This window comes from Rosa rugosa, chromosome 2, assembly GCF_958449725.1.
Source record: "Rosa rugosa chromosome 2, drRosRugo1.1, whole genome shotgun sequence".
In the NCBI taxonomy this organism is placed as follows: Eukaryota; Viridiplantae; Streptophyta; class Magnoliopsida; order Rosales; family Rosaceae; genus Rosa; species Rosa rugosa.
Window position 1 is genome coordinate 51,035,787 of NC_084821.1, and position 57,588 is coordinate 51,093,374.

Sequence of the window (57,588 nt, forward strand, 5' to 3'; positions counted from 1 at the left end):
ATTGGCAAAAATATTGATTTGACCTCCTCCACTGCTAATACCATACTAGGCATATTAAATGCCTCTTGTATATGTGCCCAGACCAATACCAATGGCCTCTTAAGTATATTAGCAAGTTCCAGCCACTATTAGGCAAGAACACAATTTTTTGCATCCTCCGCGACGCACAAATTTGAAACTCTTTTTGTATTTTTGTATTTTTGTATTTTTGTATTTTTTTTAAATTTTAATAAGACATTGTGAATCAAGGTTTAGACATGCGGCCCAAGTATAGTCGTCTAGACACAAATTTTCTTTCAAATCCTTTGGGCAACCTTACTGAAATGGCCAGGTGGGGGAGGGCGAACAAGAGAGGCAGAATCCATTTTGGCATGAGCTACTCCCACATAGTGGTTTAGGCCCATTTGCACGCACTTCTGGATTCAAGAACCTGTCATGAACGTTGTCCCCTTTCTAGACACCATTTCACATAGGCTATACTTACTAAGATGAGAAATGTCATAAGTGTGAAGACAGTTCAACAAGTGTTAATAAAAGCCGCCCTTAACCTTAAGGGACCTGAACTAGGCACCAATAAGGAGTTTAGGCCAATATTAACAAAATAGACTTCACCTATTCCGTTATGATTCACAAATGACGAAAATAAAAATGAAAACTGAAAATTGACAGGAAATTTAAAAACAAAGAAAGAAGTTAGCAGCACTATATTTGGCTAACCTGCAGAAGGCCACGGGGGAGGCCATCTATGCTTCACTCCAAGCTCCGATGTATCAAAATTTGTAGGGTAAAAATCCCTCCTATGAGAGCTTGTAGAAAAAGAACAAAGATACTTCTCGTTGAAGAATTTGGAGGAATTTGGCTCGTGAGAGGGGTATTCTTGCCCCCCAAGTATCTTTGTTGGTTGACGAGACATGATCTCCAATTGTAATTTGGAAGATGACGGTGTCCCAAGATCGGCTTTGTCGCCAACTGTCGCCAACTTCTCTTGATCAAAGGGATGATCATGGGTCATATCTTGCCCCCCATGCATCTGATCAGTAGCCACATATTTGGCTTGATCAGTGGAGACATAAGATATTTGTTCAGAGACAATTTTCTTGTCTGAAGAACAATCTTGTTGATGACGTTCTCCATAAGTAGCCTCTATGTAAGGCTGTGATTCACCAGTGAGGCCATTAGGTTGATTGCCACCTATAGGCATATCAGCCTCATAAATGACCTCTTCTCGAGCGTTCTGCTCAATTTCTAGGTCCCAATCGCGAAACCTCTGCTTTGTTTTTGCGATCAAAATGGCCATGTCCCTGGCTTGCTTTTCTTTATTCCTCTCGATGTTGGCCATGATGATCGCGAGCTGTTCATCAATGCTTGCCCCCTCTGGGATGGGAATAGGCATAAACTCATCATTAATGGCGGTATCGCCAATGGTGGCAACATTGTCCATCAATTCACTTTAGGAATTTCTTTTGGTAAAGATTTTCCCCTGGCATCTCAATGATGACGAAAAAAGACTCTAGTATAGTCCCACTGGGCGTGCCAAAATGTTTGTTTTGAAGCCCGGTGGTTGAATGTGCTTCAGGAGAAAAACTTCTAACCTTGTCCCACCGGGTGTGCCAAAATGTTTGGCTCCAATTTTGCTGCAGTTGGTCAACAGTCTCTTTTCTTGCGCGGGCGTGCCAGCACCGTTCGGGTGCGGTCGTCGGGGATGTCCCTTGACCTGACTTCTTTTCAAGCGATTGTAGACGAGGAGAGCACCAACCTCGTCATGGGGATTCTTTCTGCCTCGTGGTGAGGACTTTGCTGAAGTTTCTTCTTGTTAACACAATCGATACTCAATATTGTAGATCGAGCAGAGCGACATCACCGGGAAATGTTGAGATCTTGCTAAAGCGTGACTTTAGCTTGGCTGGGTTGCTAGGGCGTTACCCTTGCTTGGCTGGTTCTGTAACCGTTGTGGTCGCGGCACTACCGTCGGCTCCCGAGGAGACTAGGACCGAAGCACGTTGACAGAGGGTTTGGTGGCACTGAAAGTCGGCTTCTGAGAAGACTAGGACTAGGAGTGTGATCACCGGTAAGAGAAAGAGAAGGAGAGGGAGAAGAGTTGCTCTTAGAGAGGTTTGCTCTAGAGAGAACTTAGATCATCTTAGAGATGTTGTTGTTGTGTTGTGAATGTGTGTTTTAGAATGAGAGGAGAAGGTGTTTATATAGGGAAGAAAAAGAAGAGTGAAATGATGAGTGGAAGAAAAATAATGAAAGTAGATCTAAGTTCACTTGTAAAATATGGAAAAGATAGAGAAAAGATGAAATGAAAGCAAAGCATGAAGGTGCAGCAACATGGAAGTGGTGATGATCTATTAAAGAGATTGTAGAAGAAAAATATATCCAAGGAAAAAGAGAAAAGCATCTAGCTTTCTTCATGTGGGTAGGAAACATGAACATGTGAATATTGAGCTGGTTTTAGGTCAGTTTCTGCCCCTTTATTCCTTCAATTATTTCTCCAACAATACTTCATTATATTCCTTCGACTTCTTCATATGAAATGTTCCACTATGAGTGTACATCATCCTGAAAAATTTTCAGATTTTTATTCCATGTGGTTGGGCCGAAAATGCTGCTGGACCTCTTACAGGTCCAGTTTTCCAGTTTTGCTTCTGTAGAAAATTGGGCTGATTGTTTGAAGGCCTTCCACTCAAAAAAAGCTCTTGCACTCTTCATAAGAAATGATCCTTGGGATGTCTAGAATGGATCTGCAGAGTTTCAGCTCATTTCAAGTTCATTTGGTCAGTCTGCCGCCCCTCCTTCCTTGTTTAGCTCGGTTTCTCCTAGCCGAAGTAGGAAAATGTGCTAAAGTTGACTTTTCATGTTTCCATGCTTCCATGCTTTCATAGTAGGCTTTATTTAGCCTCTAAATATATATTTCGAGCTTGTTGACAATATATAGCTTGAGCCACTGACATTGGCTCAATTTCTCCAATATATATTTTGGGTCCAAACATTGCCCCCCAGACCTCGAAGTCAAAGGTCTTCGTCTTGACTGAAGGGGTCTTGAATCAACACTACTCTTATAATGTTGTTGCTCCAAAGCCACTTGTATTGGCTTGACTAAAATTACTTGAACAGTAGCCTCTCTCCCTCTTAATTATACATAGTGAGCATACATATATTAATCGCCAGTCTTCCTTCGCGAACCATCCTTTGCGAGGCCATGTAATTAAAACCACTTCGCTGCCAACAATTCGCAACCCAGCTTTCGCCACAATTATTGGCAAAAATATTGATTTGACCTCCTCCACTGCTAATACCATACTAGGCATATTAAATGCCTCTTGTATATGTGCCCAGACCAATACCAATGGCCTCTTAAGTATATTAGCAAGTTCCAGCCACTATTAGGCAAGAACACAATTTTTTGCATCCTCCGCGACGCACAAATTTGAAACTCTTTTTGTATTTTTGTATTTTTTTTTTTTTTTTTAAATTTTAATAAGACATTGTGAATCAAGGTTTAGACATGCGGCCCAAGTATAGTCGTCTAGACACAAATTTTCTTTCAAATCCTTTGGGCAACCTTACTGAAATGGCCAGGTGGGGGAGGGCGAACAAGAGAGGCAGAATCCATTTTGGCATGAGCTACTCCCACATAGTGGTTTAGGCCCATTTGCACGCACTTCTGGATTCAAGAACCTGTCATGAACGTTGTCCCCTTTCTAGACACCATTTCACATAGGCTATACTTACTAAGATGAGAAATGTCATAAGTGTGAAGACAGTTCAACAAGTGTTAATAAAAGCCGCCCTTAACCTTAAGGGACCTGAACTAGGCACCAATAAGGAGTTTAGGCCAATATTAACAAAATAGACTTCACCTATTCCGTTATGATTCACAAATGACGAAAATAAAAATGAAAACTGAAAATTGACAGGAAATTTAAAAACAAAGAAAGAAGTTAGCAGCACTATATTTGGCTAACCTGCAGAAGGCCACGGGGGAGGCCATCTATGCTTCACTCCAAGCTCCGATGTATCAAAATTTGTAGGGTAAAAATCCCTCCTATGAGAGCTTGTAGAAAAAGAACAAAGATACTTCTCGTTGAAGAATTTGGAGGAATTTGGCTCGTGAGAGGGGTATTCTTGCCCCCCAAGTATCTTTGTTGGTTGACGAGACATGATCTCCAATTGTAATTTGGAAGATGACGGTGTCCCAAGATCGGCTTTGTCGCCAACTGTCGCCAACTTCTCTTGATCAAAGGGATGATCATGGGTCATATCTTGCCCCCCATGCATCTGATCAGTAGCCACATATTTGGCTTGATCAGTGGAGACATAAGATATTTGTTCAGAGACAATTTTCTTGTCTGAAGAACAATCTTGTTGATGACGTTCTCCATAAGTAGCCTCTATGTAAGGCTGTGATTCACCAGTGAGGCCATTAGGTTGATTGCCACCTATAGGCATATCAGCCTCATAAATGACCTCTTCTCGAGCGTTCTGCTCAATTTCTAGGTCCCAATCGCGAAACCTCTGCTTTGTTTTTGCGATCAAAATGGCCATGTCCCTGGCTTGCTTTTCTTTATTCCTCTCGATGTTGGCCATGATGATCGCGAGCTGTTCATCAATGCTTGCCCCCTCTGGGATGAGAATAGGCATAAACTCATCATTAATGGCGGTATCGCCAATGGTGGCAACATTGTCCATCAATTCACTTTAGGAATTTCTTTTGGTAAAGATTTTCCCCTGGCATCTCAATGATGACGAAAAAAGACTCTAGTATAGTCCCACTGGGCGTGCCAAAATGTTTGTTTTGAAGCCCGGTGGTTGAATGTGCTTCAGGAGAAAAACTTCTAACCTTGTCCCACCGGGTGTGCCAAAATGTTTGGCTCCAATTTTGCTGCAGTTGGTCAACAGTCTCTTTTCTTGCGCGGGCGTGCCAGCACCGTTCGGGTGCGGTCGTCGGGGATGTCCCTTGACCTGACTTCTTTTCAAGCGATTGTAGACGAGGAGAGCACCAACCTCGTCATGGGGATTCTTTCTGCCTCGTGGTGAGGACTTTGCTGAAGTTTCTTCTTGTTAACACAATCGATACTCAATATTGTAGATCGAGCAGAGCGACATCACCGGGAAATGTTGAGATCTTGCTAAAGCGTGACTTTAGCTTGGCTGGGTTGCTAGGGCGTTACCCTTGCTTGGCTGGTTCTGTAACCGTTGTGGTCGCGGCACTACCGTCGGCTCCCGAGGAGACTAGGACCGAAGCACGTTGACAGAGGGTTTGGTGGCACTGAAAGTCGGCTTCTGAGAAGACTAGGACTAGGAGTGTGATCACCGGTAAGAGAAAGAGAAGGAGAGGGAGAGGAGTTGCTCTTAGAGAGGTTTGCTCTAGAGAGAACTTAGATCATCTTAGAGATGTTGTTGTTGTGTTGTGAATGTGTGTTTTAGAATGAGAGGAGAAGGTGTTTATATAGGGAACAAAAAGAAGAGTGAAATGATGAGTGGAAGAAAAATAATGAAAGTAGATCTAAGTTCACTTGTAAAATATGGAAAAGATAGAGAAAAGATGAAATGAAAGCAAAGCATGAAGGTGCAGCAACATGGAAGTGGTGATGATCTATTAAAGAGATTGTAGAAGAAAAATATATCCAAGGAAAAAGAGAAAAGCATCTAGCTTTCTTCATGTGGGTAGGAAACATGAACATGTGAATATTGAGCTGGTTTTAGGTCAGTTTCTGCCCCTTTATTCCTTCAATTATTTCTCCAACAATACTTCATTATATTCCTTCGACTTCTTCATATGAAATGTTCCACTATGAGTGTACATCATCCTGAAAAATTTTCAGATTTTTATTCCATGTGGTTGGGCCGAAAATGCTGCTGGACCTCTTACAGGTCCAGTTTTCCAGTTTTGCTTCTGTAGAAAATTGGGCTGATTGTTTGAAGGCCTTCCACTCAAAAAAAGCTCTTGCACTCTTCATAAGAAATGATCCTTGGGATGTCTAGAATGGATCTGCAGAGTTTCAGCTCATTTCAAGTTCATTTGGTCAGTCTGCCGCCCCTCCTTCCTTGTTTAGCTCGGTTTCTCCTAGCCGAAGTAGGAAAATGTGCTAAAGTTGACTTTTCATGTTTCCATGCTTCCATGCTTTCATAGTAGGCTTTATTTAGCCTCTAAATATATATTTCGAGCTTGTTGACAATATATAGCTTGAGCCACTGACATTGGCTCAATTTCTCCAAGACGTGCCTTGTCAGGCCAAAATGCTTATTTTGGGTCCAAACAAGTCCGGTATTTGAGTGTTTTGTGAAATGAAGTGTGGTACTATTCCCAACTGACTGTGGTGGGTTTAATGAGGCTACTATATACTCCTTGATGTAGTTATTCGATTATCAAAGAATCTTTCTTTCTATCAAAAAAAAAGGATTCTAGCTTGGTGTACCTTTTTCTTTTGCAGAAAAAATATATGTTTCTCATTTTTATGAGGTGAATATATGTCGAACAAAACGATATCTTTTCACAAGGTGAATTTTTCTGTCAAGCATAATAATATAGAGATCATTGGGGCTCAGAAAGAGACCAATCGGAGCTTAGGTCTCAACTTATAAGAGCATGTCCGCCCGTTAGATATCTGGGGCTCTGGGTATGCGGGGTAGAACAATATTCACTACTTTTTTTATGTCTACTTCCACCTGTTGGGTCAGAGTCTTTGGGGCAGGACACCGCTCATTCAATTTTCCATTAATTTAGCTATTGTAAATGTGAAATATATAATGTAAATAAACAATGATAATGAAGACTTCAGAACCGTACAACATTAATTTATTAATATATATATATATATTTTCCGGGTGTGAGGTAACAAACCATCTCGGTTACGTTAGCGAGTTAGTAACACACTCACCTAGTCAGTATTCAGACCGAGGTTCATGAGTGTATACCAACAAAATCAGACTAATCCCTCGCAGCAAACGCACAAACCTGAAGGCCTTTGGACTTGCTGGTAAGAAGCTAGAAGAAATTGGGACTCGATCGTTAAACTTGGGGATTCCAAGTTAGGCCGCTCGTCAACCTTACCAGTGGTTTAGTTTATTAAAATATTTAATATAAATGCAAAAATTAACTGCATAAATAACAATTATGAGAATCCCTGAAAAAAAAATACAAAACACTCAAATTTGTTAAAATATTTTGGTAGGACTTTGATAAAAAATAAAAATTGGTAGGAGATATTTCTTTTCTTTAAAAATAATTAATTTAGTAATCTATACTATTATTAAGAGAAGAGAGTTTGCTCTCCATAACTGATTTTTTTACCAATTTACCCTTTATATATTAAAGGGAATTTGAATTAGAAATAATCAATAGGGTAGTAAAGTCAATCTACAAAACAAAATTAAAATAAAAGTAGTGGAAACGTGGTGGGTTTTAATAAAGAACTCCCACTAATTTTAACTACCTCCCCACACACTCTTGAAAAAAAAAAAACATACACACATTGTGTGTAGGTATGGTATAATATAAACTAGAGAATTATTATTATTATTATATATTGTAACGTCTAAAATCAATTGGTTGATACTTTGTTAACCCCTCACCACAAGGGTTCAAATCTTCTTGTATGCAAAACTTCCTAGTCACTTGGGTCATTCCCCTGAGTCAATTTCTTGCCCCAGCCCAACCCTGGGTCAGACAGAGACCGAGTTGGGTTTTGTGGGTGGAAGTCTTTGGGTCATTTCTGGGTCAAGACTGATGTGGTGCCATGAGAGAAGTCCCCTTGGTGGACATAGAGTCAAAGGCCCAACAAACCCATATTCTTCTGTTTTTCATTTGTACATCGTGTGGTTCGTTATATTTCTTTCTGATAACTATGGCCAACAATATTCTAGGTGAGACTGTGCAGGGTAAGAGCTTGTAGAAAGGCAAGCTACTATAATTTGATTATTGATGTAGGAAGGGAATTAGGAAAACTTCGACAAAGAAAACTAAGAAGAAAGAAGTGAAAAAATGTCCAGACAGTCACTTTCTAGCTATTCCATTGCTAAAAAGCATATTTAATCTTCAAATCGCAGTTTTTTTAATATTTATTCACTCTTTCGATCTTTCTGTTTGCATCAATCTTTAATTTTTCTTCATTGATGTTGTTCTTACACATTTCTTTAGCTATCAACTATTGTAGACCGACAAACCGAAAATAGTACATATTAGATAATAGATATATAGAACAACGTATTAAATCGGATAGCAAAATAGTACTTTTTTTTTTTTTCGAAAACAAAATTTACATAAATACTAGTACACGTCCTTTCAAAAAAAAAAAAAAAATACTACTACACGTGATCATGTAATGATTAAATCGGATTTATGCCACTTATGGAAATGATGTTAATAGATATATCAAAAATTGATATAAATTAGCCGTTAGCCCAATGATTAAATTAAGTAGACTTGAGAGATATGTTGTCGCCAGATGTAAGCCATCAGAACATGTTGAGAGTGCTCTTGTAGGAAGACTTAACTTTACTTATTTTGCTACTCCTTAAGCCATTGTTTAGACTCACACAAATATCTTCTGAACAACAATGCACGAGTTCAAGTCCAGGGGACGGGGTGTACCAAAAATATTGTTAATTTTTTTTATTGTTTTTTTAGTGTTACCAAAAATTGCAATGGGTTTTCATTTTAATGAAAGCGGCAATCGTAAAATTTCTCAGGAATTTTACAGTTTACTACAACATTAACAAAAGAAAGAAAAAGTTTCGCTCTCCAAACAAAATGAGACTTGAGGATCTGAGCTGGAATTAACTAACTATGCCACATCTCTATTTTCTTGACCTACAACGGTACCTTCGACACTATTTGAGATGGACGTTTACTGTTTCCACCATTTCTATAAATACCAAAACTCCACTTGCACAAGTTATTTTTTTTTTTTAGAATATGAAAGTACATTAGGGCAACTCCAACCCTTTAGTCAAAAGTGAAAATGGCTACCCTAGCTATTTTTCAGTTACTCCAACCCAAAGAATTTTAGAGTCAAAATGACTCTCGAGTCAAAACTTGAGTTATTTTGACTAAGAATCGAAGGACATGATACTCTTTGTCAGTCAGTCGGTCATTGTATTGTATTGTATGTCTTCCTTAAAATTATTCATATTGTAGATTCTTTTGAAATCATGACTCAAAAGGTATCAAATGAGAATTTCTCAAATCAATGACCGGAAAATTATAACATTAACTTTTTGTGAAACTAATTTTGTAGCTAATGCGGTTGCGGGTAATAATTCAGTAAGTCAGTCCTGATCTCGAGGTCCTCAGGTGTGCAGCTTTTCCTGCATTTAATTTTGATTTATGTAATTTTAGCTTTTAATTTCCTTTTGATGATAAAAGAAAAAAGAAGTTCAATTTTGTTTTGATGCATGAGTAAATGTTGAGTTCACAAGGATTGGACTAAGTTTGTAACTATACAATCGAAAAATTAAAGCGTATAGAAAGTTAGGAAAATAAAAACCCGAAAATTCAATACAAAATAAACCAAATTACACAAAACTTCAAATGCAAGCAATCTATCAAAACCAATAAATCACACATATTTCCTATTGAACTGTACTGATGATCCACAAACTATTGGAAGGATGAGCCAATTATGATGAATCATTGCTATATCGATATCAAGACTCGATCTGGTATTCATCAGAACTAGTAAGATAAACAGAACTCTCTGCAGGTGCTGGAATATTAGGAAATGGGTGTACGTCTTTGAAGTTAAGCACATCAATCACTTGTTCTATTCCAGGCCGTGTACTTTTATCTGGATGAGAACACCACAACCCAACAATCAACAAACGCTCCATCTGCCTCCTATCATAAGTCTCACCCAGTTTCGGATCAGCTGCTTCAATGACTTTCCCTCCTTCGTAAAGTTCCCAAACCCACTGCCTCATATTGACTTTATCACTTTCCAACCTGTGGTCAATGGGTTTTCTTCCACATGCTATTTCCAACGCAACAACTCCGAAGCTGAAGATATCAGTATCCTTACTCGCCTTCTTTTTAGTGACATAATCTGGAGCCATATACCCCTTGGTTCCAGCAACAATAGTTGTTTTCGATGATTTGACGCGGGCGGAAGTAACCCTAGGTTTACAAGCAATAAACCTAAAACAAATATTCTGGAGTCCACCAGAGATAAAAGAGAAAACTCTCAATTTTGATTGATAATATGATAAAAGATAGTTCTGCAGCCGTTTAAGGTTGCTTATATATGGGAAAAGAAACCCTAGGGTGACTAACAATGAAACCCTAAAGCCCACGGATTAAAACAAAACAAATCCAAAATAAACTAGAAAACCTAAAATAAAAAAAATGTAAAACTAACCTAAAAATATTAAATCACGAATCGGATAATTAAGACGATACATTTTGGCCTAAATCTGATAGGGCTCACTAAAGTGAGTCTTGAAGATCTCGTCGTTCCCATTCTGGAAAGTTATCATGCGTTTCAAACGGACATTCTGGCCAAAAGTTAGTCAAATCTGATTCAAAATCAAAACCTGACTTTTCGCACGAGAAACCCGAAAAGTCCAAAACCAAATCTTCTTGAATATTCCAGCGGCTAGTAACCTAATTACGCGTGAGTTACCTATTTTCCAATCACTCTTCTTGATTCTACACCGCTTCTCTACTTTTATGGTTTTTCGGCTAAACTGGGTCCATTCTCGTCCTACATCAGTCGTGGTCAACAAATCGAGCTAACCCAAAATCTCCAAGTTTTGGACGTACTGAACTCTGAATCCAACATAATGTTACTAGATTTGATATCCCTGTGCACCACATATTGGTCCCATTCGTGTTGTATATACATCAACACAGATGCCAAGCGTTGAGCAATTCTGTATCTGATCTCCCAACTTAACAAGCTTCCTCCTCTGAACAGATGAGAATCTAAACTGCCATTGGGCATGAACTCGTAAACAAGAAGCATTTCTTTTTCGTGGCACCAACCATGGAGTTGCACAAGATTCCGATGCCTAAGCAAACTGAGGATTCTTATTTCTGCTCCATACTCCCTTGGCCCTTGGTCAGAATTCTTCAATATCTTCTTAACAGCAACATAACAGTTCGAGCTATTTAAGAAGCCTTTGTAAACGTCACCGAAACCTCCACCTCCGAGCTTGTTTTCATCAGAAAAGTTACCCGTTGCCACTTCCAACTCCCTATAGGAGAACTGCCGGGGGCCAGTCTCCCTTCCGAATTGCTCGTCTGTTGGGTCTCGAATCATAGGATGTTCATCAATATTACTTTCTCCTGGTGCTCTATTCTTGATCCAAAAGATGAACCAAATGAAACCTCCGAGCAAGCAAAATACACCTATAGTACTAAAAATTGCAGTTGCTATTAGTACCAGGATATTTTGCTTTTTCGACTTGGCTATAGAACTAGGACCTGGGGAAGGAATTTGAGATTGATTTTGGATTGCTTGGCCAGAGGTAGTTAGAGATTCAGGTGCCTTTTTTGGACTCACCGGTACTTGTGGACTAGAAGGAGGTAGAGGCTCAGGATCAACAAGTAAAGTTGAAGTAAAATTCCATGAGATTATGTTATGGAAAGTATTACTATCTGTTGCAGCTGAGAACCCAACAATGACCCTACCCGGCAAGTATTTTTCCAGATCAACTATGTGATACAGATTAGTGCTCGTTTTCATAGCTGCAGGTGTACCCTCAAGTACATAACTAGTAATTAAGGAAACACTAAGATTTTTTGAGATGGAATCATAACTAATCTTAGCACTGTTTTGTTGAGCCATCATAGTACTAGTACCCCCATTAAATTTACTCCAATGCTGGGTAGCAATAGAATCTAAGGAGTTGACGTCTATACCTATATGTTCGCCGAGGGGGTCTTGGACGGTCGGCTCTTGATTCTGGTAGGTATCAAACTCCACCGCCACAAAGGCATACTCATTGGTTGATTGGATAGGGTTTTCCATTGTGCTGTTGACAGGGAGTCCCATACTGCCACCTTTCCCTAGATCCCTGTTGAGTAAGGACCCATTAGGCGCCAGGAAGAACACGAGTCCGTAGCCACCGTTGTCTGGAGGATTGATGACAAAGGTGAAATGTGTGGTGAAATCAGCTAGTTTTCCGGTGGCTTTTTGCCGCAGGAGGAAGGGTTCACGGTAAGAGACTCGACCGATGCTCTCTGTTTGTGATTGGTCTGCATTGGTGAGGTGTAGGATTTGGTCGTTGCCGATAGAAGCATCTCCCTCGGTACTTAACTTGGTGGTGGTATCACTTTGCAGAGAGGGGGAGAAATTGAAAGTTAATGGAGTTGCAGTAGCGGTTAACAGAAGGAAGATGTGTAATCTCGTCAGGAGATGAATAAGGAAGTGATGAAACTCCATTTTGTTTTTGGAGAGAGATCGAGATTTGAGAGTAATTGGTAGGTATCGATAGCTTCCATTAATTGCAGAAATATAATTGCCCTATAAATTGAGCAGATTGATCCCTGGTCTACGGAGGACTGTAAGGTCAATTGTTCGGTGGAGGACTTGAACATTGACTCTTGATTTCTGGGAAGTTTTTGGATTTGTAAGTTCCGTAAATTTTAGTGTGGTTTTATGCAACTGTAGCTTCTAATTGCATGCACGCATGCATAATATTCTCCTCTAATGTTTTGTATTTCGTAATACTTTTTTCTGTTTTGGCCAAATTAGTTATACATTCTCATCAGCCACAGGAGTTAGATCTATTTTTTTTTTTTTGAAAGACAACGTGAATTAATTAGAAGACTTCTAATGATAGAAGAAAAGATTAATCTTGTTGCAACACATGTAATTAACGAATTGTTACTTAATAAGAAGTATTTCAGGTGTAAAATTCAAAACCATTGATCATTAGATGCATCGGACAATTTATCCGTGTAGCATATCACGAGTTACCCTCAAATTCCTCATTTAAATCATCTCCTACCGTTTCAATGTCTCTATAAAAGCAATAAGAAGATAAAAAAAATTCAAATGTACGAGAAGCAACCAAGAAAGAGGACCCAGAAAAGAACTAATCTTTGAGTCTAGAATTGGTATCTAGAAAGAGGACCCAGAGAATCGTGAGTTAATATATATGGCTGTAAAGCAGTTGAATATGCATGGCTTTACCAAAAGAAAAGGCCAATGTGAATGTACTGAACGCGGGACACATCTTCCGATCAATAATGTCAGACGAGACGGGCCACCAACCCTTTTCTCCGATCAATAATGTGAATGGGCATTGAACGCGGGGCACGACTAACCAGGCCACAGCTACACTGGTTGGCTACTTTTTGGGAGTGGATCCTCTCTTTTCCCCCAAAAGAGACCTGCAACAAGAAACACGCCGTCCAACTCGACTGACTAGATAATTTGATATTCCATCCACACATATTTTACTTATTTATTAAAGGGAGGTTCTAGTTGGACCTCTAAATTTGATATTTAGACCTCTCCTACTTATTAAACCTCCAATTCACTTTTTTGAATACTTAAATAATTAAGTAGACCTCCTTAATTTTACCAAAACATCCTTGAACAATTAAATATGTATCTTTAACAATTTGTTGTTGTTTTTTTTTCTTCTTTTTTTTCTTTCTTATATCTATCAATTCAATCATGAAGAATTGTGTGAATATGTTGCCTATATTTTTGGTGTACTTTCAGTGACGGAATCAGAAAGTGATTCTTGGAGGATCCGAACAAGTAGACAATTACAAAGATTTTTCTATTACTCCAGATCATAGTTTTTTTTTTGTTTTTTTTTGCAATATGGATGGTTCTAGAAAAGACTTTGGTTCTAAAAAAAAATATATATATATACATTGATTAAATCTAATTAAAAGCTTGGATCTTAATTAGTAATAACTACACCAAGATATTCAATAAATTTAGTTTAAGGAAATTTCAAATTCCTATTGTTTTTAATTTACTTTTGTATTAAATGATAGGGCCATGTATAGAAATTAATTATCTTTACTTAATTATTTTAGGTAAATTATAAAGTTATATAGGTAATATAAGGAATAAAAAAAAAATTTGAATGCTATATTAATAGGGGAGGTGAGAAGAGTTTTTTTTTTTTTTTTTTTTTTCTCTCTGTTTTTATTTGTCTTTTCATATGAGTTGACAAAATCTATTGATAATTAAAAAAAGATGGAGGTCCAAATATCAAATTTGGATGTCCAACTAGAATCAAGGGAAAAAGATTGTTTACTATAATTTACTAGTATTTTTCTTTGCATTTCTTTCTTGCATGTATTTTAGTTTTTGATTATGTGTCTCATGTGTTCTAACAATTGTTGATAAAATAATTGAAAATCGAAATTTAATTTTTCTTGACCTTGACCTTGACTTTGCCCCAAACCTGTAGTAAGAACCACCAAGTGTAGATGAACAGTGACTAATGATCCTAACGCAGTCATCAAATGTCTGAATTTGTTGTGACGCAATAATAAAAACATGCATAAAAATAAAGTAACCCCTACGTACATTGGTAGATGATCGGAAATTGCACAATGCATGTTCCAACATATGTATTCCTTTAATCCTTTAATTAACTCCCAACTTAATAAAAAGGGAAAAATTCACCGACGGTGTCTGGACACTTAGGGGACTTTCAGAATGATACCTGAACTTACAAAGTTATCAATGTGATACCTGGACTCATTTTTTCGTATCAACATCGTACCTATGACCAATTTCCGTAACCGCTCCGTGACGGAAATTGGCCGTAGGTATCACATTGATACGAAAAAATGAGTCCAGGTATCACATTGATAACTTTGTAAGTTCAGGTATCATTCTGAAAGTCCCTAAGTGTCCAGACACCGTTGGTGAATTTTTTCCAATTTTGCACGTGCGATGCACGTGAGTCACTTAATGAAGACAAAAGGACCGATTTACCCTCAAATTCTTTCTTTTTTTTCTTTTCTTTTTTTCTTTATTCTTCTTTCTTTCTTTCTTCTTCTTTTCTAGTTTCTTCTTCCCCTGATTTGCTCGTCCGATTCCCACCGCCGATCGCCGATCAAACACCGCCGTTGGGTCTCAATCCACCTTCATGCACCACAAATGTTTATGGTTCCCCCAACTTCAAATCCTATAGCAAATTGAAATTGTGCATTGAGGCTTCACCGCTCACTCCGAGTTCATCCCCGCCGCCGCCGCCAATGACTTGACCACCACCACTCTCGTTCTCTCCTCCGACCCCCTTTTATACACCATTGATCAGAAACTCAGACCCCGCCAGCCCTCCACTCTCAAATCACAGCTCCAATCCCACCCCTCCATCCTCTCCTTCATTCCTGACATGCAACACCACCTCCACACCATCCTCACCTGCAACTTCATCGGTTTAGCCGACAACTTCGGCCTCTAGCCCAACTTCGATCAGAGGCAATTTTAGGCAGATAAAGATTAACAACTTCGGCCTCCACACCATCCTCACCTGCAGAAAATTCGAGTTGTTCTTATTCACCAGCTTCGCCACTCCGCTGCTACCCACCATTATGCCTCGCTGATTAGTAGACAAAGAACTCGGAGCCTTCACCATCGAGAAATTGAGGCTCACGTTCTGCGTGTCCTGCGCGGCGGATATCGGCATCGTCGGAGAAAATGTTGTATGAACATAAATTTAGTTTGGGTTCCACGGTGGCAGCTAGTCGAGCTCGTTGATTGCGGCCTTGACTTTCTTGATTAGCCAATCGACGACCTTGCTAGGCTGGTCGTATCCAAGCCGGTCCTGCATGTCGTAGAATTGAATGGCGGTGTGGGCGACGAGCCTGATGCTGCGGTCCCTGGGGCCTTTGGTGGTGCAAACCTTGTTGTGGCGGTCCTTCCGGCCGGTGGTCCTTAGAATGTGGCCTTGAGCCTCCACGATTTCGCTAGCGGTGGAGGAAGAAGCAGTCCTCATCCCCAAACCCAATCGAGAAGCAGCGGAGGACGACGTTGTTGTGCGGTGGTGGAGGTTGTTGTGGTCAAGTCATTGGCGACGGCGGCGGGGATGAACTCGGAGTGAGCGGTGAAGCCTCAATGCACAATTTCAATTTGCTATAGGATTTGAAGTTGGGGGAACCAGAACATCTGTGGTGCATGAAGGTGGATTGAGACGCAGCGGCGGTTTTTGATCGGCGATCGGCGGTGGGAATTGGACGAGCAAGATGATTTGAATCTTGATGATTCAAATCAGGGGAAGAAGAAACCAGAAAAGAAGAAGAAGAAAGAAAGAAAGAAAGAAAGAAGAATAAAGAAAAAAAGAAAAGAAAAGAAAGAAAGAATTTGAGGGTAAATCGGTCCTTTTGTCTTCATTAAGTGACTCACGTGCATCGCACGTGCAAAATTGGGAAAAATTCACCAACGGTATCTGGGCACTTAGGGACTTTCAGAATGATACCTAAACTTACAAAGTTATCAATGTGATACCTGGACTCATTTTTTCATATCAATGTGATACATACGGCCAATTTCCGTCACGGAGCCGTTACGGAAATTGGTCATAGGTACGACGTTGATACGAAAAAATGAGTCCAGGTATCACATTGATAACTTTGTAAGTTCAGGTATCATTCTGAAAGTCTCCTAAGTGTCCAGACACCGTTGGTGAATTTTTCCCTAATAAAAAACAACTTTTAAAAATCATACAAATGCCCAAAACGATTAGCTCCTAAAGAGTTTGTATTAGTATTATAATGGTCACTAGCTAGCTAATTTTAAAGCGTAAACAGTCGTTTCTTTCTCCAGAAAAGGAAACAAAAAATTAAAAAAATCTAGATGAATTTCATGTAGAATTGGTTGCCACCGGCGTCTTGGATTGAAAGATGGGCAATGGAATCTCGAAATTAAGCACTTGGATTACCCGTTGTATCGAAGGCCTCATTTTGTAATCGGGATGAGCACACCACAGCCCAACAATCATCAAACACTCCATTTGTTTCTCATCATAATTTCCACACAGTTTTGGGTCGGCTGCTTCAGTAACCTTCTTCTCTTCATAGAGCTGCCAAACCCAATCGACCATATTGACAGACTTGAGATCGATGAGTTTTCTTCCGCAGGCAATCTCCAAGCAAATTATTCCAAAGCTGTAGACTTCCGTTCTCTTGCTAGCCATCCCCGTAATAACATATTCCGGAGCCATGTAGCTCATAGTTCCTCTCAGGGAAGTTGTTTGCAGCTCTTTTTCATGGTCCACGAATCGTGCTAACCCAAAATCTCCGAGTTTGGCGTTGAAATTCGAATCCAGCATGACGTTACTGGATTTAATATTCCAGTGCAGCACACATCGCACTGATTCTTCGTGTAGATAGAACAACGCAGACGCCAATGCTAGAGCAATTCTATATCTTACTTCCCATGTCAACGAGCTGTTTCCATTGTATAGATGAGAATCCAAGCTGCCGTTGGGTATGAACTTGTAGACTAGTAGGAGTTGTCCTTCGTAGTGGCACCAACCAATGAGTTGCACAAGATTTCGATGCCGGAGACGACTGATGATCTTCACTTCAGCTTCATACTCCTTTAGTCCTTGGCTAGACTCTATGGATATTCTCTTAACGGCAACATATGACTTCAAGTCTTCTATGAAGCCTCTATAAACTCCATCAAATCCTCCTCCACCAACTGTTGGTGCAGAAAAATTCCGTTGAGGAGTTTGACTCACCAATGAATGCGGACTGGAGCGGGAGCTGACCAGGAACAATCGAGAAGCTTCCTTCAAGCGTTGACTCGAAGTTTGACCGTCGGCTCGAGGAGGAGGGGGGTACCTGCAGAAGACTCTCTGATGCCTAAGTCAGTATGTTTCTTAGTAGTGGAGTAGAGTGAATTGGAATTCGATGCATTACCTTGACGTCGAGCAGCCTATTTATAGGTGTACCTCGGCGTGGGCGGCAAGTAAACTTGCACAGCAAGCCGTAGTGACTTGAGCGGCACGCCACCATTAAGGCCGTATTTACTCCTGCAATAACCGTCACTTATTGGCGGCCATGATTGTCATACTGAATGTCGCATTTATCGTCGCATTTACAGCTACATTAACCGTTGCATTTACTGTTGTCATTACTTCTCTTTAATTGCCTTGATTGCAGGGTCAAATTTATTGACCACCCCCACAATGCCCCCAAATTTTCTCCTTGGGAATTCATCCCAAGAGAAAATTTCCAAAGCTCAAATTTCTCTATGGGCTCCACATCTTTATACTTCTCTTTGGGCACCCCTCTTTGAATTTCATCTAGGCCTTCCTCGTGTTGAAAATGTAGATGCCCGTATAAGAAGATCCTCGTTCCTTCTTTAGAGTCGGCATCTCATCTCGTCGACGACGCCGATGCCGACGTGCCCAAATCAGGACTCAAATCTGCCTTTGTCTTGCAGCCATTCTAGTATCGGGTCTTCGCGTCGCGGACTCGTCTGCTTGTGGCGTCTACGGTGCCTCGCCCACAACGCCGAAGCCTAGTTTCTAGTCTCACCTGCGCTCGGTGCCCAGCTACCTTGTTCCTAAGCCGTGCCCCCAGCGCAGCTCAAACTAGACTCCGAGCCTGAGGTACCCTACTGCGAAACTCTTCCTCTTTTCCTTTCTTAGTCACCTAACATTCTGCGACGTCGGCCTCGACGTCATGACGTCTCCTTCACAATGACCATGACGTCGACATCGGCGTAGGCGTCGATGACGTCTTCTTTAATGTCTACGGCGTCAACCTCGACGGTGGTGATTTTTCCTCAATAATCTCGACACCAACCTCGACGTCAGTGACATCCTTCTCAATAACTACTATGCCAGCCTCGACGTCTATGATGTCGCTCTCAATAACCTCGGCGCTAACCTCCACGTCGGTATCAACCTTGACGTCGGCGCCAACCTCGACGTCGGTGACGTTTTTCTCAATAATCTCAGTGTCAACCTCGACGTCGGCGCCAACCTCGACGTCGATGACTTCTTTCGCAATAACCTCGGTGCTAACCTCGGCCTCGGTATCAACCTCGACGTCAGCGCCAACCTCGATGTCGATGACTTCTTTCGCAATAACCTCGGTGTCAACCTCGACGTCGGTGGCGTCTTTTTCAATATCCTTGGCGTCGACCTCGACGTCGGCGCTAACCTCGACATCGACCCCAACCTCGACGTCGGTGGCGTGTTTCACAATAACCTTAGTGTCGACCTCGATGTTGGCGTCTCGTCGTCGACCCTTGGCGTCAACCTTGACATCGGCGTAGGGGTCTATTTTAATGAAGGCAAGGGCGTCTCGACGTCGGCGTAGGTGTCCACTTCGACAAGGGTGCTTCGACGTCGGTGTCCATTTCGACGAGGGTGCCTCGACGTCGGCGTCCATTTCGACGAGGGCGCCTCGACGTCAACTTCGACAAGGGTTCCTCGACGTCGGCGTCCTATTTCGACGAGGGCGCCTCGACGTCGGCTTCGACAAGGGTGCCTCGACGTCGTCGTCCATTTCGACGAGGGCGCCTCGATGTCGGCGTCCATTTCGACGAGGGCGCCTTGACGTCAACTTCGACAAGGGTGCCTCGACGTCGGCGTCCTATTTCGACGAGGGCGCCTCGACGTCGGCTTCGACAAGGGTGCCTCGACGTCGTCGTCCATTTCGACGAGGGCGCCTCGATGTCGGCGTTTCGTCGTCGGCGTCGGCGTCCCTCTCGACAAGGGCGCCTCGACGTCGACGTCCATTTCGAGATCAACGTCTATTTCGACGAGGGTGCCACGACGTCAGCGTCCATTTTGACGAGGGTGCCACGTCGTCGGCAATAGGATTTCTACGAGGGTGCCACGTCGTCGGCGTAGGCATCCATTTTGACAAAGGTGCCACGTCATCGGCAATCAGATTTCGACGAGGGTGCCACGTCATCGGCGTAAGTGCCTCGATGTCGGCGTAAGCGCCTCGATGTTGGCGCCTCGAGGTTGGAGTTTTATTTCGACAAGGCAGACAAGGGTGCCTCGACGAGGGTGCCACGTCATCAGAAATCGGCAAGGGTACCTCGACGAGGGTGGCTCGACGAGGGTGCCACGTCGTCGGCAATCAGCAAAGGTACCTCGACGAGGGTGCCACGTCGTCGGCAATCAGCAAGGGCTCGACAAGGGTGCCACGTCGTCGGCAATCGGCAAGGGTACCTCGACGAGGGTGGCTCGACGAGGGTGCCACGTCGTCGGCAATCAGCAAAGGTACCTCGACGAGGGTGCCACGTCGTCGGCAATCAGCAAGGGCTCGACGAGGGTGCCACGTCGTCGGCAATCAGCAAAGGTACCTCGACGAGGGTGCCACGTCGTCGGCAATCAGCAAGGGTACCTCGACGAGGGTGCCACATCGTCGGCAATCGGCAAGGGTACCTCGACGAGGGTGGCTCGACGAGGGTGCCACGTCGTCGGCAATCAGCAAAGGTACCTCAACGAGGGTGCCACGTCGTCGGCAATCAGCAAAGGTACCTCGACGACGGTGCCACGTCGTCGGCAATCGGCAAGGGTGGCTCGACGAGGGTGCCACGTCGTCGGCAATCAGCAAAGGTACCTCGACGAGGGTGGCTCGACGAGGGTGCCACGTCGTCGGCAATCAGCAAAGGTACCTCAACGAGGGTGCCACGTCGTCGGTGTAAGCTCCTCAGCATCACTCTAGGTGATGATGCCCAGGTGACGACGACGACGGCCGCAAATGCCGTCATGGCTTGGACACGCATTCCATTCTCCCATTCTCCTATATGCCCCCTTGTTTTTCTTGGCCGTGCTTGTAAACGCTCAGAAAGAAAAACAAAACAAGAGTAAAATATTCGAGGCAAGGAGCTGTCCAAAACAATAGAAGAAGGGAAACCAAACCGTGATGGCGAGTCTATCCGCCACGCAATGATTACACACCTTATATCCTGCATGATTAAAATTCGTCACGCCATCCCACCCCCGCCTGCAGCGAGGGTGTGGTCCATCATCCCACCCCCGCCCTCGGCGAGGGGCGAGGCACGCCATCCCACCCTCGCCTGTAGCGAGGATGTGGTCCATCATCCCACCCCCGCCCTCGGCGAGGGGCGAGGCACGCCATCCCACCCCCGCCTGCAGCGAGGGTGTGGTCCATCATCCCACCCCCACCCTCGGCGAGGGGCGAGGCACGCCATCCCACCCCCGCCTGCAGCGAGGGTGTGGTCCATCATCCCACCCCCGCCCTCGGCGAGGGGCGAGGCACGCCATCCCACCCCCGCCTGCAGCGAGGGTGTGGTCCATCATCCCACCCCCACCCTCGGCGAGGGGCGAGGCACGCCATCCCACCCCCGCCTGCAGCGAGGGTGTGGTCCTTCATCCCACCCCCGCCTGCAGCGAGGGTGAGGCACGTCATCCTACCCGAAGCATTAAGGTAACTGTCCTACTCAAGGAACCAGCTCCTATAAATCAACTGTTACTGTCCTACTCGAGGAACCAGTGTCGAACCATTAAGGCAACTGTCCTACTCGAGGAACCAGCTCCTATGAATCAAACGTAACTGTCCTACTCGAGGAACCAGTTCCGAACAATTTAGGCAACTGTCCTGCTCGAGGAACCAGCTCATACGAATCAAAACAACTGACCTACTCGAGGAACCAGTTTCGAACCATTAAGGCAACTGTCCTGCTCGAGGAACCAGCTCATGCGAATCAAATCAACTGTCCTACTCGAGGAACCAGTTCCGAACCATTTAGGCAACTGTCCTGCTCGAGGAACCAGCTCCTACGAATCAAATCAACTGTCCTACTCGAGGAACCAGTTTCTACAAATTGAATGCAACTGTCATACTCGAGGAACCAGTCATACATATTAATAGGACTGTCCTACTCGAGGAACCAGTCCCAGTGATATTATTCACGTAAGAAATACAAAATACATAATTTCAATAGTCTCTCGAATGAGATATCAACACGCGCAAAAATCACTTAAACTCTTTTATTTTTCTTACCTGAGTTTTACGAGTTGTGCCATCTTTAGATCAAAACGAAGTCACCATATTATCGTACCTTCTCCATTACTTGAGATGAATTTCGGCGCGTGGACTTTTCCATGAACCCTGTGATTGCCTTAATTTATTTTATACTGAACGAGTTTACCAGCCTTCATTGCTGTAACGATTGCTGGTCGCACTCCCTGACACTTAGATATTCCGTGCCCCCTTGTCTCGTGGAGCGGGCAATATCGACTTCTTTCAACCTCGTCATTAGCCTCCGGTTGGGGGGGTGGCTTTTCAAATATTCCTTCATGACCGTGTCTTTTGTATATGGTCACGGGGTGAATCGTAAACCATTCTTCAAGGGGATAATCTTGAGGCTTCCCTCCTTTATCTCTCTGAATGTCATTCTTTGTGTTATTCCATTCAACTTCTCTCGAGGTGACAACGGTAGTGAGTTGAGCTTCACGTGCTTCTTTGGCCTTTTCAATTATGATCTCCCCCTGAACCCTTGTAATGATGTCGTCCATGTCCCTTGGCGGATCACGCAGCAAACTTTCGCATAATGGCGTCCCCAAAAGCAATCCTTCTCGGAAGTCGATCGCGGCGAATTGGGGATCACAATTAACATGGCGCATTTCAGCTGTAAACCTTTCAAAAAATTTCCCTACCTTTTCTCCCGGCTTCTGCTTGGTACTGAACAGAGTCGCCATATCTTTCTTTTGCTTGCGATTGCAGAAGTATTGTGAAATGAAAGCGCGGCTCAATGAGTCGAAATCCGGTATGGAATGCGGCTTGAGATCCTGAAACCATGTCGACGCCGGCCCCGTGAGACTGGAAGGGAAAATCTTGCACATTAATTTCTCGTCGGTTGTCTCGATGGACATCTGTTGTTTGTATCCTTTGATATGGTCCACCGGATCGGTCGTTCCGTCGTATTTGTGGAATACCGGCGTGGTAAATCGGCGGGGCTTTGCCGTATTTAGAATGTCGTCGGTAAATGGAGATTTACCGACGTCCCTTGCGATTTCCGCCGCTAACTCTCTTGGGCCGGTGCGCCTGCATGCATCAATCATTTTTTCCATCTTCTCGCGCCACGATTCGTTACGCGCCCTCTTGGATTGGCCTAGTCCGGCTCCGCCGTTCTGTCCCCCATTTGACGTGCCTCCCATCCCTTCGACAAGGGGTCCGCCAGAGATTCCCCCGATAACGCCGCTGGCGCCTGCGTTTGCTACCACGTTGTTAGCTTGATGGAGATTGCCGATGGCGTCGTCGTCCGACGAATCACTGTCGAGTTGTAGGAACCTTTCCAGTTTTCGTCGACGACGGGCCTCGAGGTCCTGCTTTTCCTTCCGAAATTTCTCGAGTTCCTGCCTCAGCCTCTGCGTCTCATCAGCTGGAGGCAAGTTCAGGTCGCCAATGGGGCTCGGGACGGACCCATATGGCGGCTGGTGGGGAGGAATTTCGTCACTACCAGTCCTTAGTGACAGAAATGGAATCCGGTCAGGGGCAACTCCCGCCATCACTTTTTAGGGAAAAGTGTTTCCCACAGACGGCGCCACTTGTTGGTGCAGAAAAATTCCGTTGAGGAGTTTGACTCACCAATGAATGCGGACTGGAGCGGGAGCTGACCAGGAACAATCGAGAAGCTTCCTTCAAGCGTTGACTCGAAGTTTGACCGTCGGCTCGAGGAGGAGGGGGGTACCTGCAGAAGACTCTCCGATGCCTAAGTCAGTATGTTTCTTAGTAGTGGAGTAGAGTGAATTGGAATTCGATGCATTACCTTGACGTCGAGCAGCCTATTTATAGGTGTACCTCGGCGTGGGCGGCAAGTAAACTTGCACAGCAAGCCGTAGTGACTTGAGCGGCACGCCACCATTAAGGCCGTATTTACTCCTGCAATAACCGTCACTTATTGGCGGCCATGATTGTCATACTGAATGTCGCATTTATCGTCGCATTTACAGCTACATTAACCGTTGCATTTACTGTTGTCATTACTTCTCTTTAATTGCCTTGATTGCAGGGTCAAATTTATTGACCACCCCCACACCAACTTTTTCTCTGTCAGCGAAATTTCTGGTTGCGCGAGCTAACTCACTGTACAAAAATTTCCTGGGAATTTGATCCATCTCAAGTTCAACGTCATTAAATTCATCAAACATAGGATTTGTATCAGCAGATTCTTCTGTTGCTCTCTTTTTCCTCGACGAGAAGCAAAGGAAAACAAACCCAACCATCAAGATAACACATCCACCAATACCCATCCCAAGGACTAGTCCTATGACTCCTATCTTCATTTCCTGAGAGTCGAACAGAAATCGAAACTCAAGGAGCTAGAATTATGCGTAGACCCCCGCCGTCGATCCAGTTTATTATTAATCAGCTCCATCTCTTGGTCAGTCGGATGTGTTGATGGTCGATCGATATAAGCATTTCTTCTAAGATTCAGAGTTTATGTTTGATATAAGCACCTCCCTAGAGAAAAAAATTAAAAGCTTGATGGAGTTGCTGAATAGGTTAAAGGAAAGAAGAGATCAAGAGAAGCAGGAATTGAAGCTGCTTTGGTGATTGATGGAGTATTGCGACGATGGCAGAGTGATTGAGAACAATCTTAATTTGTGTTTGGAAATCTTGGAGGAATGTATTATTATCTAAATTAGTCAAGACCCGTGTAAACGGCTGTGTTCATTACCCAGTTGAATTTCCAAGCTCATGTGAACACGCGTATAGGCATGAAATCAATTAATGAGAAAATGCACATTATTATATATACCAATAAAATAGGTGATGATAACTTCACAGATTATATTTGAATCTATGCTGCAATTTTTTTTTTTTTTTTTTTTTTGAATCTATGCCTCAAATTGAAACTATTGCCTTACGTCCAGTGCTGATTTATAAGAATTAAGGGCAATTCCAACCATCGGTATTATATTGAGGTCTTACGTCTTATTTTAGGGAGAATTTTTTAAACAGTACCTGAACTAAAGGTCACTGTGAATTAACGTGCCTCACGTTACACTAATTACATTTTGGTACCTGGACTATAAATCCCGACCCACTTTTGGTACACGCCGTCAATAACTCCGTTAGTTGGCATGCCACCTCACATATTTTGAAGGGTAAAGTTGTCACTTGACTATTCACCTTTGGAAAGTCTATTTTTCTTTTAAATAAAAAAGAAAATAAAATTTCTTGGCATTGGTTTTCTGGGTTGGAAAACCATGGGTCGAAGATGAGAAGGTGAAGAGGTCCATCACCAACCCAAACCCGCAGTGTTTTAAACCCAACCCTCAACCCTCTGTCCCATCTCTTTCTCTTCTCTCTCTCTGAGATCTCAGACGGCGATGGTTTCTGTGAACCAAGACAACGTCCCAGGGGCCACATGCACTGCTTCGTTTAAGAAATCTCAAGCGCCGGCGAAAACCGCTGATTCACAGTCGGTTCTCAAAAGGTGAATCCCAAATTTCGCATACTCGATTTCTTAGGGTTTTGCTTGCTTGATTGATTGTGGGTCTTGGTTTTCAAGGTTTCTGATCTTGATTTATATGTTGCCATCGCCGCCGTGAGTTTGAGGGTCCCATCAGTTCACGGTGGTGAGGAAGAACAGAAGCAAAGCGGTGAGGATCGAGGCGGTTCCGGTGTGAAATTAGCTTACCGGCCTTTTGAAATTCTAGCTCACCGAATAATTAAGGAGCTCGAGTCCTCTTCTCCTACCTCTGTGTTGATTGCTTGCTTGGATTGATTAGACTGAAATAGAAAGAAGCTTTGGGAAGGTGGTCAATGCCAACGACAGAGACGAAGAGTTCACTCTGTTTCTCGAGATGCGGCGGCGCGACAAAGACAAGGAGAAAACTAGAACTTTCTGCTACTTCCAAGCAAGAACCGCGTCGAGCTTGATGCTGCTCCTCCGCTTGCTACGACGGCGTTTTGGGTTGTTAAAAGCTTCAGTCTTTTGTTACTCCCAGTTTGATTTTTTTGGTGTTGATTTTGATGATGGTTTTGTGCACAGTGAGTGAATGTGTATTGGGTTTTAGTTTTGGAAGAGTGGTTTGTGTTTTGGTGAATGTGTTATGGTGTTTTTGAATTAGTAGTGTATTTTGTGATTGGTTTGTTCAGCTCAAGTTCTTTGGCTTAGTTGAACATGAAGAACATAGGAGCATTTGATTTCTGGTATTTTCTGGAGATTGTCGGTTGCTGGTTGCAGGCAGAGAGAGAGAGAGAGAGGAACGAGAAAGGGGCAGATGATGGTGAGGTGGGCGATGGAAGAGAAGAAAAGGGAGAGGTGGGTGGCTGTAGGAAGAAAGAGAAGGCATAGTGGTGCTTGTGATGGTGATATGGTGAGAGAGAGAGAGAGAGAGAGAGAGAGAGAGAGAGAAAATACCAAAATACCCTTTAAAAAATGAAAAATGACATAAGATTAATGGAGTTATTAACGGCATGTACCAAAAGTGGGTCGGGATTTATAGTCCAGGTACCAAAGTGTAGTTAGTGTAAAGTGAGGCATGTTAATTCACAATGACTTTTAGTTCAGGTACTGTTCGAAAAATTCTCCCCTTATTTTAAGACTACAAAAACAACACTATTTGCTTAGCACCATCAATCTCTGACCATTAGTCCTATATGGGCTATGGATGTACAATACTATTATTATTGGGATATAATTTAACTATCATATTACTTGTTATTTTTATTTATAACTAGCATTTCTCCACACATGCTCTGTATGTGCAAGTTATTATTATTTAAAAAAAAAATAAAAAAAAAATAGTTGGTTATTGCAGAGAAAAGAAAATGGGAGAGAGAAAAGTGGGTTGTGAGTATTTTTTTTTACTTTTTTTTTAATAAAAATACATTTTGTAAATGTCTTAATTATCCTTGTGATTTAATTAATTCTCAAAGTTTATTAATCTTCTAGGGTCAATTCTGTCAAAATTTTAGATTTTAGCTAACAAAGCCTCTTCTCTTAATAATAGTATAGATTTTAATTTTTAATAATCTTTTAAAGCATTATTTTTATTTTTTTCGGGTATCATCTGGTAAAAAGATTTAGCCATTAGTTATAATGAGAGCGAGTACTCTTAAAATCTTAGCACCGTCATCAGTGGGCTCCATCTATGTGGGGTTCCCGTTGCCTCCACGCCAGAGTTCATTTTAGCGATCGAGCACTGTGGCATCCTTTGATTAACTTCATCCTCAAGGTGAGGGTTAATGGGTTATGCTTTGTCTGGCTATGCTAGTTGGGTTGTTTGACTTCGTGCCACGACCCCGACGTTGGTGGCACCATGGCATCATTGCCTTCTACAGTTGAGGTTTTGGATCCGGATTGGGTAGTGTCGTCCCTCTCGATATAGGGTTCCCGGCAGTGAAATTAGGGCGGGTCTAATGATATTGGAGATTGTTGCAGTGTTGATGGCGATGGAGATGCCTTGATGCAGATGATGATAGAGCTGTAGAAGATGCTAGAGATGGTGGCAGCCACGCCTCCTTTAGATGTCCCGCGGTGTTTGGGTGCCCAGATCACTGTGGTCAGCCAAGCTTTCAAACTGCTTTCGGGGCCTAAATCAGAGCCCATTTGTTGGGTTTGAATTTTTTTTTTTTGAAAGGGTTGGGTTTGAATTCTTGAACGGTCTAAATTTGGGATCTAGAAGATATTTGGCTTAGTTTTGCTACTATTATTCTTTTGAGTGTGCTGCTTTTTATTTTAAGATAGAATGCTCACTAGATTCTATAATAAGTTTCAGTATAATCACGCTGTGAGTATCACAATTGTGTGTCTTGACGAGCATTGTCTTTTTATGCTGGGACGAGTCTAGTTTTGATTGGTCTGCAATTTCTTGCATGTTCCAATAGCAGATTTTATTGGTTTGATCTACAAATCTCAAGGTCGTGACAATGACTCTATTGTTGGTAATTATCTGAAAAAGGCTGAAAATTTACCTTCAATTTTTGCTAGTTTCTATATATATATATATATATATATATAGAGCCGTTCGAGAGCGGACGTCCGCAAACCCAGAAAAAGTGCGGACGTCACTCCTCCGGCCTCGATCAAGCTTTGACGGCGCGGCGGGGCTTGCCGGAGGGGGGCTAGGGGTCTGAGAAGCCGGTCTGCAGTTGGGTGGAGTCGCCGGCGACGAGGTTGCGGCGTTGTCCAGAAGCTTGCAGTTGCAGGTCCGGCCGCTGCCCAGAACGTGCAACCTCGATCTCCTCCGACCTCGATCACTGCCCAGAACGATCCGGGATGCCTCCGGCCTCCCTCCTGCAAGCCGTACGCCGCCGTCGCCACCTGGAAGCTGCTGCTGCGTCGACTTCCGCACTTTAGCGACAGTGCGGACGTCCGCCTGTGATCGGGCCTCTATATATATATATATATATATATATATATATATATATATATATATATATTTCATAGCAGTGTTCTATTGTGCAAGGGCAAATTGATGGTGTAGTACACCTTCTTGTTTGTTCTACTTTAGCTCTAGGGTCAAGCAGACTTTGGCCTTTGTATGCTCCCATTTTTAGCTATGATGTCCTCTTGAGCGATTTCTATAGCTAATATTTTAATGAATTATTTCCTTCAAAAAAAAATTAGCCATTGAATTTAGTCTTACGAATTTTTTAGGCTGTCAGATTCGTAATCAGGTCTGCGTCTCAATTTGATACTAGTTCAACAAAAAGTCTTTGGATTGAGACTTCTTTTAGGACTAGTCGCATAATGAGACCCCAATTTGTTATTGGAGAGGTGTTTTTGACCATGATATTCTTATTTTGAGACTTCAGATTATGGTTAAAGATGCCCCAACTGCAACATATTTTTTATTTTGACAATATAACTATTTTAGGGATTTAGAAAAATCAGCGGTCTGTAGAGAGGCTCTCTACTACTTTTGTTCATTTTAAAATATTTATTTGATTAGAAAAAAATTGTTGAGGAAAATTTTAAATGGTTAAGTATTATTTTTAATATTTAGAATAATAGGATCAAAACCAATAATTTGATTACATTCAAGTGATTCAACTTTAGTTTCCACCAAAAATTGAATCGAACATAACTGAAATCATCCCAATTTATCTTCTAAACAAGCAATTCATGATAATTGGGTTCTAATCTGGTAAAAAAAATGGAAGCTTAAGTATGCCTTTAAGAAAAGAGTATTAAATCGGGTCGACCACCCAAGCGAGTTGGACTGATTCAATCATCTATACTATATTTTTTAAAGGTCATCTATATATATATATATATATATATATATATATATATATATATATTTTTTTTTTTTAATAAAGGGCCGGTGTTGTTGCCTCAAGCCTTGATTAATGAAACTGCCGAATATGTCATCTATACTATTATCAAAATAAAGAATTTTTTTTATTATTATTGAAAGAGAAAAAAGCTTGATCTTCATAACTAATTGTTTTTTTTTTCACTGATGTACTCCTAAAATGTTAAAATATTTGAAATAAAAATAATCAATAGAGATAATAATATAAACTAGTCTTTATTGACACATGTGATGCATGTGTTAAACAGTTTTTTTTTTTTTTTTTTATTCTTCTTTTTACTCTCTTTCTCTCTCTCTCTCTAAGCCACCACGCCCACCACTCCACCGTCGATGTCGGCCTCCACCGCCGCCGCTCTGTCCCACCGTCGGACCACCAGAGGATGACGCCATCCAACTCCACGATCCCAACCCCTCTGGGCTTCGCCGGTTTTGTTCGTCAGATGTCCGAGAAGCTCTCCACGCCGGAATCGGGTCTGGGCTTCGCCGGTTTTGTTCGTCAGATGTCCGGGAAGCTCCGAAGCTCCACGCCTGAATCGGGTCTGGGCTTCGCCGGTTTTGTTTGTCAGATGTCCAGGAAGCTCCGAAGCTCCACGCCAGAATCGGGTCTGGGCTTTCCTTGCAGGTCTCGGACGACGTCAAAACTGTGGTCTATTGGGGGGCAATAGACAGATTATTGCCCCCCAATAATTTCTTAACTGTGATTAATTAATCACTAAAATTAGAGTTTTGATAAGTCTTATGTTGTTTTGAGTTTATTAAAGTACAATAATCTGTCAATGATAGAAACTGGTGATTTTTGGGGTGGTCTAGTGGGAGGCAATAGACAGATTATTGACCCGCAATAATGTCTTAACTGTGGTTCATTTATTACAGGTCATTTCAACAAAATGCTGCTAGATTCATTAACCAAAATAATTAGGTTTATTGGGGGGTCATAAAAAGTTTATTGCCCCCCAATAATTTTTTTATAGATGGTCAGAGGTAACTCAGTTTGGTTTTAAATTAGTTTACAAAAGTACAGGTATTCAAATTCAATACTTGGTGAATTTAAGTCCACAACGAATTGGCTTTTTTTTCACACTCTCCACTTCACTTGAACCGCTTCACCCTAGGCCTCCCGGGTGGCCTCTTAACAAGAATAAATGCACCGAACAACAAAAGGATCACCCATATTCCTCCAAAAAATAACAAAACAAATATATTATTGCCCTGCAATAAACAGATTATTGCCCTGCAATAAACAGATTATTGTCCCCCAATAATATATCAGAAATACCAAAACACATTAGAAGCAGTCTTTAAACATAAAGGAAAATATCACTGAACACAATTATAGAGACTTTACAACAATTAAGACACATTATTGCCCCCCAATAGGAAGATTATTGCCCCCCAAAAATCTCGACTCCGGTTGACGATTTTGCCCACAATTCCAGTCATTTTGCAACAATTCCGGTTGACCATCTGTCTTCACACTGATTTGACTCCGATTGCAGCCCGGGACCGGAGATACAATCAAGTTGCGATTTCCGTGATGATCAGTCGCCGGCGAGAGAGACAGAAGCAAATCGAAGACGTACCCTATTCTACTGGCGATCGTCGATTCCTTCAGAAGGTCCAACCCGGCCTCGCCGAGCTTCTCAGCGACGAGGACCGTCGGCTTGGCGTCGAGCCTGGCCGCGGAGAGCACGGCGACGAGTTTCGGCGCGGCGATGGCGAGAGCCGGCGTCGTGGGCGACCTGCTGGAGGGATGGAGGGAGGGAGAGAGAGATCCGACGTCGTTTGGAGAGAGAGAGAGAGAGAGAGAGAGAGAGAGAGAGAGACTGAGAGGAGAGAGATTGATCTGGGCAAAACAGTCCAAAAATATGAAGAAAACAGGTCCAACTCTTAGAGTTTTGGGTAAGTGGGGTTTAAAAATAAAAATTGTTGTGTAAGTGAGCAATCTCTTAGAGTGTTTGGGTAAATGGGGTTAATTAACCCCAAAAATGGGTAAATGATCATTTCCCCTTTAAATTAACCTATAGTCTAAGGATATTTACGTAAATTCACACCCACTTTGGCTAACAAAGTGGGTTCTCTTTTTTTTTTTTTTTTTTTTTTTTTGAATAAAGGGTCGTGCGGCTGCCCTCAAGCCTTCATTAATGAAACTGTCGAATACAAGGGGGGAGACAATGAACCAAAACCCCTTATTACAATATGCACCTAGAGAATATCCTGAAATACTATCATGAGTCTATACTAAACAACTGTATTCAACAAAGCACCAACTAGCAAATTAAGAGCGCTCTACTGGCGACTCTATTTGCTTTGACATAGGTCACACAACGGTGACACAACGGAAAGATAACTTGATCTGCAACTCGATTACAGCTTAGCATAATTTCCATACACACATTGTGTAATTGGATGTCATCAGCATTCTTCATCTTGTTGGGACGCCTTTGATCAATTTCCAGCCATAAGCCTTTTAGGGCAGCATAATATACTGCCACAGGCCGCCCATCCTGAGTCATCATGAACGCCTTGGTATGGAGCTCATGTATTTGAGCAAAATCTGAGTCATTCAAATATAATTGCTTCAGAGTACTCCAAATTTCTGCTGCAGTTTCACACCCAATAATCAACTGTACTACCTCATCCGTCATGGCCTTGTAGAGCACAAACATCACGGCACCATTGTGCGTTTCCAACTTTGCATATCCCACATCTTTTTCATTCGGTGTCTGAATCAATCCATTCACATATCCCATCTTGTCCAAACCGCAAAGATGAGCAGTCATCATCTTCCTCCAAGTACGATAATTCGTGCCATTCAGCTTGGCACCCCCAAATCCCCCTCCTGAGGATTCTTGATTCACAGATACCTCCACCTTCTGCACGTCAGAAGTCACAATCTGCTTAGAACTTTCTTCTCCACCCATGATACTTGAACTGCAACAATCTTCTCCCTTTACACTGCGGAAGCAACGAACAAAAAACCAAGACCAAAAATCCGAGATCGGATTCTTGGCTCTGATACCAAGTTAAAACTAAGAATCTCTAGAGAATAAGAAGCTTTTGAGGATTAATTCTCACACACCTTTCATTCAATATACAGAGGCATATTTATACAACCCTAATTCTAGCCAAACAAGGAAAGTAATCAAATCACAATTACAATCCCGATTCTATACAATTAATATAATTCTATTCCTAATAGTAATCCTAAAACATCTATGACTCACAACAGTTTCACCCTGCCACTAGAAGGCAACGACCATTTGACCAAACAAAAAAAAAATAAAAAAAAATATAAAAGTAAGAAACGTGGGTTTCTATGACCTCCCACCACTTCACACGCACTATAAAATAATAATAATAAAGAAAAAAATCACTCACCACAGACATAGTGTGTACTGTGTAGGCCATGCTAGTTTTTTCTTTTCTGCTTCTTTTTTCTTAAAGTAGAAAATGGGCCAGCACTTTAACTTTACAAAGCCAACTGCCAACCCCGCTTGAAAAGAAACCCCATTTTCCCCACTAGGGAGATAAAGTAGTAAACCATGCACCCTACCCTAACAAATATAAAACGTGACGAACTCATTGGATTACAATCTGATCAAAAGTAATGCTGCCGACATAAATCTTATAATCGTGGAAAACTAAGAAACTCATCATTTGAACGTGGAGAGATGGACGATCGAGGACATGATACTCTCTGTCAGTCAGTCTGTCATTGCATTGTAGTGTATGTCTTCCTTAAAATTATTCATATTGTAGATTCTCTTGAAATCATGACTCAAAAGGTATTAAATGAGAATTTCTCAAATCAATGACCGGAAAATTATAACATTAACATTTTGTGAAACTAATTTTGAAGCTTATGCGGTTGCGGGTAATAATTCAGTAAGTCAGTCCTGATCTCGAGGTCCTCAGGTATGCAGCTCTTCCTGCATTTAATTTTGATTTATGTAATTTTAGCTTTTAATTTCCTTTTGATGATAAAAGAAAAAAGAAGTTCAATTTTGTTTTGATGCATGAGTAAATGTTGAGTTCACAAGGATTGGACTAAGTTTGTAATTATACAATCGAAAAATTAAAGCGTATAGAAAGTTAGGAAAATAAAAGCCCAAAAATTCAATACAAAATAAACCAAATTACAAAAAACTTCAAATCCAAGCAATCTATCAAAACCAATAAATCACACATATTTCCTATTGAACTGTACTGATGATCCACAAACTATTGGAAGGATGAGCCAATTATGATGAATCATTGCTATATCGATATCAAGACTCGATCTGGTATTCATCAGAACTAGTAAGATAAATAGAACTCTCTGCAGGTGCTGGAATATTAGGAAATGGGTGTACGTCTTTTAAGTTAAGCACATCAATCACTTGTTCTATTCCAGGCCGTGTACTTTTATCTGGATGAGAACACCACAACCCAACAATCAACAAACGCTCCATCTACCTCCTATCATAAGTCACACCCAGTTTCGGATCAGCTGCTTCAATGACGTTCCCTCCTTTGTAAAGTTCCCAAACCCACTCCACCATATTGAATTTATCACGTCCCAACCTGTGATCAAAGGGTTTTCTCCCACATGCTATTTCCAAGGCAACAACTCCGAAGCTGAAGATATCCGTATGCTTACTCGCCTTGTTTTCAGTAATATATTCTGGAGCCATATACCCTCTAGTTCCAACAATAATTGTTGTTTTCGAGGATTTGTCGTGGTCAACAAATCGAGTTAACCCAAAATCTCCAAGTTTTGGACTGAACTTTGAATCCAACATAATGTTACTAGATTTGATATCCCTGTGCACCACATATTGGTCCCATTCGTGTTGTATATACATCAACACAGATGCCAAGCCTTGAGCAATTCTGTATCTGATCTCCCAACTTAACAAGCTTCCTCCTTTGAACAGATGAGAATCTAAACTGCCCTTGCGCATGAACTCGTAAACAAGAAGCATTTCTTTTTCGTGGCACCAACCAAGGAGTTGGACAAGATTCCGATGCCTAAGCGAACTGAGGATTCTTATTTCTGCTCCATACTCCCTTGGCCCTTGCTCAGAATTCTTCAATATCTTCTTAACAGCAACATCACAGTTCGAGCTATTTAAGAAGCCTTTGTAAACGTTGTTTGGCTCCAAAACCAGTTGGCTTGCAAACTGTCTCTTTTGAGCGAGTGATTGCGCAGGCGTGCCAGCACCGCGGGGTGCAGTCGTTGGGGGAGTCCCTTGACCTGACTTCTTCTTCAAGCGCTGTGGACGAGGAGAGCACCAACCTCGTCACAGGGTTCTTCTCTAGCCTTTCGGAAAAGGACTTTTGCCTTACGGATAAGGACTTTGGTTGTGGTCTCTTGCGTTCACCGAATCGATACTTAGCGTTGTAGACTAAGCAGAGCAATCACTGGGAAGTTGGGAGAAAGCACGGGTTGCGCTAAAGCGTGACTTTAGCTTCGCTGAGTTGCGAGGGCGTTACCCTTGCTTCGCTGGTAGTAACGGTGGCGGTTGCGCTCGCAGTCGGCTCGCTGGGAGACTGGGACTGGAAGTACGGTCGCCGGGTTGGTCTGGTGATGCTGACAGTCGGCTCTTGGAGAGACTAGGACTGGCGCACGGTCACCGGGTTTCAACAAGGTTGAAGGTTTGCTCCGGGGAGGCTTTGTAATCGCTAAGATTGATTGATATGATAGAGGTCCTTAATTCGTCCTTGAAACCCGGTATATATACCTAGGGTTTCTGACTGCTCCTTGTTGTAGAAGGATTATTGATTGAAGTTTCCTAATCGATCTCTGCTACTTACCTCCAATAAGGTTTCGTTTTCCTCATGGATTCCGGAATGGGCGAAGCTGTAACCCAAACCATAGTAGGCTTATTTTTGGGCCGCAGGTATCGGCCCGCTGTGCTAGATCCACTAAAGGATATTGCCAAAATTACTTTTGGGCTCAAACATTGCCCCCCAGGCCTCGAAATCAGGCCCATGAAAATATAACTGATTGAAGGGGACTAAAACGACACGTTCGATGCTCGAAACGATGTCATTAATGAGGGTTGCGTCTTTTCACTCGCGAAACGCCTTTTTGTCGCATCGTTTCCCTCACAAAATCTCTTATTTAAATCCGCAGCCACTTCAGACCTGTCACATCAGAAACTCTTTTAGTCTCCTAAACCCAGAAACCCTCCTTTGCACACATCTTCCTCTTCGAAACCCAGAAATGGCTCCCCCGAAAAAGATAGTTATCGATCAAGAAGAAGAACTGAGTGAACAAGCCGCCCATTCTTGGGGAGCCAACATCGGTGCCAGCCTGATCCTCCAAACCATTATCCAGAGACCCCTGCTCCTCCGACTCTCGAATAACCATGCCGGACTGGGTCCAACGCCGTGAGATGCTTTCCCGGCCGACGCTATCGCCTTTTATGGCTTACCTGTTCGCCGCCCCATCCCAGTCCTCGGAAGGACTCCTGGGGATTTTACCAGTTGGAGTGCCCCTAATCATCGATCAAAAATAGGGCATTGGCCATCTTTTATCAGTGCGGCGGAGCTTTCCTGGTATCGTGAAGCGCGAGCTCGAGATCTGGCTCGCTGGAATGCAGCAGGTATCACTCATACTATCGATCTTTGTTTTCGTCTTCCACGCGGTGGCAATCGTTCGCCACTCGCTGCCTTTCTCTGTTTCTGGAATACCGCCACCAACACCTTCGACTTTCGATTTGGCCAAATGAGTATCACTTTGTTGGACATTCTCACCATTACTGGATTACCCATCGATAGCGAGCCTTATCTGCATGGCCAATTCGACTCTAATACCTTTACTTCCACCATGACCCAAAATGGTCGCAGCGCCCATAGCGGCTCCTATCCGCGGTGGTTGGCCTATTACCGCCAGGAGCACAATGCGACTGGCGGGATTGCTTTCTTGGAGTACTGGCTTTGTAAGTTTATCTTCTGCACTTCCTCCTGTAAGCCCACTGGTGCCTGGACCTTGCTGGCAACGGCCCTCTACAACGGCCGCCGCGTGGGATTAGGACAACCAGTGCTGGGTGCCCTCTATCGCACTTTGTACCAAGCCACAATGCATCCATTCGAGACTAGCATTTCTGGCCCTTTTTGGATTCTTGACTTCTGGATTCAAATTTACTTTCCATATTTTCGCCGCGATGACATCCCATTGCTTCCACCTACTGATCAACTCCTGGGACGATGGCTCTGTCGCGATGAAAGGTACACATCCCCTCCTTATTCTGAGTGCTTCACATACTTGTACCTTCTGCACGAGATGCCATACTGCGATTTAGTGCTGAGTAGGAGATTCCCGGCTCCGCTTGAACACGGATTTCTCCCCGGCGCCTCTCGCTACAGTGATCGCGCGCGTTTGGCCTTTCGCCGCGCAATTTCCTGTTCCGACATCAGGATTGCCGCTGACGAACTTAGTTATGAGCTCTATGCTCCCAACCACTTCGCTCGCCAACTCGGTCTTGTTCAATTAGTGCCATTCCCTCTATACGATGCTTGGAATTACAATACTTCCTGGCGTAGACTTGGGCCCCTTTCTGGGCCTCCGCCAGCACAAAGCACACTCGTACTGGTTGACCTCCCTGACTGGGCTAGAGAGATTGACTATGTGGATGGGGCTGAGGAAGGATATGAAGCATGGTGGGCAGAAGTTTCTGTTAATTGCTGGAGGCAACAGCATGATGAGTTATTCGCTGCCATTTTTGGGGAGCTGCGATACCCCTACCCTGCTGACGTTGATTTACTTGCTCGCGTCCCTGAAGATGCTGCACAAGTTCCTCCTCCTGCTGCCGAGCCGGCTCCGCGACCCGCGCGAGCCCCACGTCAGGCCCAGGCTGGCATCGTGATCCGCGAACCCCCTCAAGAGGTAAATATTCTGACTCGTGTTTTTGTCCTCTGCTCATTTGCTCTTCCCTTTTAATTCAAAATTATGCTATTCCAGGGAAACGCGCCATCCTCTGGCAGTCGCGCAGCCAAAACTTCCCAAGCCACTGGCCAGTCTGGGAAACAAAAGGCAGTAATGATAGAGCCTGAAGACAATGAATCCTCTTCTGATGATGATGACTCGCAGACGGTAAGAAGATTTTTTATTGTTTGAGTAAAATCATACTTCTCCCACGAATCAAACTAATCTTCTGACCCCAACAGATCGCTGCACTTTCGGCTCGGAAACGCAGTCGCTCAGATCCTCGAGCTGACCTATGGGCAGAAGATGAACCAATCGCTGACCGACCGGTAAGACACAAACCTACTCAGTACTTGTTAGCAATTTCTTTCTATTCTATGCGACCATGTAACAATCCTCATTCGCAGGTTCGCCATAGGTCCTCGAGACCAACTGAAGAAGGATCTTCAGCTGCTGGTGAAGGCACATCTGCTTCCCAAGCCCAAACGCCAACTATTGCGAACAACTCTCCACCTCCTGCGGGCTCTGCCAGTAATGCACAGTCGGCCTCGATCCCAGTGCAGATCATAGATGATAGCTCGCCTGAGGCCGAAGATAGAGTACCGCTACCGGATGTACCTCACGAGGAACCGAGCAATATACCTGTCCTGGAACAGATAGCGCCTGACTCAATCCCTATTCCTAGCGAAGCCAGCCCAGAAGCAACACCAGCGGTCGTTGAGCATGAATCCCCAGCCGAGGAGGTATTTCCTTTAACCAATTAATCCATTATTATTTCCTGGCTTAAGTATTCTTATTCTGACAATGCCTTCTTCCAGAATCCAAATGCCTTCAACACTGAGGCCGCTGAAACTGAAGCTGTAGAAGCAGAAGTTGCTGAGCCCGCTCTTAACATGGTTGGTCAGGAGCCTCTTCCCCCTGCCCCCCAAGTTACTGAAGCCGGAGGATTGGGAAATCTTCCTGAACCAATGCCAGAGGCAGCACTTGTCGCTGAACCTCCTGAAGTTCCCGTCGCCGAGCAACCAACTCCCTCCACTCTGGAAAGGTTAGCTCGTGTCCTTGAAGTGACCCCACCTGGGGTCGTCGATGAAGCTAGAGAAGGCCTTCGTCGCTTCCTGGGTCCTGATATCCTGATTCCTGGTGCACCCGTGAGAGTTTTAGAATATTTGAGGGTACTTCTCCGCGAGGGAGCCATCACTGAAGATCAGTTCAAAGAGGTCGATCAACTGCTGCAAAATCTCCCTCAAGGGCTCAATGAGCGGGCAGTCGCGAGCGCGCAGGCTAGGCAGACCGAGGCGCACTATCAGAACCTCACTCAACAAACAGAGACCGCGCGCGATTTCTTGGGTGACCAAGCTAACCTCATCAGGGACCTGACGCTCGAAAGGAACCACTTGAGGTCCCAGATTCAGGCTCTTCAAGCCCGGTTAACTGACGTTACCACCAGGCTTACTCATGCGGAGCCTCAGTTGGAACAACCCCTCGCTGCCTTTGAGACGTTATCCCAGGAACTGGCTCAAGCTTGCTTGGCAGCCCAGCAAGCTGCACAAACTGCTGCGGATGCTAGTTTTCGTTTAGATGAACTTTTCCTTCGCCTGACCCATGCAGGCCGCAGACTTTTGGGCCTCTAGAATTAGGCCCATGTTTTGTATGAACAATAATATTATTATTAACTTAATATTTAGCCCACATTGCTTGGCCCAAATATATATCAACTTAACTTCTCGAACTGTTCAGCGCTTTGATTGCTTTTAAAACTGTTTGAAAAGATTGAAAAGATAATCTCGAAATGGAGCGGTTACCTCCTTGGAGACTGCCCCGTCTCCCACGCGCTTTCAATTATCTTCATTTCCAAGATCTTAGCATTTAACTCCGATTGATACGCTCATTGATGGCGATGAGAATATCACACCTAACCATCGTACGGTCAAAGCCACTGAGACTGGCACTATAAATACCTGCACTCTGGGGAGAAGATATACACAAACGAATATGGGTTTCCCAGAAATAGCAACAAAATCTCTACTTCTCTTCCTTCAGTTTCTACAATCTTCTCCTCACGATATTAACCTTAGCCTCAAATTCCTAGGCCTTATGGCTTAACCTCAATACCTGGGTAGGTCTTATGGCCTAACCTCATGTCTTTGGTCTCTGGAAGTCGCGGTGAAACCCACCGGTTTCATTTAGACCGAAGAACATGTGGTGCTCCCTCCGCGGCGGAACCTGATTCTGAGGGGTCTCCTCTCTCAGATTGCCCGCGTGGAGCAGGAGGAAGAAGGGCGGAAGACCAATATGGGTCGCCTGTTCTTGCTCCGTAGCCTGCCTCCAGGGTCTGACTACGTGACTTATTATTTTCCCCTGGAGGTAGATGTGGTTGTGAGTCGCGCTTCTCTGTGAAGACCATCTCCATCCCGGAGGGTAATCCAACCAAAAGGGTTGCGATGGATTATTTCCTTCCCTTTTGGTCCGGTACAGACGGTAGCGGCTGCAACTCAGAGCAGAGGAGGCATGTGGGTGAAGAGAGGGAGAGTATGAATGCCCGAGCACAGCCCCTTTGCTGCCACAAGATCTAGAAACTCTCAGTAGATCTGTAATTTCATGGTTTTACTCTAAGCCACTTCTGGCCTTGTAAACCGCAAATGTAGTTATTTTGATTTGCACTTTGTACTGCTTTTGGCCGCAAAGCCACTTTATGAATGAAAGTTTTTAACACTTTTTGCAAATCAAAGTATAAAATAAGGCCTCAGGTATAGGCCATTACATGTATTCTTAACACCATAATGTCAAAGAAAAGAAAGGGTTGAAATTGAAATTTTTGAACGAAAAGCCACAAATAAGGCCTGAATGTACAGAGTGTTGCCCCCCTAGTATGCGTAGGTGAAGCAAGTACAGGATACTAAGGCCACAGGAAAGGCCTGAATATGGATGAAGCGAACCTGGGGAGACTAAGGTTGCCCCCCTGTCTGAGAAGAAGGTTGATCCGGTGGATCGTCAAACTCCCAAACACTAGGGTAGTATTTCTTCAGGAAACGCCCGTTAATGGGATTGCGGTGGAGGTCGCCATCCAAATCTCTGAGGTGAAAGGCCCCGCGCTCCAGAATGCGATGAACAACGAAGGGTCCTTCCCATCGCGGAGTCCATTTACCGCGACCGGTCAACTTCTCGCCAAAAGGCAAAACAGCCTTCCAAACCAAATCACCCTCTTTGTAACTACGGCCACGTGTCCTCTTATCATAGGCGCGAGCAATCCTCTGCTTTTCCAAAACCAAGTTGTCCAAAGCTGCCAAGCGTTGCTCGCTGAGATCTTCGTGTTCTTGCCACATCGCCTGAACATAATCTTCCCCGATCAAATGGTGCTGATCTTGGACGCGCAGAGACTGGACGTTGATCTCCAACGGTAAGATGGCATCATGACCGAACATCAGTGCATAGGGGGTCGTAGCAGTGGGATTTCTCTTGGAGGTACGATAAGCCCATAAGGTCTCATACAACGTATCGTGCCACTGTCTAGGGTTTTCAACAAGTATCTTCTTGAGCAAGGTGATAATGATCTTGTTACTGGCCTCTGCTTGACCATTGGATTGGGCATAATAAGGTGTGCTGTGGACGAACTGGATGCCCAAGTCCGTGACAAGTTTCTCTACTTCGCCGCCCATAAATGCTGCCCCCCTGTCTGAGACCAACACTTCTGGAATGCCGAACCTGCAAATAATATTCTGAAAAATAAACTGGCGAATGGTAGCGCCGGAAGCTTCCTTCAAAGGTTCAGCCTCAACCCACTTCGTGAAGAAATCAGTGGCTACAATGATGAACTTATGCTGGAGCGAGGAATGAGGGTGAATCATCCCAATCAAGTCCAAAGCCCAGCCTCTGGCAGGCCAAGGTTTAATAATAGGTTGCATGGGAATATTGGGAATGTGTTGCACTGGACCATGCGCCTGACAGTCTTGGCAACCTTTCGCGAACGCGATACAGTCCTTCAAAATGTTGGGCCAATAATACCCATGTCTTCTGATAAGCCAACGCATCTTGGGGCCTGCCTGATGGGCTCCACATACTCCTGTGTGCGCTTCGCGCATCAACCTCTTGGCTTCGCGGCCGTAGACACAGCGAAAGTCTACGCCATCTTCCCCACGTCGTCGCAGCTCGTCACCTCTGAGGAAATAATTCAAGGAGAGAAAACGAGTCTTCCTGTCTGCTGTAGGGTCTGGGTTCTTGAGGTAGTCAATCAGCGGAATGCGCCAATCGACGTCAATAGGCTCGAGAACCGCGACAACTGGATCATCTGGTGGGTCAGGCCGCGCGAGCCACGAAGGCAGTGTGCGGCGCTCGACCTTCAGGATGCGCTCGCGAACGCCATACTTCAATGTAATGCCTGTAGCCAATTGAGCGAGCTCATTGGCCGCAAAGTTGCGCTCACGGGGTATGTGCTCCAAATCCGCCTCATCGAATTGATCCAGAAGCTCAATGGCGCGATACAAATAGGGTATAAGCAAAAGGCTTTCACACTTGTACTTTCCTTGGAGCTGATTGATTATAAGCAAAGAGTCGCCGTGTACCTGAACGTCCCTGACTCCCAACTCTAGCAGAACTTCCAGGCCAATGATCAGGGCCTCATACTCTGCTTGATTGTTTGTACATTTGAACTCCAACTGGAAAGAATAAGAAAAACGATCGCCCGCTGGATTCTCCAGAACAATCCCTGCCCCTGCTAACGTTTCCGTTCTTGAACCATCAAAGTACAGTATCCAGGGCTGCAAGGAGACTGTGGCTTGATACCGAATAGCGTATTCTGGGATGCGCGCTAAATCTGGCCGAGTTATGGTTACAGCTGCTATCTCTAACTCCTTCACGACGGGGATGTCCAAGGTAGGGTGGTGTGCCAGGAAATCTGCGATAGCCTGTCCCTTTACTGCCTTTTGTGGCACGTACTGAAGCGAGAATTCAGATAAAGCCAATACCCATTTGCCAATGCGGCCTCTCAGAATAGGCCGCGACAACATGTACTTGACCAAGTCAGTCTGAGCGATGATGCAAGTGGTAAAGGACAACATATAGTGGCGCAGCTTGCATGCGGAGAAGTACAATGTGAGACACAACTTTTCCATCGGAGTGTACCTTGTCTCGCAGTCTGTGAGTGTCCTACTAAGATAGAATATAGCATGTTCGACACCATCCTCATCGTCTTGGGCGAGCAGGCTGCCAATGGAAGCCTCAGCTGCTGAAATATATAGTTTTAATGGGAATCCAGCCCTAGGGGGAACGAGCACTGGTGGGCTCGCCAGGTAGGCCTTGATTTTATCAAAAGCCTCTTGGTGTTTATGCTCCCAGACGAACTCGCTCTGGCCCTGTAGCTTCAACAGAGGAGAGAAGGGCTGGATCTTACCTGCAGAGTTAGAGATAAAGCGTCTCAAAAAGTTGATTTTACCGAGCAAACGCTGCAACTCTTTCTTCGTGCGTGGCGGAGACGCGTTGATGACTGCGCTCGCCTTATCTTCAGGGACCTCAATTCCCCTCTGATGGACAATGAACCCAAGAAAGTCCCCTGCTTGAACCCCAAAAACGCACTTAGCGGGATTCATTTTAAGCTTGTGCTGTCGCATGCGCTCGAACACTTTCCTGAGATCTGTGAAGTGATCCCCTCTTTTCTGAGATTTGACAACCACGTCATCAATGTAAACCTCCAAAATCTTTCCAAGGATGTCATGGAAGATCAGGTTCATGGCTCTTTGATAAGTCGCGCCAGCAATCTTCAGTCCAAAAGGCATAACCACGTATTCAAAAACGCCCGCGAACCCAGGGCAGCGAAACGCGGTTTTGTGTCTGTCTTCTTCTGCGACCGGGATCTGGTGATATCCTGCAGTGCCATCCATGAAGGACAATAATTCATGTCGCGCAACGGCGTCGACCAACATATCCGCGACCGGCATAGGGTAGACGTCCTTAGGTGTAGCAGTATTAAGGTCTCTATAGTCCACGCAGACCCTCATCTTGCCATTCTTCTTGCGGACAGGCACTATGTTAGATAGCCACTGATTGTATTTGGCCACCCTGATAATGCCTGATTTATGCATTTTTTCAACCTCCTCTTTGACGAGGATTTGCGTTTCTGAATTCATTCTTCGCGGCTCTTGTTTCACAGGCCTCTTGTCAGGGAGTGTTGGTAGCTAGTGGCAAACCAAGTCTGGTGACAGGCCGGGCATATCCTCATATTTTTCCGCAAAGCAGTCTTTGAATTCTAGCAATAAGTCGATAAGCCTCTGTTTCTCGCTAGGCTTTAGGTAAGCGCTGATAGCCACTTCCATGGGCTCATCTGCTGTCCCGAGATTGACTTTCTCGGTAGGGTCTCTGACTTTGGGAGGGGTGTCGTCCAATGCTGCCGGAGCGAGCTGAATCTCCACCTCATCCTCTTGTTCCTGATCAGAGAGTTCTTCGTCAATGATTTCCAAAGTCGCAATTCGCTCATAGGCCTCTTTTTCCACTAGATATGATGATAACCTTTCGTGCAGCGAGTGGAGGGCCTCTATCCCTTCCTCGGGAAGGTCGTAATCCATTAATCGTTTAAGGGTTTAGGCACAGCGTGGCCAGGCCTTTCCAAGCCTTCTTTTGCGAGCGTAAGCCCCCACTGTGCCAGTTCAGAGGCCGTCACCCCTGTGGGGTGGCCTTTGTCATCGAGGCCACTGACTTGCAATGGAGCGATAGGCTCCAAATAGTACCTGGCATCTACATAGTTTGCGGAAACTGGGAATGGACGAGGATCCGCTTTGATTACCTCAGCTTTATCTGTCTCCCTGTTCCACATAATAAGTTCCTGATGGAGGGTTGACGGAACACAGTAGCTCCGGTGAATCCAGTCCCTTCCCAGGATAGCGCTGTAGGCCGCATAGCAATCTGTCACAAAGAAAGCATAAACTCCCTCTGCTGGACCTACCTTGATACGCAAGAAAAGCAATCCCAAGGTCTTTGTTACAGTCCCCGCGAAGTTCTTGAGAGTGAGGGACGTGGACTGGATTTTCTCCTTCTTGATTCCAAGCAAGTGCATGGTCCGAGTAGTAATGACATTAACAGCAGCTCCAGTATCAACCATGATCTTGCTAACTTTGGTACCGCCAACGTCCGCCGTGATGTATAAAGGTCTCATGTGCTGGACCATAGCGGGCGTTGGCCTAGTGAAGCTCATGAAGAATTCTTTACCGTTGGCGTCCTCTGTTTCCAGACAGACAAACTCTTCTACCGGTGTTGGGACCGCTGACGTGATCTGCAGGGGCTGTGTATTACTTTCCTCAGCTTCTACGCATTCCTGAGCCGCGACCGGTATTGCATATCGCGCTGGGAGCACATAAACCATATTGCAGGACGTGTCTAATTCACCTATGTCGTCCTCCAAGTTGAGCTTGGGTTCGTTGACAGGGATAACCGTGTTGAACTGTTTAGCCAACCTGTCTACTAAGGATTCCTCAGTGAGGCCTTTTATCTCACACTGCTCATGCTCCTGAATCACGAGAGCGTTTTCAGGAGAAACTGATTTTGGTTCCCTAGCAGAGTCCGCCTCTAAAGGAGCAACTACTACACTCTGGACTTTTTTAGGTCTCCACTGTAAAGTGTCGGTAGGCCTATCCTTGCCCCCCAGCCTCTCGAAAACTGAAGATTTGGCTTCCGGTTCATCGCGAAACAAACGGCGCTTAACGTGCGGCCGTCTGGACGGTGAACTCTCCTTTTTGGCTGGCGGAAGTGTTTTCTCCTTGGTAATTCTGCAAAAAACACTGGGCTCAGAAACCCTTATTGCTGAGCTCGCTTGTTTTCGCAAACTGCGAGGGGCCATTAATGGCTTGGCAGCAAGTGCTTCCATCTCTTTCTGATACTGCTCAGGCGATTTGACCAATTGTGAAGGTTTGATCAGGCCCTGGTCTAAAGCCTCGAGCGCGCGCTTGGCTTCCCCAAACCTGCGCTGCAGTTTTCGCTTTCTGGAAGGGCTTATCTCCACTGCCTTCCCCTTCTCCCTGGTGTACCACTTCCCTTCTTTGATGGTAGCGGTTGAAGCAGGTGGTATGTAGGGCTTTGTTAGAATGTCTTTGTGCTCGTTTGCAGCTTTCTCCTTTGTCTGCTGATCAACCGTAGCTGCCTTCAGCTTCTTAAACAAGTTGGAGTCCTTTGCAGGTGACCCCAATTCTCCCTTTTCTCTCGGGCTGGAAGGTTGATAGTTTCGCGATGGCGAGGCCCACTTGATGGGCGGGAAAGAGCCAAAACGAAATGTCTGCTCGACCTCTTCGTGCGACACTTGGACGCCACATTCTTCCTTGCAACGCGAGCATAACACTACGGGTGAAGCCTGACCAAATGGTTTAGCCTTCTTCTGGGCAGGGGCCTCGTTAAGCTCTCCTTCTCGCCCCTTTGTGTTCAAATCCAGGGTTGTTTTCCTCTGGTTTTGCTTGGTCCAGTTCACATTGACCATGTTGATCCCAGTATCAGGAAAAGGGTTTAGGTCAACAAGCGCTGCTGCAGATACTGGAGCCTCCACTTGAAGACTACCGTTATTGAGCCATACCTGAATCTGGTCCTTGAGCTTCACACAGTCAGCTGTATTATGGTTCCACAAGTTATGGAATTTACAATACTTCTTTCCTTTCAGCTGATCTGGTCGAGGGAAAGGTCCAAAATCGGTCTTCACCATTTTCGCGGCGATCATCTCATCGAGAATCTCGTGTGCCTTGTTGGCATCATATGTATATGCCGCAAACTCAGGTTTAGTGAAGGCCATCGACTTGAGCTTGACAGGTTCCTTGGAGATTTTCAGTTGCTTCAAGGCTGGGTTCTTTCTCCCTGTCAGTTCATAAGCGGCGATGTCGCTCTCATCTTCCTCATCGTCCTCCGGAACCGAATCCTCACTATGATAGTTATAGTAAGGGTCATACGTAGCCGGCTGGTAGCTCAGGGCCGCTACGGTGCGATTTTTCCCTGGTACATATGTCCCTCTGGACGCATTCTTTCTGGCATCAGTCTCTCTGAGGAGATGTTCGAAGCTTCCCACCTCTGTAATGAGCTCTCCCATTGACTGAATCATGCTTCCATGCTGCTTCTTTCGCTGGCGCGGCTCTAAGCCTTTGATCGCCAACTTGATCAACTCTTTCTCCGGTAGGATCACATTCAGTTTGGCCTTCTGAATCTGGAAGCGCTGAAGGTAGGCCACAGCAGACTCCGTGGGCTGTTGGGCCATCTGGGTGAGAGAAGCCAAGTCGACCTCAGGTTCTGTGGCCCCGAAAGTCTCTCGGAAGAGCTTTTCCATTGCAGGCCAATCTGCCACAGTTCCTGGTCGCAGTTTGGAGAACCATCTAAAGGCAGCCCCTGATAGAGAGGTGCCAAAGATCCTGCACTTGAGGATGTCATCATTCTGGTACTGGCCGCATTGTACCCTGAACCTGGCCAGATGAGTTGCCGCATTCTCGGAATCCTCCCCTGAAAAGGTAGCAAATATGATGTTTTTATAGCCCCTGGGGAAAGGCGCGAGCATTATGTGCGGTGGGAAAGGTCCCTCATAGACCCCATCCATCTGGGCCCTAGGGTTTGCCTGTCTAATCATCTCCTCTACCTCATCTCGTCTCACATATTCTGGACCCGGAGGAGGAGGAGGTGGTATGGTCGCTGCATGGCGAACAGGCTGCACAGGTATTGCTTGGTTTACAGTCGCTGTCCCTTCTCCTACGTGCACAACGCGGGTTGTAGCGGGTTGTTGAAGAGTTACTGCTGGCGTAGGCATCTCTTTTGCCAAGGTTGTTATCTTGATCGGGTTGCCAGCCTGGTCAATCTCATAATAGCTTCCTGGCAGCTCTTGATACACATTCTCTGCCCCATCGCTGTCGTACTGAACGAACACAGCGGGGTCGGACGAAGTTTCAACACTTCCCGATGCCTTTTGCTTCTGTCTGGCAGTCTGTCCACTTGATGGCGCGGTTTTTTCCTTACTGCCGCCAATAACCAGGGCTCGTTCCTTATCTCTCAATTGCGTGCTAGCAACGGTCGCGGCAGGTGTAGCGGTACTGCTGCTACCCTTTTCCCGCTGATTTGGCGGCACATATTTACCTGAACCAGATGGTTGGCCCAGGGAACCAAGGATAGCGCTAGGATCTCCTAACGTCTTATTCAACACTTCTTTAGCTTGGTTCAACTCAGCCCGTTGCATGGCCACCTCGGTTGCGAGAGTTGCTCCATCTTTGCGAAGACCTGCCATATCTGATGCTGTTTGCTTGGTATGAGTCGCTAGAGCGTCAATGATCTTTTTCTGCTGCTGACTTTGGGCATCTGCGATGCTTATAGCTTGAGCTTTTAATGTACTCTCAGTTTACGACATCAGTTGCTTAGTTTCCACAGCTTGTTGGGAAATACGCTGGTTTATTTCGCGTAATATTCTATCTGTTTTCGCGTTCTCCCTTTTCAGATCAGCAGCCATCTTCTTGCGATGGTTTTCAATGTTTTCTGAGATGATCGCACATGCAACCTCGACGGTCGCTCCCTCTGGAATAGGTTTCTCAACGAAATCCTCTGATTCTTCACTCTCCACTGTATTGGAGGCAGGGTTAGCGACAGGCTCACTGGCCTGATCAGTGATGACAGTTTGACCCTCAGCAGCGGTCGAGTGACTCTCTTCCTGTTCAGTTGACATATCGGAGAATTGGGAACAAAGAGAGAATTTTTGAATTACTTGTTCTTCTGACAGACCACGACAATCCGCGCGAGGATGCGGTCTGTAACTGGAGGTCTTGTGTTTTGAGCAGTTAGCGTAGCCCTTTTTGTAAGGGTTTTCGCTTGACTTCCCAATGGCTAATGTTCACGAAGAGACACTTAGTTGGTCCCACTGGGCGTGCCAAAATGTTTGGCTCCAAAACCAGTTGGCTTGCAAACTGTCTCTTTTGAGCGAGTGATTGCGCAGGCGTGCCAGCACCGCGGGGTGCAGTCGTTGGGGGAGTCCCTTGACCTGACTTCTTCTTCAAGCGCTGTGGACGAGGAGAGCACCAACCTCGTCACAGGGTTCTTCTCTAGCCTTTCGGAAAAGGACTTTTGCCTTACGGATAAGGACTTTGGTTGTGGTCTCTTGCGTTCACCGAATCGATACTTAGCGTTGTAGACTAAGCAGAGCAATCACTGGGAAGTTGGGAGAAAGCACGGGTTGCGCTAAAGCGTGACTTTAGCTTCGCTGGGTTGCGAGGGCGTTACCCTTGCTTCGCTGGTAGTAACGGTGGCGGTTGCGCTCGCAGTCTGCTCGCTGGGAGACTGGGACTGGAAGTACGGTCGCCGGGTTGGTCTGGTGATGCTGACAGTCGGCTCTTGGAGAGACTAGGACTGGCGCACGGTCACCGGGTTTCAACAAGGTTGAAGGTTTGCTCCGGGGAGGCTTTGTAATCGCTAAGATTGATTGATATGATAGAGGTCCTTAATTCGTCCTTGAAACCCGGTATATATACCTAGGGTTTCTGACTGCTCCTTGTTGTAGAAGGATTATTGATTGAAGTTTCCTAATCGATCTCTGCTACTTACCTCCAATAAGGTTTCGTTTTCCTCATGGATTCCGGAATGGGCGAAGCTGTAACCCAAACCATAGTAGGCTTATTTTTGGGCCGCAGGTATCGGCCCGCTGTGCTAGATCCACTAAAGGATATTGCCAAAATTACTTTTGGGCTCAAACAAACGTCACCGAAACCTCCATGTCCGAGCTTGTTTTCATCAGAAAAGTTACCCGTTGCCACTTCCAACTCCCTATAGGAGAACTGCCGGGGGCCAGTCTCCCTTCCGAATTGCTCGTCTGTCGGGTCTCGAATCATAGGATGTTCATCAGTATTACTTTCTCCTGGTGCTCTATTCTTGATCCAAAAGATGAACCAAATGAAACCTCCGAGCAAGAAAAATACACCTATAGTACTAAAAATTGCAGCTGCTATTAGTACCAGGATATTTTGCTTTTTCGACTTGGCTATAGAACTAGGACCTGGGGAAGGAATTTGAGCTTGATTTTGGCTTGCTTGGCCAGAGGTAGTTAGAGATGCAGGTGCCATATTTGGACTCACCGGTACTTGTGGACTAGAAGAAGGTAGAGGCTCAGGATCAACAAGTAAAGTTGAAGTAAAATTCCATGAGATTATGTTATGGAAAGTATTACTATCTGTTGCAGCTGAGAACCCAACAATAACCCTACCCGGCAAGTATTTTTCCAGATCAACTATGAGATACAGATTAGAGCTCGTTTTCATAGGTGCAGGTGTACCCTCGAGTACATAACTAGTAATTAAGGAAACACTAAGATTTTTTGAGACGGAATCATAACTAATCGTAGCACTGTTTTGTTGAGCTATCATAGTACTAGTACCCCCATTAAATTTATTCCACTTCTGGTAGGCAGTAGAATCTAAGGAGTTGACGTCTATACCTATATGTTGGCCGAGGGGGTCTTGGACGGTCGGCTCTTGATTCTGGTAGGTATCAAACTCCACCGCCACAAAGGCATACTCAGGGCGGATAGGGTTTTCCATTGTGCTGTTGACAGGGAGTCCCATACTGCCACCTTTCCCTAGATCCCTGTTGAGTAAGGACCCATTTGGCGCCAGGAAGAACACGAGTCCGTAGCCACCGTTGTCTGGAGGATTGATGACAAAGGTGAAATTTGTGGTGAAATCAGCCAGTTTTCCTGTGGAATTTTGCCGCAGGAGGAAGGGTTCACGGTAAGAGACTCGGCCGATGCTCTCTGTTTGTGATTGATCCGCATTGGTGAGGTGTAAGATTTGGTCGTTGCCGATTGAAGCATCTCCCTCGGTACTTAACTTAGTGGCGGTGTCACTTTGCATGAAGGGGAAGAAATTGAAAGTTAATGGAGTTGCAGTAGCGGTTAATAGAAGGAAGATGTGTAATCTCGTCATGAGATGAATAAGGAAGTGATGAAACTCCATTCTTTTTTTTGGAGAGAGATCGAGATTTGAGAGTAGTTATTAGGTATTGATAGCTTCCATTGCAGAATTGTAATTGCCCTATAAATTGAGCAGATTGATCCCTGGTCTACGGAAGACTGTAAGGTCAATTGTTCAGTGGAGGACTTGAACATTGACTCTTGTTTTCTGGGAAGTTACAGATCCCCTAGTCCCGTATATTTTGGTGTGGTTTTATGTAACTGTAGTTTCTAATTGCATGCACGTATGCATAATATTCTCCTCTAATGTTTTGTATTCTGTAACACTTTTTTCTCTTTTTTGCCAAATTTGTTATACATTCTCATCTGCCACAGGAGTTTTATATCTATTTTTCGTTTTTTTTTATCAGAAAATTTGAATTAATCAAAAGACTTCTAGCGATAGAAGATACGATTAAGCTGCTTATTGCAACACACGTAATTAACGAATTGTTACTTAATAAGAAGTATTTTACGGTGTAAAATTTTAAATTTCAAAACCACTGATCATTAGATGCATCGGACAGTTTATCCGTGTAGCAGATCACGAGTTATCCCCAAATTCTCCATTTGAAGTATCTCCTACCTTTTCAATGTCTCTATAAACAATAAGAATAGGAAAAAAAAATTCAAATGTATGAGAAGCAACCAAGAAAGAGGACCCAAAAAAGAACTAATCTTTGAGTCCGGAATTCATATCTAGAAAGAAGAGCCAGAGAATCGGATGCTAATATATATAATTATATATATTGCTGTAAAGCAGTTGAATATAGCTTTACCAAAAGAAAAGGCCAATGTGAATGTACTGAACGCGGGACACATCCTCCGATCAATAATGTGAATGGATATTGAACGTGGGGCACGACTAACCAGGCCTGCAGGCCAGAGCCACACTGGTTGGTTACTTTTTTCTTTTTCCTTTTTGTGTCTTCTTTGGCGAAGGTTGGCTACTTTCTGTCCAGAAATTTGATGGTTGTGATTGTCAGAATATGCAAAAGTAAATTTCTTTTTCTTAATTTCTTATACAAAACGTGTATATTCGCATCAGTCTCTTACGTTACACACGCTCTTTTACTAAGAGATTCTTTTTTTTTTTGCCATTGTAAGGGATCTCTTGTGGGTCTCATTTTTCGATCACATTTTTAGATCCTAATGTATAGATCATTTTTGTAAATTTTCAACTAAATTGATGACTGTTAAGGTATCGAACTAGATTAAATAAATGTACGAACCAAATCTGTCCAACCTGAACCGTTCGTGTTCATAATTATAAATCGCGGTTATGAATGCCTTAGTGATTATCAATTTGGCTGAGAATTTGCAGAGATGATTTATTCATATATACCTAAAAACTAAACGGTTGAGATGTGAATATATGATCGAATTAAAAGTGAGTCTAATAAGTGATCCCTTAAATTGACCAAAAAAAAGGGATCTCTCACTAGAATGGCTATATATGTATATATCAGAGCCCTTCTAGTGAATTTTTTTTTTTTTTTTTTTTGGGGTCTTTTCTAGGGATAGGGGATTAGACCAACTTTTCGATCATATTTTGGTATCTCAACCGTTCAGTTTTTTTGTCCTAATGTGTAGATCACTTCTAAAAATTTGCAGCCAAATTGATTAAATTAAGTATGAACGGTTCGAGTTTGATAGATTTGGTTCGTCCACTAATTTAATCTAGTTTGATACCTTAACGATCACCGATTTAGCTGAAAATTTGCAGATATGATCTACATATTAGGACCTAAAAATTGAACAGTTGAGATGCCGAAATGTGATAACAAATTTAGTCTAATGCCCTATCCCTAGAAAAGATAAAAAAAAAATGGATCCCTTAATAGAAGAGACCTAAGTTAGTCTAATATATATATATATATATATATATATATATATATATATATATATATATACAGGCCGGTTCTGAAGCGGACGTCCGCACTTCGCTAAAGTGAGGACGGCGACGCAGCAGCGGCGATGGCGGATCGGGGCTTGGCGGATGGAGGCCGAAGGCATCCCAGACGGTTCTGGGCAGCGATCGAGGTCGGAGGAGATCGAGGTTGCAGGTTCTGGGCAGCGGCTCGACCTACAACTGCAACTTTCTGGGCAGCGCTGCAACCTCGTCGCCGGCGACTCCACCCGACTGCAGACCGGTCCTTCCTACCCCTGGCCTCCTTTCGGCAAGCAGCGCCGCGCCGTCGAAGCTTGATCGAGGCTGCTGCGTCGACGTCCGCACTTTAGCAACAGTGCGGACGTCCGCTTTGGAACCGCTCCATGTGTGTGTGTGTATATATATATATATATATATATATATATATATATATATATATATAAAAACTGAAAGACAAGTGAAAGAGGACCTCAACATTCCTAACGCTCAAATATATAAAATCACAAAGAAAAAAACACAATGGAGGAGTTGAACCGAAATCTTTTGAAACAACGAACAATGCTACAAAAACAAAATTGAGAAAGACCTAAAAGATCACCATTACAATACGACACAATAATAGAATGGTGACACATCCCAACAAACCAGTTGAGTTAATGACATACTATGATTAGTCAATGCATCAACTACCTTATTCTCTTCTCGAAAAATATGAGAGGATCGAAAGTTCATGTTGAATATGGGACTTAAATAATTAATCCAACAAACTCAAAGTTGCCATGTACAAGCAAAGGAGAACATAGATAATATTGCACAAGAGACGTGTCAACCTCTAACCAAATGCATTTCCATTCTTTTACCTAAATTTTGCCATAGCCTCTGCCACTTTGGAACTAGGAATATTTTGCCAATGCTAGCTAGAAGTAAAAACACCAAGAACATGAATTTCAATGTCATGAAAAACATCGCCAAAACCTCCAATGCATATGGCGTTTTTTATTCTTCCAAAGTATAAATTTAATATGAAAGTATTCTCTGAGTAATAATGTAATTTACCTCACTTAATCACAAGAAGCTAGTTCAAATTATTTTCACATTCATGCTTCAAATTTGTCTTCTGATTACTAGATATAAAGCTCTAAAGTGATGAGTGAAAGGACTCAAACAACAATAGCATCAATTCAATTAGTGATCAATTATTCATTGTAAAAAAAATAAATTATAAATTCATCAAAACATCAAATTTCATAAACAATCATGCTAGTGCATCATCCGAACCCTTAAAAAAATAGTTTAGCTAAAAGAAAAAAATAAAATAACTAAAAGAAATGAAAAGTATTGGTAGGGACAAGAATGGGATGATGGACTTGTCTCCGACTCCTTGGTTCAACAATTATTAATTATTTTATACATCTTTTTCTTATAGAGAATGAAATTCATACTCCCCATTTTACAATCCACACTTCATGTTTCATTTTTTAGTATATTAACATCACATATTTTATAATCCACACTACAAAAAGAAAAAATTTAATTAGAATACTAAAACAAGAAACATAGAGAGTGGATTGTAAAATGTGAAGTGTGAATTTCACTCCCCTTTAACTATGAACTACCCTTTAACTATGAACTAGTAACTCATAGTAATAGGCTAAGTTTAAATTGGTACAAAAGCCCAATAGCCCCTCTGGACCCAAGAAAACCATGTCCAAAAGCAAACTACAAAGCTCCAAGCCCAGTTAGTGGCCCAAGAAGCCCATCAAGAATAAGAAGTAGCTGCAAGACTGATAGCTGCCAAGCAGTCATCGCTTTCATCAGAGATATCTCTGACCGGCTAAACAACCACCATTCGACCCACGCTGACCAATTTTCAGGCAGTCTAGTCCCGATCTCCGCTGCTCAGATTTGAGCCCAAAAACACTGTCCGCTATACTGATTTGGACACCCAAGACCAGAGCACCCCGATACAGCTGCAAACCATCATCAGTTCCGGCAAGACATGAACCAGCCTCCAAGCCTAAATAGAGGCCCAATAAGCCTATCAAGGACCAAATCTGTCACGCCCCCAAATCCAAGGCCAATATTGTACTGAAATATGGCTCGTGAATTTGTGACGTGAGTCAAAACGAATAAAATTTTCTTCTTGAATAAATCAATAGGAAGTAAAAGAAATTATATAAATATATGAATAGTACTTTTATTAGAAAACAAAATTGTTAATATATTTACGTAACCAAAGTTAAGCAAAATTCAAATCAGTACAGGTATTCACTTGAAATATATAGTAGTAGAAAAATATTCTTTTATCTAGTAGGTTCATCCCTTTTCCCCAAGCATGTACTCAATACCTGAAAACAAGAAGGTGTAGCATCATGAGCAACACAAGCCCAGTAAGTACACAACATACATTCTTATATTAATGTGTCTTATAAGAAATCAAAACTGAACAACCAAGTAAAAATGTACCGGGAACCATTTATATGTTCATATGAATTCTTAAATATGTATATGTATACACACAATACACACACACATATATACAAATATATTCATCCATGTGAATGGTTTGGTAATAAATCACATAACCACATCTCCTAATTGAACCAACAATATATTGCAGCATTAATCTGTGAAATAACCTCAAAGCAATGCATGCTCAATTCTCTTTTTCACTTAGCACCGTAACATATTAATAATATATCGTAGACAGATATTTGATCAAAATAATATAAGTACACTTCTCTTCTTAGTGAATTTTCGGATTAACTGGTATCAACTCATAAATCCACGTGCTAGGGTCCATAATACCAAAGCACGGGTAAGCCAGATTGACTGGTAACAATTCATAAATCCACATGCTAAGGTCCAACGTACTATACCAAAGCATGGGTAAGCCGCAGCATACTGAGGACACTACCAAAGTATGTATACTCAAAGTAAGCAACCTTCCTAAGAGTATAATAGTGCACTATCTGAAGGGACTAGAGCCCAGGCTAACTTCTCATAACACAAAACACTTTTACCAGTAATTCACTTAAGCACGGGGTAGTACTAATCACCCGGCTTCACAACTGTACTTCTCAGACATAATCAATTTCACAAAATACAATCTTTATGAATCATAGATCGTATATATGTATATGTACACACACATATAGAGACATATACTTAGGAATAATCTCATATGAAAACATATGTAACATAATTGTATAACACAAATAAGTAAATTCACTAGCAAACAACATAATCAAAAATAAGCTTATACATAATTGAAATCAAATAATAAAGCACAAGCATTAAATGAGTAACTATATACAATTTAAGAAAATTATATTATAGTTAGTATTTCAGTTCTTATGTCCAAAACCATTGAAGTTCATATGCATGTTCATGTTTCTCCGATTAGAGTCATCAAACTTCAAGATGTGTTATGTTGTCCATCACAAGTCCGAATTAGTCAAATGAGTACACCATTTCAAAGGGTTTTTCACAAAGAATCAAATGAAATAAGTCATGTAGTCCAGATCAGAGTGATATAGTCCAGAAATGGTAAAAGAACCATAACAGTGCTGAAACCGATATTTTGAAACTGACCTTTGATGTTTAAGTCTTTACGTACTGTGTATTTTACCATTACTTCTCAAACTTTCCAGAATAAAAGTAGAGGTCCTAAGCTTCAAACTGATATAAAGTTTGTAGAAAATGGTTAAGAAATGAGAGAGATATGAATTTTTGAAGTTGTGATGGCTGTATGAGATTTCCAGCGAATTTAAAAGTTGAAAACTTTGATTAGCCATAACTTCTTCATTTCTTAACCTTTTTTAGTGATTCAAAAGCCTAAACTGAAGGATTTTTCATGAAGAAACTGAAAATATAATTAGTTTTGACAAGATTAACTTTTATCAAACACGAAAATATATGACTGCAGCAAAACAGATTCTTTTCCATTTTATCATTGGTTATGCATTTTGATAAATCTTAAAGGCAAAAGAATATAGGAATGTAATCATGTACTTACTTAAGGAACTCAGAAGGTCTTGTGAACAACCTTCAGACTTCTTTCACAAAAAGGAAACTTCTTAAGAGAAAAAAGGAGGATTTGTGTGAGGAACTTCTAGTTGAGTTTTCTCTTCAACTAAGGGAGTTTTTGATCAATTTTGCACTTGATCTTCAAGCTTGTAGGAAATATGATCAGATCATATGTTTATATAGGCTAGAAAAATGCATTAAAAATCAATTCTCACTTGACTTGTAAGTCAAAAGTGAGTTGGAAGTCTACAAGGCATTTACAAGGAAATTTCCAAGGAAATTTCCAATAAATGTTATGGTTGTTAGAAAGAAAAATCAGATTAGCTCTTCTAGATGTATTGGCATTTGAATTGTGTATACATATACATATAGATATACTCATAGATACACATTTGCTCAAACTAATACGAAGATTGATATGCCATTTCTTAAGATTCAAAATATGTGTTAGCAATAAATAGTACTAAAATGACATGCATTATAAAAATAATATAGGTAATAGTCTTGAGCTCAATAACAAATATCGAGTGTCCACAAGAAATAAGAACTAAGGTATTTTAGAGTGTTCTACAGTGATACTAAGTTTTAGGTTATTACAAAATCCAGCTACCTGTTGGAAACTACCACGATAACGATGCCTCCACTAGAGATCCTGCGGCGCCTCCTGCCTCGCTGCCGCCCTTCCCCGCCTCGATCTTTCTTAGCCAGATTTCCACATGTTCGCTGCCCTTCATCGGTGCACCACAAAAGGCCCGATCCACAGAAAACTCATCTATCCAAGTAATGTCCTTTGTGAATCCTTGAGACGCAACCCTATATGGTGTAGAGCTCCATCCACATCAATAAGTAAATCAAGTGCATATGCTGGATCCATCATCCCTGCACTTTGAGTCTGTCGTGATTGATCCAGATTCACTATACCAAAATCACTCCCATAGAACTTGGTGTAGAGGCCATGGTTGTTCAGAGCGAGATTGATGGCCTTAGTGAATTGAGAAAAAGTGGCGATGATGTCGCCAGCGGAGTAAATGGCTTTGCCCTTGGCTTTGGCTTCGTTGGTGATCTCTTGGCAATGGATATTTGGACAACCATCAAGGTCGCCATAGATGCCAACGCATAGCCTAAAGCCATGAAGTAGGACGATAGTGATGGCAAGAATCAATAAAATCGATGGTAATCGATATTGAACAGCAGCGGTGAAACGGCTAGGGTTTAGAGGAGCATAATCCATATATGAAAACATAAACAACTTGATTAAGGAAATAATTTTTTATAATGGTATAATTTTGATAATTAATATACTTGTAAATATTATATTTATACTTGATGTGTCGATTATTAATAAATTTAGGCAGATACTTGAGTCCTATTACATTCTAACCACTTCAAATAATGAATTGACGAGATATTATATAATTAGAATGGCGAGTTTGATCAAATTATGAGTTGGCAAGTTGTTAGAATGTAATAGGGTTGAGATGAGGAATTATTCTGTGGTCCTGGAGTACCACGTGGCAGTTCCATGTGGTGGTCCCAACTAATAATATCACTCGAATATGGTGGAGACCATGCAAGGGGTGAAAAAGAAAAGAAAAATTAATTTAAGTGTTAATGTTCAGAATACCGCTATAT

The 57,588-nt window shown here is 43.3% G+C and overlaps 4 protein-coding genes and 1 pseudogene across 4 annotated transcripts; all 5 read right to left on the minus strand.

Moving 5' to 3' along the window:
• Positions 1-9,479: 9,479 nt before the first annotated feature.
• On the minus strand, positions 9,480-10,056 carry LOC133728070 (L-type lectin-domain containing receptor kinase IX.2-like). Its single transcript, XM_062155486.1, has one exon. The coding sequence runs from the start codon at positions 10,054-10,056 to the stop codon at positions 9,652-9,654; it is 405 nt and encodes a 134-aa protein (XP_062011470.1). The 3' UTR covers positions 9,480-9,651.
• LOC133732096 (L-type lectin-domain containing receptor kinase IX.2-like) lies at positions 9,480-12,709 on the minus strand (annotated as a pseudogene).
• A 4,006-nt stretch (positions 12,710-16,715) lies between these two features.
• Positions 16,716-24,616, minus strand: LOC133728071 (L-type lectin-domain containing receptor kinase IX.1-like). The gene is made up of 3 exons (XM_062155487.1): positions 23,961-24,616; positions 20,970-20,975; positions 16,716-17,618 (listed from the first exon to the last, which is right to left on the minus strand). The coding sequence occupies exons 1-3, from the start codon at positions 24,205-24,207 to the stop codon at positions 16,786-16,788; spliced, it is 1,086 nt and encodes a 361-aa protein (XP_062011471.1). The 5' UTR covers positions 24,208-24,616; the 3' UTR covers positions 16,716-16,785.
• Positions 24,617-33,292: 8,676 nt separating this feature from the next.
• On the minus strand, positions 33,293-35,551 carry LOC133730933 (L-type lectin-domain containing receptor kinase IX.1-like). Its single transcript, XM_062158432.1, has 2 exons — positions 35,483-35,551; positions 33,293-34,334 (listed from the first exon to the last, which is right to left on the minus strand). The coding sequence occupies exons 1-2, from the start codon at positions 35,549-35,551 to the stop codon at positions 33,648-33,650; spliced, it is 756 nt and encodes a 251-aa protein (XP_062014416.1). The 3' UTR covers positions 33,293-33,647.
• A 9,326-nt stretch (positions 35,552-44,877) lies between these two features.
• On the minus strand, positions 44,878-49,938 carry LOC133730934 (anti-H(O) lectin 1-like). Its single transcript, XM_062158433.1, has 2 exons — positions 48,837-49,938; positions 44,878-44,969 (listed from the first exon to the last, which is right to left on the minus strand). The coding sequence occupies exons 1-2, from the start codon at positions 49,936-49,938 to the stop codon at positions 44,878-44,880; spliced, it is 1,194 nt and encodes a 397-aa protein (XP_062014417.1).
• Positions 49,939-57,588: the final 7,650 nt, after the last annotated feature.

Coding starts and splice junctions, on each gene's coding strand:
- LOC133728070 (XM_062155486.1), bottom strand. CDS start 10,056: ATGGCTCCAGATTATGTCACTAAAAAGAAGGCGAGTAAGGATACTGAT.
- LOC133728071 (XM_062155487.1), bottom strand. CDS start 24,207: ATGAAGATAGGAGTCATAGGACTAGTCCTTGGGATGGGTATTGGTGGA.
- LOC133730933 (XM_062158432.1), bottom strand. CDS start 35,551: ATGGTTATTCGAGAGTCGGAGGAGCAGGGGTCTCTGGATAATGGTTTG. Junction 34,335..35,482: donor AGGATCAGGCTGGCACCGAT/GTTGGCTCCCCA, acceptor CTGGTTTTGGAG/CCAAACAACGTTTACAAAGG.
- LOC133730934 (XM_062158433.1), bottom strand. CDS start 49,938: ATGCAAAGTGACACCGCCACTAAGTTAAGTACCGAGGGAGATGCTTCA. Junction 44,970..48,836: donor GGAGTTGGAAGTGGCAACGG/GTAACTTTTCTG, acceptor TCGCCTGAGCAG/TATCAGAAAGAGATGGAAGC.